This window comes from Oncorhynchus masou, chromosome 22, assembly GCF_036934945.1.
Source record: "Oncorhynchus masou masou isolate Uvic2021 chromosome 22, UVic_Omas_1.1, whole genome shotgun sequence".
NCBI lineage: Eukaryota > Metazoa > Chordata > Actinopteri > Salmoniformes > Salmonidae > Oncorhynchus > Oncorhynchus masou.
Window position 1 is genome coordinate 15,665,320 of NC_088233.1, and position 71,065 is coordinate 15,736,384.

At 42.6% G+C, this 71,065-nt stretch overlaps 5 protein-coding genes across 5 annotated transcripts in view; all 5 read left to right on the forward strand.

Moving 5' to 3' along the window:
* Positions 1 to 914: 914 nt before the first annotated feature.
* Positions 915 to 3,781, forward strand: faap24 (FA core complex associated protein 24). The gene is made up of 4 exons (XM_064929391.1): positions 915 to 1,099; positions 1,539 to 1,684; positions 1,842 to 1,997; positions 2,285 to 3,781. Exons 1-4 carry the CDS (start codon positions 997 to 999, stop codon positions 2,525 to 2,527), a joined length of 648 nt encoding a protein of 215 aa, XP_064785463.1. The 5' UTR covers positions 915 to 996; the 3' UTR covers positions 2,528 to 3,781.
* Positions 3,782 to 5,217: 1,436 nt separating this feature from the next.
* Positions 5,218 to 23,553, forward strand: slc7a10b (solute carrier family 7 member 10b). The gene is made up of 11 exons (XM_064929392.1): positions 5,218 to 5,474; positions 12,215 to 12,419; positions 12,662 to 12,813; positions 17,370 to 17,495; positions 17,775 to 17,928; positions 18,448 to 18,571; positions 18,782 to 18,885; positions 19,052 to 19,148; positions 19,367 to 19,516; positions 21,286 to 21,463; positions 21,727 to 23,553. Exons 1-11 carry the CDS (start codon positions 5,303 to 5,305, stop codon positions 21,849 to 21,851), a joined length of 1,587 nt encoding a protein of 528 aa, XP_064785464.1. The 5' UTR covers positions 5,218 to 5,302; the 3' UTR covers positions 21,852 to 23,553.
* A 327-nt stretch (positions 23,554 to 23,880) lies between these two features.
* On the forward strand, positions 23,881 to 31,611 carry dus2 (dihydrouridine synthase 2). Its single transcript, XM_064929394.1, has 16 exons — positions 23,881 to 23,970; positions 24,296 to 24,439; positions 24,567 to 24,612; positions 24,797 to 24,888; positions 26,264 to 26,307; positions 26,522 to 26,582; positions 26,711 to 26,758; positions 26,853 to 26,918; positions 27,088 to 27,158; positions 28,384 to 28,470; positions 28,574 to 28,742; positions 29,033 to 29,154; positions 29,347 to 29,490; positions 30,054 to 30,141; positions 30,247 to 30,320; positions 30,556 to 31,611. Exons 1-16 carry the CDS (start codon positions 23,965 to 23,967, stop codon positions 30,788 to 30,790), a joined length of 1,497 nt encoding a protein of 498 aa, XP_064785466.1. The 5' UTR covers positions 23,881 to 23,964; the 3' UTR covers positions 30,791 to 31,611.
* Positions 31,612 to 31,693: 82 nt separating this feature from the next.
* On the forward strand, positions 31,694 to 49,680 carry LOC135509074 (nuclear factor of activated T-cells, cytoplasmic 3-like). The gene is made up of 9 exons (XM_064929393.1): positions 31,694 to 32,217; positions 35,351 to 36,536; positions 36,961 to 37,123; positions 38,071 to 38,270; positions 41,594 to 41,766; positions 42,575 to 42,715; positions 42,793 to 42,848; positions 42,958 to 44,020; positions 48,433 to 49,680. The coding sequence occupies exons 1-9, from the start codon at positions 32,130 to 32,132 to the stop codon at positions 48,540 to 48,542; spliced, it is 3,180 nt and encodes a 1,059-aa protein (XP_064785465.1). The 5' UTR covers positions 31,694 to 32,129; the 3' UTR covers positions 48,543 to 49,680.
* A 10,354-nt stretch (positions 49,681 to 60,034) lies between these two features.
* amfra (autocrine motility factor receptor a) overlaps positions 60,035 to 71,065 on the forward strand; it is a 20,181-nt gene continuing 9,150 nt past the window's right edge. The window contains exons 1-8 of the mRNA XM_064929395.1: positions 60,035 to 61,065; positions 68,152 to 68,244; positions 68,657 to 68,821; positions 69,046 to 69,198; positions 69,479 to 69,519; positions 70,186 to 70,318; positions 70,528 to 70,661; positions 70,852 to 70,962. Of these exons, the coding sequence (XP_064785467.1) occupies positions 60,817 to 61,065; positions 68,152 to 68,244; positions 68,657 to 68,821; positions 69,046 to 69,198; positions 69,479 to 69,519; positions 70,186 to 70,318; positions 70,528 to 70,661; positions 70,852 to 70,962 (1,079 nt within the window). The 5' untranslated portion in view covers positions 60,035 to 60,816. The remainder of the gene's footprint in view (positions 61,066 to 68,151; positions 68,245 to 68,656; positions 68,822 to 69,045; positions 69,199 to 69,478; positions 69,520 to 70,185; positions 70,319 to 70,527; positions 70,662 to 70,851; positions 70,963 to 71,065) is intronic.

Genomic DNA, 71,065 nt, shown 5'->3' on the forward strand with positions numbered 1-71,065 from the left:
TGGCCCCTCCCCGGATTTTGTGTTAAAAGCTCTACAACAAAGCTTTCTTAGTGTCCCACAAGCTTTCTCTGCCCTTAACCTTGTTTTGAACACCTCCAAAACAAAGGTCCTGTGGTTTGATAAGAAGAATGCCACTCTCCCCACAGGTGCGATTACTACCTCGGAGAGTTTAGAGCTTGAGGTAGTCACCTCATACAAGTACTTGGGAGTATGGCTAGACGGATCACTGTCCTTTTCTCAGCACATATCAAAGATGCGGACTGAAGTTAAATCTAAACTTGGTTTCCTCAAGCTTCCAAACTAACCCTGATTCAGATAACCATTCTACCAATGCTAGATTACAGAGACGTAATTTATAGATCGGCAGGAAAGGGTGCTCTCAAGTGGCTAGATGTTTTTTACCATTTGGCCATCAGATTTGCCACCAATGCTCCTTATAGGACTCATCACTGCACTCTATACTCCTCTGTAAACTGGTCATCTCCATATACCCGTCGCAAGACCCACTGGTTGATGCCGATTTATAAAACCCTTAGGCCTCACTCCCCCCTATCTGAGAGATCTACTACAGCCCTCATCCTCCACATTTAACACCCATTATTTTGCCTTTTGGTAGGCTGTCATTGTAAATAATAATTTGTTCTTAACTGATTTGCCTAGTTAAATAAAGGTTAAATAAACTAATAAAATACAATCAGAAGAGTTACAGGGTGTGTTAAGTGGTGGTGTCCCATCCTTTGAGGTTGTTGACCTGAGGTAGGACTAAATAGATTTAAATAGCGGAGTAGGGTGGTGTTTATTTCTTTTAAAGTATTGTGTTATGGTATTTGTTTAAGGGGGTATAAGGGAGTTGTACTCCAGTCTAGTAGGTGGCGGTAATGCAACATTTATTGGATGCCAACCGCCGTTAAACCTCATCGAAGAAGAGTTAGATATTGAAAATTTGGAGGAAAGCTAACTTTGCTTTGAATGAAGAGCTGACATATCGTTGTCAAAATGGCGATAAAACCTCCCGTTCTTATGAACGCCGTTCCCCCGTATGGGCATGTTATTGCCAACGAGAAGTGGAGAAGCTCAGTCCTCGTGCAAAGTTTGAAAGGTAACAGTAGCTAAGTCTCTTGCCAGAGAGTAACTACAGTAGCGAAGGCAACTAAAGTTATTATATTAACTAACCTGTGGCTAAGGGTTGGCTAGCTAACGTTAGATAACATTGTAAACAAACAACTTAGCCCGCCCAACCTCAGTCAGTCTGTATTTACTTTATTAGTTACACATGTCATTGAAGTTACGTTATATTACAACTGAAATACATTTTACAGACAAGTTTAAACAAACAATCGATACACTAGCTACCAGTAGGAACAAACAATCGATATTATCAGCGGACACCCCATTGTCAGTGCTAGCGCACAATGTCGCTTCATGTCTGTTTTAATATAAGACATGACGATTAGATAGTAAATACTGAGTGACTGTAAATAAAGTCTCTTCTCGTTTGTTACATTCTGAACATGGTGTCGTTGAATTCCTGATTTCAGGAACTGGAAGTGTGAAAACAATATTTGAAGAAGAACTGGGCGTGGTGGACTTTCATCTATCTAACAAGAGCTGCATCTTGTATGTCTCTGAAACTGACATTGTGGCTGGAAACAACTACAAAAGAAAACTTGTTAGGTTTAGAAATGTAAGTCTACTTTTGGTGTTCGGCACGACACTATTACACTACTACTACACACTTGATTTTGCTGCTACATTCTGTATTGAATGACTAATATTTTGATGTACATGCTACGTCTTCCATTTTTCCTTGATGTTTTAATCTTCTCCCCTCTCTGTTGCAGGCCAACAGCAGCCTCCAGGGCATAGTGCTGGTGGAGAAGACCCAGCTCAGCGAACAGTACTTTTCAGCCATGCAGAAGTTTGTGGTGTTTGAGCTTGGTCTGACACTGCTACCTGTTGCCAGCCAGCTTGAAGCCTCCCAGCTACTCTCACAAATTGTAAGTCATACTTTCACACGAGAGAAAACGAGTGAAGAGTTGTGTTTAGAATTGTCACTTTACAAGTGTTTTCCTGGTTACATAAATGCGCATTAAACTCAAACTGGCATACAGCCATTTAGAACTCAATAAATCAAATTTTATTTGTCATGTGCCAAATACAACAGGTGTAGACTTCACAGTGAAATGCTTGGTTATGAGCCCTTCCCAACGATGCAGTTTAAAAATGATAATAGTCTAACCATGTATGAGGACAGTTGACTAATGAGTTGTCCTCTCCTCTGCAGGTGCACGGAGAAAGTAAAGACAACCCGTTCCGCAGGAGGAGTGTGTCTTGGCTGCTAGACCCCTTGATCATGTCCCTGGTTCAGCAGATCCCTGGGGTAGGGAAGGTCAAAGCCATGGCCCTGCTCCAGCACTACTCCAGTATCCACCAGCTGTGCAACGCAGGAACGCACGAACTGGAACACATCGTGGGCCAGGCCACGGCTCAGCACATACGCAACTTCTTCCACGACCCATTGGTCTGATTCTGACCAAACACCACAGCTCATTGACAAATCAATACTTGTTATATGTTCAAGTGTGTAAGGAGGGCAACAGTGAACCTGACACAATGCTGTAAAGCTAGAGAGACTTCCTTAGTTGGAAATCTAGTGGAATTTATGGTTTGTTTCTTCACATCTCTATGATACAAGTATATACAAACAGAATGCTTTGGTGCCTCTCTGTGTAATGAAAAAATGTGTTGCAGTTCTTGTGACCCATGGGCCTATAATATGGGTCACTGCTATTAGGGATCCTTGGGATATCCCTACCCTTAACCCCAACCCTTACCTAACCATTGTAAATTGAAACTTCAATGAAGGGGTCCCAAGGATCCTCAATATCATGTGTTGCACAAAACATCAGAGCTACATTAAAAGTGTGTGTGTAACTGACCACAAGATGGAGTAGAAGATGCTCTTTCCTCATCCAGAACAATTCATAAACTTCAATTGGAATAAATCAACCTTAACCAAGGACTGTTTTACTTGAACTGATTGCAGGTGCAAATGGTAATACAATATAGGTACCTTTTCCAACCGACGTTAGAGCCTACAGGGAAACCTTATAACTTCAATGAAATGGCAGATCCCCTGGCTTAGTTCAATCCAATCCATTTGCACTAAAGCATTCCGCTTCAATGAAGGCACACTTTCTTGGCACAGCTTCTTTCCCTACCACAGTCAGGACTGCCTTTTATACCATTCTGACCATGTGACCTGGGTTGGCTGCGTGGAGGTTTCCCTGGGCAGTGACTTCTCTCTGTGATGCCATTCCATCCCTTCCAAATCCAACAGGAACTAACACTGGCATGCTGGCCAAAGCATGAATTGACTGAATGAATTGACTCCTACCTCAGCTCCCCCATTCTTAAGAACTGGAACTACATTTCTTCCCCAAAAAATTAACTTTACTCATTTTGGGATCTTATGAGTGTTAATGCATTTGGACAGGACAGACTTTGTTTGCTTCAAATCAAATTTTATGCTTGTTTATTGATATGGGCTCCTGAGTGGTGCAGCGGTCTAAGGCGCTGAATCTACGTGCTAGAGGCGTCACTACAGACCCTGGTTTGATTCCAGGCTGTATCACAACCGGCTGTGATTGGGAGTCCCATAGGGCGGCACACAATTGATCCAGCGTCGTTAGGGTTTGGCAGGGGTAGGCTGTCACTGTCAATAAGAATTTGTTCTTAACTGACTTGCCTATTTAAAGGTTAAATAAAATATCTATTTCAATTTTGTGCTTCATCTAAACTTTTGACCCAGTGTGATGCTGCGTTTCACCATGAGATAATACCCTGCTGGCAGTTAAAAGGCAGTCTACTCTACTGGCAGTTAAAAAGCATTTGGTTGAAGAAGTCTTCTCTTTGTTTTTATCACTCCTTCCCTCTGTCCACCATCCAGTTACCCAGAGTGGCTCCTGTGACGTATTGGTTTTCTGCTCGGCTTCCTCCTTTAAGCGTCGCAGCACACTGCTGGCAGTGTTCGTCTTTCCTCCCTCCCTGCCTGCACACAAAGCAGCTGGCCGTTTTATTGGCCTTCTAACAGGATCAGCTGAATCCAGGCCCTTTATTGTGCAGTCTGTGGTGTTAGCGAGAGAGGCAGAGAAAAGACCTGGTACGACTGCACAACTTGACTTCCTAAATTCCACTAGGGTCCTTTAGAGAGGAAGGGAAGCATGAAGAAGGCCGCCTTTGGGATGCGTGCGCTGGTGGAGCAGAGGCGTGAGCCCTCCTCTTTGGGTTTCCTCTCCCGGACAGTTCAAATGTGGGCTCTCTCATCAGGAGGCTGTTCAGAGTTGCATCAATGTAACATGACAGGCTAATTTTAGAAACAAGACAACAGAGGGGCAGAGTTGTGTGAATGTAGGAGTGTATCTGGCATGAAATGTACACAGAGGAGAGTATTTGCTAAAATATGTTCACAAGTAAATTATAAAGCTGGTACATGATTTTAATGATGTGTTTTTTTGGGGGGGGTCCCTGTCATCCATATGTTTTGTAATCTATTTATGGTATTTTTTCCCCCTAGAATTGGAAATAGTAATTATGTTGAGGATGATTAGGCTACTTTTATTTGTAGTCCGTTTGTACTGTAGTAGTAGATAAGGCATAGTAGGTGGTGTGTATGCTTGTTCAATTCATTATTGCATTTGCTCTTTCATCCCCTATAAAATATTGATCAGTTGGTCAATAATTTAGTATACTCTATTACTCCATAATGGAGTGCTTATGTTCACTGTGGTCACAGTTGTATAGTTTTATTTAACATGTATTTTCTATGACTGCAATTCACAAGATGTAATACTCTGATAGTTGAGGACATTGATGAAGAGAATGTGTGTACTCTGAAAGGAGGGCATGAACACTGAGCAGTCGAGATTATGCACACACAGTTGTGTTCAAGATGGGGGGTTTACTCAAATTTGAGAGTTCACCAAACTATGATGTTTGCAAGCCTCAGCTAAAAAGCATGCCATCCTATCATGTCCGGTATTGAAACAGAACATTTGGTATAATCAAATATGTATGGTGAAACTATGGACTTCGAAGTTCGAGGGGATCTTCGAGTGAGGTTGAGTGATTGTACGAAAAGTCCTGCGCAGCGACGATCAAGTACTTGATGGGCCATGGCACGAGAGTGGGGTAGTTAGCATTCTACCCTGGACAGCGGCAGATTATTGCGCAAGCGCACCCTATTCAGTGTGCATCAATACCGTGTGTGAGTTCAAGAGAGGGATTCGAGAAAGCCTTTGATATGGTTGCAGACATGGATGGAGGAAAGCGGAAAAGAAGTATCTGCTCACGGCAAGAGCCGTTGGCTGCACTGAAGATCTTGAAAGATGGGAACAACAAGCGTGACGAAATCCCCGATAGAGTGACTCTGAAAAAAGAAATAGGACTTTTAAGCGCCTGTACAATAATCATAGGTAAGGTTGGTAAAAATGTTTTGCATTTTAGAGACTTAGGGGGTGTTTGTTCATTGTTTTATTTGAATGCGCACTTTATAAAATAACGTTGTAAATTTGCTATTGACAACATTTGCCCTTACTGAATGAAGTTTTCCAACGATGGATTATGTAGGCCTATTATTCAAGTTAATATCCTATATTTAGTCACAAGTTTAATGTTTAGAAATAGGCCCATCTTCTCACTTGTGATGCTAAGAATATGGTATTATTTGATCGTGTGGTAACATGACAAATAAATATGTGCATTAAATATCTACCTCAATGCTTACGTGGCCCAAATATATTAAGTCAGTCAAGTAGCACATTGGTTGTCAAGCAGAGGCAAAATTTCTGCTGAAGCAGAAGAAATGGCAGGGACTGCTTTAATAAATCTAATCTGTTTGTTGAAGGGTGCAAATTAAGATATAAACCCAAGTGTCACCTACACAGGGTTGGAGAGTAAAATAACTGACATGTAATCTGATTACAAAAAAACGAACTAACCAGTAACATTACCAGGAAGAAATATTGTAATCAGATTACAGATACTTTTAAAAAACTAGATGGATTACTTTTACATTCAGAAATGTTCAAGATGTTTGCAAAAAATACATTATGACACCTTTCTGTTTTCGCAATGACATTCAATTCAGCATTGGAAAAAAAATTAGCAAATTTAAATTTGTTCCACCTGAGGGAGTCCACAAGTCAGAGGCCACTACAATGACACACCACATGTGTTAGATGGATCCTCATCAGGCCAAAGTAATCAGGTTACATGACTGATTTGGGGTAATCCCAAAATATCGCTACTGATTTACAGTAATGTAAATCCCACTATACAGTCTGGAATATGCATATGTATCATGACTAATAAAGTCAATTTTAGGTGGTTTTGGTTTTCAGACTAATGATAAATATGCTGAAGATTTCAGCATGCTCTGTTGCCATTATTACATATGTTCTGACTTGACTGTTTACATTTGTTTTAGAGTTACTGTAAAATGGTTATTAAACTGAAAGTCTAAAGTGTAAAGAATAGGCCTATGCTCTATGCCATTTCTACTGACAGTTATGTTTTTTCAATTACATTTCCTCACAGCAGGCCTCAACCTACTCTAGTGGCTTTTGATAAGTCACATTAATGAAACTTTTTTTCATCAAGATCGGTCCTGGAGAAAAAAGTGAAAATCCCTTTGACTCCTGGAAGGTCTGTTCCACCACAGAATGCAGATATTTTTTATTTAACCTTTATTTTGACAGGGAGTCATGCTGAGACCACGGTCTCTTTCACAGATGAGCCCTGTATACACATAAATATACACTACACACATCACTATACACCATATTATGCACATCAAAACACGAAAAGCAAAACACAATCATAGAAAATAGTACACAAATTGATGCACCAATGCGTGTGTGGAAGAGAAACACAGTACAGACCACCAACTGTGATTGGACAAATTGAGCAATCCAGACCAGGAAGTCTATGCTGGCATCCACCCTGTTGTTTAAAAGTTATACATCCCAGTATTAGCATTTCTGACAGGGGCACAAACCTAAATGAAAGCCGGCCATGTAGAGTCTAGAAATAATGCAGGAGATGAGTTGAATTCAATTCTTGCAGATGGCTCATGCCTGAGCTCGACAGTTAAGAGTAAATAATTTATGTCCAGTTATGTAATGGAGGTCTGTGCCACTTGGCTGCCTTCTGCTGTGCTACTCTGAGTGCTCTACCCTGAATGTGTTGGTTGGGATACACTTGGTCTGCGTCTAAAATGGCACCCAATTCCATAATGGCACTACTTTTCAACGGGGCCATTTCCCTTGGACATGGTACAGCCATATTGGAACCCAGCTCATTTTATTACTTCAATGAGTGTGGTTGATGTTGAAGCAAGCCTCTTGAGCACTTCCTACTTTGACTGCTTGATCTCCTGTCTAAAGCTCTGTTCACTCACATCAACAGTATAATTGTTCCATTTCTGAGGTCCGCTGTGGACGATGTGTTAACTTGTAATGATCATCATGGAGGATATTTTTCTCAAGTATATCTGAAGAGAGAGAGAGCCATATCATTTCAGGGTTGATGTGAGGATAAGTCAGTGAGTACCCTTTAGCTAGCTCAATCGGAAGTGTATAGACCAGATTATATAATATCCCCACTTTCTACACACTGCAATATATCTGTTGTTTAGATCTCAATGTATTGTTTAGTGTTTTTCTTTGTTTCCAATCACATGATACAGTTTTATCAGATTTTATAATAGTCAGATAAATATATACAGTACCAGTTAAAGGTTTGGACACACCTACTAATTCAAGGGTTTGTATTTATTTTTACTATTTTCTACATTGTAGAATATTTTTGAAGACATCAAAACTATGAAATAGCACATTGAGTCATGTAGTAACCAAAAAAGTGTTAAACAAATCAAAATATATTTTATATTTGAGATTCTTCAAAGTAGTCACCCTTTGCTTTGATGACAGCTTTGAACACTCTTGCCATTCTCTCAACCAGCTTCATGTGGTAGTCACCTGGAATGAATTTCAATTAACAGGTGTGCCTTGTTAGAAGTTAATTTGTGGAATTTATGTCCTTCTTAATGCAAAGATAAACAACAGTCCATCATTACTTTAAGACATGAATGTCAGACAATACGGAACATTTCAAGAACTTTGAAAGTTTCTTCAAGTGCAGTCGCAAAAACCATCAAGCGCTATGATGAAACTGGCTCGCCACAGGAAAGGAAGACCCAGAGTTAACTGCACCTCAGACTACAGCCCGAATAAAAGCTTAAAATGTTTCAAGTATCAGACACATCTCAACATCAACTGTTCAGAGGAGAAGCGTGAATCAGGCCTTCATGGTAAAAATGCTGCAAAGAAACCTCTACTAAAGGACACCAATAATAATAAGAGACTTGCTTGGGCCAAGAAACACGAGCAATGGACATTAGACTGGTGGAAATCTGTTCTTTGGTCTGATGAGTCCAAATTTCCAACCGCCGTGTCTTTGTGAGACGCCAAGTAGGTGAACATATGATCTCCGCATGTGTGATTCCCACTGTGAAGCATGGAGGAGGAGGTGTGATGGTGTGGGGGTGCTTTGCTGGTGACACTGTCTGGAATTTATTTAGAATTCTAAGCACACTTCACCAGCATAGCTACCACAGCATTCTGCAGCGATACACCACCCCTTCTGGTTTGCACTTAGTGGGACTATCATTTGTTTTTCAACAGGACAATGACCAAAAACACACCCCCAGGCTGTGTAAGGGCTATTTGACCAAGAAGGAGAGTGATGGAGTGCTGCATCAGATGACCCGGCCTCCACAACCCCCCGACCTCAAACAAATTGAAATGGTTTGGGATGAGTCGGACTGCCGAGTGAAGGAAAAGCAGCCAACAAGTGCTCAGCATATGTGTGAACTCCTTCAAGACTGTTGGAAAAGCATTCCAAGTTAAGCTAGTTGAGAGATGCCAAGAGTGTGCAAAGCTGTCATCTAGGCAAAGGGTGGCTAATTGAAGTATATTTTGATTTGTTTAACACTTTCTTTGGTTACTACATGATTCCAAATGTGTTATTTCATAGTTTTAATATCTTCACTATTATACTACAATGTAGAAAATAGTAAAAATAAAGAAAAATCCTTGAATGATTAGGTGTTCTAAAACCTTGTAGCTGGAATTGGCAGATTTTTGTAATGGAATATCTACAGTGCCTTGCGAAAGTATTCGGCCCCCTTGAACTTTGCGACCTTTTGCCACATTTCAGGCTTCAAACATAAAGATATAAAACTGTATTTTTTGTTTTTTGTGAAGAATCAACAACAAGTGGGACACAATCATGAAGTGGAACGACATTTATTGGATATTTCAAACTTTTTTAACAAATCAAAAACTGAAAAATTGGGCGTGCAAAATTATTCAGCCCCTTTACTTTCAGTGCAGCAAACTCTCTCCAGAAGTTCAGTGAGGATCTCTGAATGATCCAATGTTGACCTAAATGACTAATGATGATAAATACAATCCACCTGTGTGTAATCAAGTCTCCGTATAAATGCACCTGCACAGTGATAGTCTCAGAGGTCCATTAAAAGCGCAGAGAGCATCATGAAGAACAAGGAACACACCAGGCAGGTCCGAGATACTGTTGTGAAGAAGTTTAAAGCCGGATTTGGATACAAAAAGATTTCCCAAGCTTTAAACATGCCAAGGAGCACTGTGCAAGCGATAATATTGAAATGGAAGGAGTATCAGACCAGTGCAAATCTACCAAGACCTGGCCGTCCCTCTAAACTTTCAGCTCATACAAGGAGAAGACTGATCAGAGATGCAGCCAAGAGGCCCATGATCACTCTGGATGAACTGCAGAGATCTACAGCTGAGGTGGGAGACTCTGTCCATAGGACAACAAACAGTCGTATATTGCACAAATCTGGCCTTTATGGAAGAGTGGCAAGAAGAAAGCCATTTCTTAAAGATATCCATAAAAAGTGTCGTTTAAAGTTTGCCACAAGCCACCTGGGAGACACACCAAACATGTGGAAGAAGGTGCTCTGGTCAGATGAAACCAAAATTAAACTTTTTGGCAACAATGCAAATATGTTATGTTTGGCGTAAAAGCAACACAGCTCATCACCCTGACCACACCATCCCCACTGTCAAACATGGTGGTGGCAGCATCATGGTTTGGGCCTGCTTTTCTTCAGCAGGGACAGGGAAGATGGTTAAAATTGATGGGAAGATGGATGGAGCCAAATACAGGACCATTCTGGAAGAAAACCTGATGGAGTCTGCAAAAGACCTGAAACTGGGACGGAGATTTGTCTTCCAACAAGACAATGATCCAAAACATAAAGCAAAATCTACAATGGAATGGTTCAAAAATAAACATATCCAGGTGTTAGAATGGCCAAGTCAAAGTCCAGACCTGAATCCAATCGAGAATCTGTGGAAAGAACTGAAGACTGCTGTTCACAAATGCTCTCCATCCAACCTCACTGAGCTTGAGCTGTTTTGCAAGGAGGAATGGGAAAAAAATTCAGTCTCTCGATGTGCAAAACTGATAGAGGCATACCCCAAGCGACTTACAGCTGTAATTGCAGCAAAAGGTGGCGCTACAAAGTATTAACTTAAGGGGGCTGAATAATTTTGCACGCCCAATTTTTCAGTTTTTGATTTGTTAAAAAAGTTTGAAATATCCAATAAATGTCGTTCCACTTCATGATTGTGTCCCACTTGTTGTTGATTCTTCACAAAAAAATACAGTTTTATATCTTTATGTTTGAAGCCTGAAATGTGGCAAAACGTCGCAAAGTTCAAGGGGGCCGAATACTTTCGCAAGGCACTGTACATAGGCATACAGAGGCCCACTATCAGCAACCATCACTCCTGTGTTCCAATGGGACGTTGTGTTAGCTAATCCAAGTTTATCATTTTAGAAGGCTAATTGATCATTATAAAACCCCTTTGCAATTATGTTAGCACAGTAGAAAACTGTTGTTCTGATTTAAAGAAGGAATAAAACTGGCCTTCTTTAAACTAGTTGAGTATCTGGAGCATCAGCATTTGTGGGTTCGATTACAGGCTCAAAATGGCCAGAAGCAAAGAACTCTTCTGAAACTCGTCAGTTTATTCTTGTTTTGAGAAAGGAAGGCAATTCCATGCGAGACATTTCCAAGAAACTGAAGATCTCGTACAATGCTGTATAGTACTCCCTTCACAGAACAGCGCAAACTGGCCCTAACCAGAATGGAAAGAGGAGTGGGAGGCTCCGGTGCACAATTGAGCAAGAAGACAAGTACTTTAGAGTGTCTAGTTTGAGAAACAGACGCCTCACAAGTCCTCATCTGGCCACAAAACACCAGTCTCAACGTCAACAGTGAAGAGGCAACTCCGGGATGCTGGCCTTCTCGGCAGAGTTCCTCTGTACAGTGACTGTGTTCTTTTGCCCATCTTAATCTTTTATTTTTATTGGCCAGTCTGATACATTACTTTTTCTTTGCAGCTCTGCCTAGAAGGCCAGTATTCCGGAGTTGCCTCTTCACTGTTGACATTGAGACCGGTGTTTTGCGGGTACTATTTATTGAAACTGCCAGTTGAGGACTTGGAGGCATCTGTTTCTTAAACTAGAGACTCTAATGTACTTATCTTCTTGCTCAGTTGTGCACCGGGGCCTCCCACGCCTCTTTCTATTCTGGTTAGGGCCAGTTTGTGCTGTCCTATGAAGGAAGTAGTACACAGCGTTGCAAGAGATCTTCAGTTTCTTGGCAATTTCTTGCATGGAATAGCCTTCATTTCTCAGAACAAGAATAGACTGATGAGGTTCAGAAGAAAGTTCTTTGCTTCTGGCCATTTTGAGCCTGTAATCGAACCCACAAATACTGATACTCCAGATACACAACTAGTCTAAAGAAGGCCAGTTTTATTGCTTCTTAAATCAGAACACCAGTTTTCTACTGTGCTAACATAATTGCAAAAGGGTTTTCTAATGTTCAATTAGCCTTTTAAAATGCTAGGCATTAACAATGTCTGCACTGTATTTCTGATCAATTTGATGTTATTTTAAGGGACAAAAAAATGTGATTTTTAAAAAACAAGGAAATTCTAAGCAACCCCAAACTTTTGAACGGTAGTGTATATTTTTAAACAATATTTACATTGTATGCATTCTAGTAATTCTAGTAATACCTTCTCCCTCTCCACAGGGAACATCATAGGTTCTGGAATCTTCATATCTCCTAAAGGGGTTCTAGAGCACTCGGGTTCAGTGGGTCTAGCCCTGATTGTGTGGATACTAGGGGGATGTATAGCTGCCCTGGGCTCCCTCTGCTATGCTGAGCTGGGGGTCACCATCCCCAAGTCAGGGGGGGACTACTCCTACGTCACAGAAATATTTGGAGGCCTTGTTGGGTAGGTACCTCTGTCTTCCACACCTACAGTTTATTTCACACCCAATGTGTATAGTTTGCAAGCTGATTATGAAATATGTAACATTAGGTTGGATCAATGCAGACTACTTTGGGAATACATTTTTAATTGATACTTTCATGTGCTTTTCTCTGTGATGAAATTCACATGTTGTTGATGTAGCCTATGCATTACTTTTTACCCCAAATACAATTCTGTTCAATTCTGTTTCTTTCCCATCCTAGGTTCCTTCTGCTGTGGAGTGCAGTGCTCATCATGTACCCTACCACCCTGGCTGTCATCGCCCTGACCTTTTCTAACTATGTCCTACAGCCTGTCTTCCCAGACTGTGTCCCTCCCTACATGGCCACACGCTTGCTGTCAACAGTCTGTCTATGTGAGTACTGCACCGTGTGTTTGACTGTGTGTGCGTGCATGCTTGTGTTATGTTTTATGGGAAGTTTATCTGGTGCAACAGAGTAAAATATATCTTATGTAACAATTGCCTCTAAGCCTTTTAAAACTCTCAGAGAGGAGGCAGGAATATTAACATGCATGGTGTGTCAAATAGAAAATGGAAGGGGGAGACGAATATTAACATGCATGGTGTATCAAATAGAAAATGGAAGGGGGAGACAGGGATATTAACATACATGGTGTATCAAATAGAAAATGGAAGGGGGAGACAGGGATATTAACATACATGGTGTATCACATAGAAAATGGAAGGGGAGACAGGGATATTAACATACATGGTGTATCACATAGAAAATGGAAGGGGGAGACAGGGATATTAACATACATGGTGTATCACATAGAAAATGGAAGGGGGAGACAGGGATATTAACATACATGGTGTATCAAATAGAAAATGGAAGGGGGAGACAGGGATATTAACATACATGGTGTATCAAATAGAAAATGGAAGGGGGAGACAGGGATATTAACATACATGGTGTATCAAATAGAAAATGGAAGGGGAGACAGGGATATTAACATACATGGTGTATCAAATAGAAAATGGAAGGGGGAGACAGGGATATTAACATACATGGTGTATCAAATAGAAAATGGAAGGGGGAGACAGGGATATTAACATACATGGTGTATCACATAGAAAATGGAAGGGGGAGACAGGGATATTAACGTGCATGGTGTATCAAATAGAAAATGGAAGGGGGAGACAGGGATATTAACATGCATGGTGTATCAAAGAGAAAATGGAAGGGGGGACAGGGATATTAACATGCATGGTGTATCAAATAGAAAATGGAAGGGGGAGACAGGGATATTAACATACATGGTGTATCAAATAGAAAATGGAAGGGGGAGACAGGGATATTAACATGCATGGTGTATCAAATAGGGATATTAAAATGGAAGAAAATGGGGAGACAGGGATATTAACATGCATGGTGTATCAAATAGAAAATGGAAGGGGGAGACAGGGATATTAACATGCATGGTGTATCAAATAGAAAATGGAAGGGGAGACAGGGATATTAACATGCATGGTGTATCAAATAGAAAATGGAAGGGGAGACAGGGATATTAACATGCATGGTGTATCAAATAGAAAATGGAAGGGGGAGACAGGGATATTAACATGCATGGTGTATCAAATAGAAAATGGAAGGTGGGGACAGGGATATTAACATACATGGTGTATCAAATAGAAAATGGAAGGGGGAGACAGGGATATTAACATACATGGTGTATCAAATAGACAATGGAAGGTGGGGACAGGGATATTAACATACATGGTGTATCAAATAGACAATGGAAGGTGGGGACAGGGATATTAACATACATGGTGTATCAAATAGAAAATGAAAGGGGGAGACAGGGATATTAACATACATGGTGTATCAAATAGACAATGGAAGGTGGGGACAGGGATTTTAACATACATGGTGTATCAAATAGAAAATGAAAGGGGGAGACAGGGATATTAACATACATGGTGTATCAAATAGACAATGGAAGGGGGAGACAGGGATATTAACATGCATGGTGTATCAAATAGAAAATGGAAGGGGGAGACAGGGATATTAACATACATGGTGTATCAAATAGACAATGGAAGGTGGGGACAGGGATATTAACATACATGGTGTATCAAATAGAAAATGGAAGGGGGAGACAGGGATATTAACATGCATGGTGTATCAAATAGAAAATGGAAGGTGGGGACAGGGATATTAACATACATGGTGTATCAAATAGAAAATGGAAGGGGGAGACAGGGATATTAACATGCATGGTGTATCAAATAGAAAATGTAAGGGGGAGACAGGGATATTAACATGCATGGTGTATCAAATAGAAAATGGAAGGGGGAGACAGGGATATTAACATACATGGTGTATCAAAGAGAAAATGGAAGGGGGAGACAGGGATATTAACATGCATGGTGTATCAAATAGAAAATGGAAGGGGGAGACAGGGATATTAACATGCATGGTGTATCACATAGAAAATGGAAGGGGGAGACAGGAGGGGGAAGAGTGAGCCGGAAAGTTAGGGAAACAAAGACTGATGAAGAGTACAGTTTCTAAAGTATGTATAAAATCATCCCAATGGGCAAAATATGCCATGGGATGTCCTAGTGGCCTAATTCTCTGGTTGTAAATTAGTTTTAAGTTCTTTATCAAGGAGACATTTGTTTTTTAGGTGGTTATAGACATCCTTTTATTGGTCGCTAAAAATACATCTAAAAACATCCTTTTACAACGAAGTTGACTGTGACGCCACAAAAGACATTCGAATGACGTCACTGCAACCATTTTTGTGAACCTGAAGGAACTTGGACTTAAATTCAATGTCATGTACAGTGTCTGTCCTATTCGCTAAAGTTAGAGCCAATTTTGTCGCCTGTGATTTGTGTATTGCTTTCCACAGGGTTGCACCCCTCACTCTGTCTACAATTTGGACATGCTAGTATTACTAATTACTTGGCAACAAGCCTGAGGGGACCTCCACTGTACCTCCACTGAACCCCATGAAGTAGAAAAGAAAAAAACACAAAATCCCCATTGTACCATGATTGAGCTGCGGAAAAGCCAACAAGCCAACAGCATTGTGGCCCATGTTTTTTTTTATTGTGTTCCTTGCTTTTAGGGGCCATTATTCTCACTTGTTTTTTGAGGGACTGGATGCCAAGGATCTGGAGAAAACGTGAGCTTTCTCTCAGCCTCTTCAGGGACCTGCCCGCCTGTCCTCTCTGGGTTTTGTTCTGTTGCATCGGAAGCGGTTTGTTTTGGGGGCCTTGACACCTAGCCTTTGTTTGTGAGAGCCAGGCCACCATGAGAAAGAGAGGCAAGCCAATGACAGTGATGGACGAGGTGAAACAATCGTGTCCACCCCTTTGCCTTACCATTTCCCACATTCCAGTCTGCCATGGCAACTGCTAGGCCGCTGCCGCACGACCAACACCATGTGCCCAGGCGTGAGCCCTGACTGACTGGGATAGAACATGTCACATTACTGTGCACCTCACAGCTTGCCTGGCATCCCTAATGCCACATTCCGATTGGGCGAGAGCTCCCCTATGTGAGGACAAACATGACTTTTGACTAATCATTGTTGGTAACTTTCTTAGGCTACCATATTCTATACCTGGGTTTAAATAGTATTTTGTTTTCTCAATAAATGCTTGCCTTAAAGTAACTGTCCAGTGTTTCCAGATTTCTATGAAATATGACCTATAATTAATTATTATAGGAAATAGTTTTCTTTACAATTTTATTATTATTTAAGTATGCTAAAAAGCAGCTTTTCTGTGTTAGAATGGTGTGGGCTTACCCCAACAACAGAATGGTGTGGGCGTACCTCAACAACAGAAAGGTGTGGGCGTACCTCAACAACAGAATGGTGTGGGCGTACCCCAACAACAGAATGGTGTGGGCGTACCCCAACAACAGAATGGTGTGGGCGTACCCCAACAACAGAATGGTGTGGGCCCCAACAACAGAATGGTGTGGGCGTCAACAACAGAATGGTGTGGGCACCCAACAACAGAATGGTGTGGGCGTACCTCAACAACAGAATGGTGTGGGCGTACCTCAACAACAGAATGGTGTGGGCGTACCTCAACAACAGAATGGTGTGGGCGTACCTCAACAACAGAATGGTGTGGGCGTACCTCAACAACAGAATGGTGTGGGCGTACCTCAACAACAGAATGGTGTGGGCGTACCCCAACAACAGAATGGTGTGGGCGTACCCCAACAACAGAATGGTGTGGGCGTACCCCAACAACAGAATGGTGTGGGCGTACCCCAACAACAGAATGGTGTGGGCGTACCCCAACAAGAGAATGGTGTGAGCGTACCCCAACAACAGAATGGTGTGGGCATACCTCAACAACAGAATGGTGTGGGCATACCTCAACAACTGAATGGTGTGGGCGTACCTCAACAACAGAATGGTGTGGGCGTACCTCAACTACAGAATGGTGTGGGCGAACCCCAACAACAGAATGGTGTGGGCGTACCCCAACAACAGAATGGTGTGGGCATACCTCAACAACAGAATGGTGTGGGTTTACCCCAACAACAGAATGATGTGGGCGTACCCCAACAACAGAATGGTGTGGGCATATACTGATCATAAAAAATATTAATGCAAGCCTCAATGAGAAATAGCAAGCATTTTTAAACATTCTGTTTGAGATACATGCTTGAGGTGTTTTTTTTACTGTTTTTTTTCTCCAATTTATGCTTTGGCCACAAATACGAGTATAGGACGAGTCAACAACGTTATTTGGGTATGAGTTAACAGAAGTTTCAAAAGTCAGATTTTCACCGGACAATTACATTAAAGTATTTGTGTGTGTGTGTGTGTGTGTGTGTGTGTGTGTGTGTGTGTGTGTGTGTGTGTGTGTGTGTGTGTGTGTGTGTGTGTGTGTGTGTGTGTGTGTGTGTGTGTGTGTGTGTGTGTGTGTGTCTGCAGTGTTCCTGACCTGGGTGAACTGTTCCAGTGTACGTCTGGCCACCAGGATCCAGGATGTGTTCACGGTGGGGAAGCTGGCGGCCCTGGGTCTCATCATAGTGGTCGGCCTGGTGCAGATCTGCAAGGGTGAGACACACACACACTCACCCTCTCTCTAGATTGGTTTTCATTATAGCAATCTTGGGACATGTATGACGTTTTGCAACAGAAAATGAGTATTAGGTATCTTATTTAGCAAGTTCAGATAGTACCTCCCCGTTTCCGTTTGCTTTCTTCGGTTTTGTGTCTACTGAACATGACCCAGGTGCCGAAGGTCAATAGCACCTTTAAATGGTCAAAGAGACTATCAAGCTATTTCCCTAAAACAGCCCCCCAGACATTGATGGTGAATTTGTACTTCTCCAGGTAACTACGAGGGACTGACGCCTCAGGTGGCCTTTGAGTTCAGCACGACTCCCTCGGTTGGGCAGATCGCTCTGGCTTTCCTTCAGGCCTCATTCGCCTTCAGTGGATGGAACTTCCTGAACTATGTCACAGAGGAAGTGGTTGAACCGCGACGGTGAGCTTCTGGTTCACCAAGATATATTTTCCTTTGCATTCTATTCTATTCTGTTTATCAATCCAATGCTGTGTACTGAATATGCAGTCCGGCTGTGAATGCATGAAAGCAAGCATTGTGGAGTGATGCATAGTTGTATGTTGTGATGTTATATCAATGAACATATTGCTAAGGAAAACATTCTATAGAGTTATATTTTGCATATCAGCTGCCTTCTTATTTCTCTAACAGTGCATGATATATGAGACTGTGTGTTGATTGCATGGTTTGTATACAGTGTAGATTACCTCATCAATGGTTTGTGTACCGTGTGGATGACCTCATCTGTAGTTTGTGTACCGTGTGGATGACCTCATCGGTAGTTTGTGTACCGTGTGGATGACCTCATCGGTAGTTTGTGTACCGTGTGGATGACCTCATTGGTAGTTTGTGTACCGTGTGGATGACCTCATCGGTAGTTTGTGTACCGTGTGGATGACCTCATCGGTAGTTTGTGTACCGTGTGGATTACCTCATCAGGAACCTACCTCGTGCCATTTACATCTCTATCCCATTGGTGACCTTTGTGTACACGCTCACCAACATCGCCTACTTCTCCGCCATGTCACCCGAGGAGCTGCTGTCATCCAATGCTGTGGCTGTTGTGAGTAACGCTGTTTGCTTTGCTTTGCAAAATGACAAAAACTGCATTGCGTACTGTACTTTAATGGTGCCCTTATTTGATTTATTGACCTTTAATGAATGTTCAACACAATGCATGTTTACATAGAGATTACCTTTAATTTGCTGTATATCAAGAGTTATCCCTGGCTTGAATTGTGTCTTAAATGTAAACCTTCTTTTTCTGCTGCAGACATTTGGAGAGAAGCTGCTGGGGATGTTTTCTGTCATTATGCCCATCTCTGTAGCCTTGTCTACGTTTGGAGGCATCAACGGCTACCTCTTCACATCTTCTAGGTGAGGGGTCAACCCCGGTGGATGGTGTCCTCTAGACTGGCTTTGTCTCAATCCACAAGGATGCAGCCTTTGGATTGAGACATAGCCATAGAAACGGAGGCGTGTGTGTGTTTTTTAAGTAAATTAAATGTTTATAAGCCCTCTAGGTTTTTATTTGTCTTTCTAGATTGTGTTTCTCTGGTGCCAGAGAGGGACATCTACCCAGCCTGCTGGCTATGATCCACTTTAAGAACTGCACCCCTATCCCTGCTCTCCTCTGCTGCGTAAGACTACCTAACACTACTACGTCTCTACTATATGTTTTGTTTCTCAAACGACACTCAGTGGCCAACATGCAGGTCCTATATCCCTCTACCTTATGTCGTCAATAACGGTCTCTCTCTCTCTCTCTCTCTCTCTCTCTCTCTCTCTCTCTCTCTCTCTCTCTCTCTCTCCCTCCCTCTGTCTCTCTCCCTTCTCTCCCTCATTCTCTGTCTTGCAGTGTACTGCCACCATTGTAATCCTGTGTATAGGAGAGACACACAACCTGATCAACTATGTGTCCTTCATCAACTACCTCTCCTATGGAGTCACCATCGCAGGCCTGCTCTATTACCGATGGAAGAAGCCCAAACTTTACAGACCAATTAAGGTATTATTAATACAGGCATGGTTCAATCATGGCCCCTCTGATAAATGATTGACACAGTAATTGACAAAAAATAACAAACTACAGCAACACAGTGAACCTGTCCTCATCACCTGTTAAAAACAGAGTAGAAGCAGCTATTTTCCTCTGTCCTCTTCACTCGGGTGATTCATTGGAAGGTGAGACGTCATGTTGACTCTCTCTTCATTATAAAAACACAATCTGTTCTCATCGACCTGGCCAAGGCTTTCGACTCTGTCAATCACCGTATTAGCCTTGGTTTTTCTATTAGCTTCAATAGCCTTGGTTTTTCTAATGACTGCCTCGCCTGGTTCACCAACTACTTTGCAGACAGAGTTCAGTGTGTCAAATCGGAGGGCATGTTGTCCGGACCTTTGGCTGTCTCTATGGGGGTACCACAGGGTTCAATTCTCAGGCCGACTCTTTTCTCTGTATATATCAATGATGTCGCTCTTGCTGCGGGCGATTCTCTGATCCACATCTATGCAGACGACACCATTCTGTATACTTCTGGCCCTTCCTTGGACACTGTGCTAACTAACCTCCAAATGAGCTTCAATGCCATACAACACTCCTTCCGTGGCCTCAAACTGCTCTTAAACGCTAGTAAAACAAAATGCATGCTTTTCAACCGTTCGCTGCCCACATTTGCCCACCCGACTAGCATCACCACCCTGGACGATTTCGATCTAGAATATGTGGACAACGATAAATACCTAGGTGTCTGGCTAGACTGTAAACTCTCCTTCCAGACTCATATTAAACATCTCCAATCCAAAATCAAATCTAGAATCTGCTTTCTATTTCGCAACAAAGCCTTCTTCACTCACGCCGCCAAACTTACCCTAGTAAAACTGACTATCCTACCGATCCTCGGCGATGTCATCTACAAAATAGCTTCCAATACTCTACTCAGCAAACTGGATGGAGTTTATCACAGTGCCATCCGTTTTGTTACTAAAGCACCTTATACCACCCACCACTGCGACCTGTATGCTCTAGTCGGCTGGCCCTCGCGACATATTCGTCGCCAAACCCACTGGCTCCAGGTCATGTATAAGTCTATGCTAGGTAAAGTTCCGCCTTATCTCACTTCACTGGTCACGATAACAACACCCAACCGTAGCACACGTTCCAGCAGGTATATCTCACTGATCATCCCCAAAGCCAACACCTCATTTGGCCGCCTTTCCTTCCAGTTCTCTGCTGCCAGTAACTGGAACAAATTGCAAAAATCGCTGAAGTTGGAGACTTTTATTTCCCTCACCAACTTTAAACATCAACTATCTGAGCAGCTAACCAATTGCTGCAGCTGTACATAGTCCCTCTGTAAATAGCCCATCCAATCTACCTACCTCATCCCCATACTGTTTTTATTTTATTTATTTTTCTACTCTTTTGCACACCAGTATCTGTACTTGCACATCATCATCTTCTCATTTATCACTCCAGTGTTAATCTGCTAAATTGTAATTATTCAATCCTATGGCCTATTTATTGCTACCTCCTCATGCATTTTGCACACACTGTATATAGACTTTCTTTTTTCTACTGTGTCATTGACTTGTTTATTTTGTTATTGGCTCATTTATTGTTTACTCCATGTGTAACTCTGTGTTGTTGTCTGTATCACACTGCTTTGCTTTATCTTGGTCAGGTCGCAGTTGCAAATGACAACTTGTTCTCAACTAGCCTACCTGGTTAAATAAAGGGGAAATAAAATTAAATGAAAATAAATCCCTTCTCATCAGGTAAACCTACTTGTTCCTATCACCTACCTGATGTTCTGGGCCCTGTTACTGGGCTTCAGCCTGTACTCTGAGCCTGTAGTTTGTGGTGTTGGGCTGGTCATCATGCTCACTGGTGTACCAGTCTACTTCCTGGGGGTGCACTGGAAAGCCAAGCCAAAGTGTATCTATGACTTCATCGGTGAGTGTCCTCTTGAGTCCTGCAAATACATGCTTGTTTTAGTAATCCTGGCCTCTTTCTTTGCCCCCCAAAATATCTGAATTTCTGAATTCAACCACATATTTTTAATGGTATTCAAACTCCCTAAACCTTATATATAACAAGTATTAAACCATTCTTTATTTAAGGAGACCCAGATATATGGCATTTAAAAGGAATACTACGTTAGTGGTCTGGTCAGACACTTTTTTGTGATGCTAAACATGGGACCTGTTTTCTCACAGAGTCAGCAACCTACGTGGCACAGAGGCTGTGTTTCGTGGTCTTCCCTCAGTTCGACCCCATCGAGATCAGTCCAATCGAAGAATGGCCCGACAAGTCTTCTGACACTCTATCTAGGAAGTCTTAAACTTTTTTGCCTTCTGAAGTATTTTTCTTTTTGTATATTCTGTCACTGTATGAGTACAGACACGGCCCGTTCCTTATAGTGGAGCCCCTAGTCTGGTCTCTGGTAACCTCAGACTCATATCCATTTCTTTACAGCTAGGTGGAATTGCCTGCGTTTTGATGCATGGGCCACTTGCAAAAAAAATGTATTATCTTTTTGTACTAAGTCGTCAAGGACAACAAGCTAATGGCAACAGTATCACATTTTGAAACAGACTTCATATGCCCTACGGAAGTATTTGAGCCTTTGGATTTTAATTGACCTAAGATTTACTGTGCATCATTGTGCCTTTTAGGGGAAATTGTGTACCTTATTAACAAACATGTACCTTACCTATTATTGGAATTTGGAATTTGCTTTGTGTGTTCCTTATGAGAATTTGCTTTGCTTTGTGTGTTCCTTATGAGAATTTGCTTTGCTTTGTGTGTTCCTTATGAGAATTTGCTTTGCTTTGTGTGTTCCTTATGAGAATTTGCTTTGCTTTGTGTGTTCCTTATGAGAATTTGCTTTGCTTTGTGTGTTCCTTATGAGAATTTGAAAAGCACTGTGGTCTTCCACGTTCTGCTTCTTGCCAGTTGTTAATTTGCCACATGTCATGACTTCCTCAGATTTGTGAACATGTTCAAAATTATCTGAACAAAGACCTCAGAGCCTTTGACTGGAATCCTTTGGAAATTAATCTCTTTAGCCAGCAACAGCCAACAACATAGATGTGTTCTGATTGTATACTGCTGAATGATAGATGGTTGTAGTTGATAGTTGAGTGTCACTATGTTTTTACAGTAATTAATTTGTTTAACTTTTGCCATTGCCTTTAACAGTACTGATTCTATTTCATATACTGTAAATACACGACAACTGTAATGTTCACAGCTGACATAATGACCCAAACACCAATTTATACCGATGTTATGTGGAAGTAAAACTGCTCACAAAATGCTTGCTGGACTTTTCTAATGCTTGTTTCTAAACTAAGATTCTAATATCAAGTTAACTTATTTTATTTTCTATTCTCTACCACACTTAAAACTAAATGCTGTGCTGGTAACCTGACAAAAACATACAAAAGGCCTTTGCTTTTCCTGTGGTGCACTGTACTGCCATTCCATTTATTTTCCCTAAACAGAGCTCTTTAACTGATATTGTGTTCTTCATATGACCAGGCCCTTGACTGTTACTGTAAAAAAAAAAAGATGATATGTTGCATTTCTTTTGAAATGAACATACATTTTAAGTAGCCTGGATTTATAGATATATACTGTATTGTAGTAGATATATGGATACTGTACTTGATACCACACATTACTCAAGGCACATATTTAATGCCAATAACCAGATAATGATGTAGGTTTAGGATATCATTATGTAGTTTGTTAGTACTACGTGAGTCTGAGTTGTCTCTCCAACAGCTGCCATGATCATTAAGCCAGTCAGGTAAAACACAGTGCTTATGCAAGATTTGTTACTACTTTATATCCATTTTAGTTCAGATGTCTAGAGCAGTCTTGATATGAAGAGCTTTTACACTGTAAATTATTTGTAAAGCATCAGGTGTTTACAATGGGTTCAGTACTTGGAATGTTAACTGGAATGTATTTTAGTGCACTTTTTTGTAAATGAGAAAATGACAATAATACCACAATAAATCAAATACCTATCGGAAATAAATGACTTCATGCGTTGTCTGCTTTGTTTCATTGCCATCATCATTTATCATAATGTTGCACTCACTATAAAGTATTCAACTGTTTAAATTTGCCAATAATGTACCAGTAACTGCCAGCCAGAGAGAAAATGTTTTTTAAAAAGTATTTATATGTGGCTTAAAAATATTGTAGCTTATAGTGTGTTTTACGTTCATCAGGTTTACACCGCAGGTACAGTTAGGTATGCAACATACAACACACAAAGGACCACTTTAGAACAACGTTACTCCTAGTGAATTTGTCTGTTCTATGCAGTAATTTCTATTCCAAATCGGCGAGGTTTGATGATGCAAGATTTCAAACAGGAAGTAGAGTCAACACGCGTTCCGGGGGATAAAATGAAGACCACTATAATGTACTTTCTGTAAATGACGGTGAGTTATTTTGATTATGGAGTAAAAACAGGATATTGTAAGTGCCAGATGTGTGTCCTCTAATTATATTACCAGCAATACGTTATATCTGCCACGTTTCTCTGGTTGTACGCAAGCGAACAGCGACACCAAATATGTTTGTCAACGCAGCTAAAACTGTCTTTGGCTAAAGCAATGCTGTTATTAACCCTGATTCGTATAGAATTACACCCACCATTCGTTGTTGATTACTTCACATAACATAACCTCTTCACCAAGAAGAGACTCAGGACATGGACAGCTTGTTGTAATAGCTTTGCCTGTTTTCTGTTTCCATTCGAACCAGGCGAATAATGAAAATATGACGGCCAATACAGTGGGTAGACTGTGTTTCCGCAATGTAAATGCACTGGCACCTATGGTGCGTGTTGGCACCTTACCAACGAGACTGCTGTCCCTGGATTATGGTGCTGATATTGTGTACTCTGAGGTAAGTCTGTCAGTGGAGAAGGTGTGCTTCATTTTATGGCTTTGGGGCAATTGACTGTCAATTGCCATCTTTTAAAACTGTTGTCTTTGATTACTGTGTTCAATCCATTTTTTTGTATGTTTTGTAGGAGTTGATTGACATCAAAATGGCACAGTGTCAGAGAGTTGTCAATGGTAAGTTTGTCTCACCTACCCTACTACAGTCCTTTGATTACTGTTGTTGTAACAACTGTCACTGTGAGATGCTTATGTGTGTGTGTGTGTGTGTGTGTGTGTGTGTGTGTGTGTGTGTGTGTGTGTGTGTGTGTGTGTGTGTGTCCGTGTCCGTGTCCGTGTCCGCACGCGCTGTGATTTGTAGAGGTCTTGGAGACGGTGGATTTCGTGGCTCCTGATGAGAGAGTGATGTTCAGGACCTGCGAAAAGGAGAAAGACCGTGTTGTCTTCCAGATGGTAGGCTATACACGAGAGCCTTCACTGTCTGCAATGTTTCATTAGAGGAATTGGAGGGGGGGGGGGCTATTGAAGTCAATATTTGACATACATTTACATTTACATTTAAGTCATTTAGCAGACGCTCTTATCCAGAGCGACTTACAAATTGGTGAATTCACCTTCTGACATCCAGTGGAACAGCCACTTACAATAGTGCATCTAAATAATTTAAAAGGGGGGGGTGAGAAGGATTACTTATCCTATCCTAGGTATTCCTTGAAGAGGTGGGGTTTCAGGTGTCTCCGGAAGGTGGTGATTGACTCCGCTGTCCTGGCGTCGTGAGGGAGTTTGTTCCACCATTGGGGGGCCAGAGCAACGAACAGTTTTGACTGGGCTGAGCGGGAACTGTACTTCCTCAGTGGTAGGGAGGCGAGCAGGCCAGAGGTGGATGAACGCAGTGCCCTTGTTTGGGTGTAGGGCCTGATCAGAGCCTGGAGGTACTGCGGTGCCGTTCCCCTCACAGCTCCGTAGGCAAGCACCATGGTCTTGTAGCGGATGCGAGCTTCAACTGGAAGCCAGTGGAGAGAGCGGAGGAGCGGGGTGACGTGAGAGAACTTGGGAAGGTTGAACACCAGACGGGCTGCGGCGTTCTGGATGAGTTGTAGGGGTTTAATGGCACAGGCAGGGAGCCCAGCCAACAGCGAGTTGCAGTAATCCAGACGGGAGATGACAAGTGCCTGGATTAGGACCTGCGCCGCTTCCTGTGTGAGGCAGGGGCGTACTCTGCGGATGTTGTAGAGCATGAACCTACAGGAACGGGCCACCGCCTTGATGTTAGTTGAGAACGACAGGGTGTTGTCCAGGATCACGCCAAGGTTCTTAGCGCTCTGGGAGGAGGAAACAATGGAGTTGTCAACCGTGATGGCGAGATCATGGAACGGGCAGTCCTTCCCCGGGAGGAAGAGCAGCTCCGTCTTGCCGAGGTTCAGCTTGAGGTGGTGATCCGTCATCCACACTGATATGTCTGCCAGACATGCAGAGATGCGATTCGCCACCTGGTCATCAGAAGGGGAAAGGAGAAGATTAATTGTGTGTCGTCTGCATAGCAATGATAGGAGAGACCATGTGAGGTTATGACAGAGCCAAGTGACTTGGTGTATAGCGAGAATAGGAGAGGGCCTAGAACAGAGCCCTGGGGGACACCAGTGGTGAGAGCGCGTGGCGAGGAGACAGATTCTCGCCACGCCACCTGGTAGGAGCGACCTGTCAGGTAGGACGCAATCCAAGCGTGGGCCGCACCGGAGATGCCCAACTCGGAGAGGACTCATGTCCTTATTTATTCAACATGTCAAAGATGGGACCAACATGACTATGCCTTTTACTGTTTCTGCAGGGAACTGCGGACCCAGACAGAGCACTGATTGTGGCGCGACTAGTGTGAGTCTTGAACATTGTATTTCTGTTGTCCATCTATTCTTTCTGTTCCATTTCTACTGGTATATAGGAAGAACATGTAAGCATATTTTGTCAGCAACTGAGGTCTAGGTTGAGAGGCACTACAGTCTGTTCTATGGTCTACCTCACAAGTGAAAAGAAAAGCCTTATTGCCCCTTGGCACCTGTTCTTATATATTCCTCTTTGTAATGTGTAGGGAGAATGATGTGGCTGCCATCGATGTGAACATGGGCTGTCCTAAGGAATACTCTACTAAGGTGGGCTATGAGTGACACAGTCAGCAGCCAACAAATAGTCAATGAATGGTCAGTCAGTTCAGACCTAATATAATGTTCACACTAAGGTGACTGTCTGCTGACCCCTCACTTCTCTGTATCTCCTGTAGGGTGGGATGGGAGCTGCTCTGCTCTCAGACCCTGACAAAATCGAAGCGGTGAGTCGTCAATCTTCTCCCCCATCAGAAAGCTAATTGAATAGAGCACTGTTGAGAAATAATATCTATATTTTTGTCATCTCTCTTTTTCTAGATTCTTAGAACACTTGTGAAAGGAGTGTCCAAACCAGTGACATGTAAAATCAGAATATTGCCCACAGTAAGTTTTAAAAGGACAATGCCTTTTCTACAGCAATTAGATGGGTGTCATGTGTTTTGAGCCAAATTCATTAGTCTTTTGACCTCACTTGTTAAAGATTACATTCGCCATTAAAATTGTACTTGTGAGGCAGACTGACTGACCCCTGTGTTTATGTGTGTGTGTTCAGCTGGAAGATACTCTTAGTCTGGTAAAGAGAATTGAGAACACGGGTGTGGCAGCTATTGCCGTTCATGGCAGGTAAAGTCCTGTTCTTATCATACCCTTTGTTACACTACAAAAGTTTGTGGACACCTGCTCGTCGAACATCTCATTTCAAAATCATGGGCATTAATATGGATTTGGTCCCCCCTTTGCTTCTATAACAGCCTCTACTCTTCTGGGAAGGCTTTTCCACTAGATGTTGGAACGTTGCTGCGGGGACTTGCTTCCATTCAGCCACAAGCATTAGTGAGGTCGGGCACTGATGTTGGGTGATTAGGCCAGGCTCGCAGTTGGCGTTCATCCCAAAGGTGTTCGATGAGGTTGAGGTCAGGGCTCTGTGCAGGCCAGTCAAGTTCTTCCACACTGATCTCGACAAACCATTTCTGTATGGACCTTTATTTGTGCATGGGGGCATTGTAATGCTGAAACAGGAAACTGAAACAAAGGGGCCCCAGACCATTATTCCTCCTCCACAAAACTTTACAGTTGGCACTATGCATTGGGGCAGGTAGCGTTCTCCTAGCATCCGCCAAACCCAGATTTGTCCGTCAGTCTGCCAGATGGTGAAGCGTGATTCATCAATCCAGAGAACGCTTTGCCATGGCTCCAGAGCCAACGCTTGGCATTGCTCATGGTGATCTTAGGCTTGTGTGCGGCTGCTTGGCCATGATGCTCCCGACGAACAATTATTGTGCCGACGTTGCTTCTAGAGGCAGATTGGAACTCGGTAGTGAGTGTTACAACCGATGACAGATGATTTTTACATGCTTCAGCAATCAGTGGTCCAGTTCTGTGAGCTTGTGTAGCCTACCACTTTGAGGCTGAGCCGTTGTTGCTCCTAGAAGTATTCACTTCACAATAACAGAACTTATAGTTGACCAGGGCAACTCTGGCAGGGCAGAAATTTGACGAACTGACTTGCTAGAAAGGTGGCATTCTATGACGGTGCCACGTTGAAAGTCACTGAGCTTTATAGTAAGGCCATTTTAATGCCAATAATTATCTGTGGAGATTGCATGGCTGTGTGCTCGATTTCATACACCTGTCAGCAACGTGTGTGGCTGAAATAGCCAAATCCACTCATTTGAAGGGGTGTCCACATACTTTTGTATATATATTGTATTTTGCATTCATCTGATTTTAGATGCTTGATTTTGTGTAAAGCTAGTGATTTATAGAGACCCAAACCTTTTTGTGGCTCATTTTCTTTTTTGGCGTTTTGCATATCCAAATTGATTTGTGACTGCCTCTACTTCCTCAGGTTAAAAGATGAAAGACCAAGACACCCTGTTCACTGTGACTTCATCCAGGCTATAGCTGAGGCGGTGTCCATTCCTGTCATCGCTAAGTGAGTCGCTCTGTCTCTCTCAAAGGTGTTGTGAACACAGAGATAAATAAATTATTATGTGACTGACTGTCCTTGCCTTCGACACTTACTGTATTTTGTGTAGCGGAGGTTCTCTGGACCGGGTCAAAGCCCACGCTGACATCGAGGAGTTCCGGAAGGCCACCGGGGCGTCCTCTGTGATGGTTGCCAGGGCGGCTATGTGGAACCCCTCAGTGTTCCGCAGTCAGGGACTGCTGTCTGTGGAGGAGGTCATGGAGGAATACCTCAAATACGTGAGTCTACTGCCCTCCGTCCACTTTACCTCACTCTGCAGGACACTCACTGTGTTAAAATGCCAAACTCAACTATCACTTTCATATTGTAGATTGACATATTGTGGTATGACATAGGTAAGGTACCTAGGTAATCCAAGGCTTGTTTTTTGATCTGATAATGACGCAATCGCAAACTACAGGGACGTTAATCAAAGATGACTTGCTATATGCCAACTTTACCAAGCATAAAATACATTGTGTCATGTTAGAAGCCAATTAAGAAACATTTGTGCTTTTTTTATTTGTAGGCCATCCGCTACGACAACCATGCCTTCAACACCAAGTACTGCCTCTGTCAGATGCTGAGGGATAAGGTGGAGTCTCCACTGGGGAAGCAACTCAAATCTGCCCAAACCAACAAAGAGATCTGGTACATGTCTTTTGAATCATGATGTCAGAGAACTTCAGAATTCCAGTATTCTATTTAATTTCCTAGTAAATGTAGTTCTATTTCATATATTATTCTATTGGTGAACCTTTTTGGTAATAAGTACTCAAAAATTGTAGTATTGGTACTCAAGTTTGATGTTTGGGTATTTAACTCTACACTTGTGTTTTCCAGTGAGGGATATGGGCTGCAGGAGTACTATAAGAAGACCCAGGCAGAACTACAAGCCAGAAGGGAAGCCATCCAAACCAACCACAATCACCCCAACCAGCCTGTTCTAGATGGTGATGTCACCACAATGCATGTCAAATTTGAACGGTTTGTTCTAAGGCCATTTGGAACTCCTCTTACACATCTCTCTCATCGGGTTACAGCAGCTCTACTCTGTCTGGTGGATAATGTTTATGGGATGACCTGACCAAATTTGCATAGAAATTTAATTTACAGATTGTTACTCTAATTGAAAGCAATACTAAGAAGGTGTAGATCTGTTCTATGTGCATTATTTCTATGCTCCCTGTTCTTAAGTTTAGTTTTTGCATCTTGTACTGTTAGTTTTGTACACCAGCTACTATATTTTTGGTTATGGAAAAGATATGTCACAGCGGTTTAGATGGTACAATGATTCTCTACACAATGACTGGTGGTTTTGTCACAATCTGAAATTAGGCGAACTCTTAGAATTTCAGCAACCAGGAAACGGCGGAGCGATTTCTGCATAGTGCACCTTTAAGACCATTGGTTTATGTCTAGTAAGTCACGAGTTGAGTTGTGTAGGCAGGTAGTGGGAAGTCCTGTAATATATGACTGTGAATATTACATATTGCACATATTATTATGACTGTACATAGTATGATGGACGTGTGATGTTGGTGTGTCAGGAGGGAGTACCCTGGAGAATTCAGCCCTAAGATGTTCCTGCTGGAGTGGAGCCGCAAGGAGAACTTAGAGCAACCACGATATGAGACAGTAAGATGACCACTTTAGATTAGCCATGGTCTTTCAACATACATGTCAAAACCAGAGTGCATTTATGTGTAGTGTGCCTATGTGCATTGTGTATGATGTTTTCAGGTACAGCGCTCTCAAGACCGGGCCTTCCAATCCATGGTAACGATGACAGGGAAAAAGTACAGATCCACTCTGTGGTGAGTTAATAGTGAAAGTGTTATAGACATGTTAAATGTTAGTCATTTAGCAGATGCCAGTGTTAGTTCACAAAAGGTTTAATTAATTTTATTGCTATTTATGACCAAGTTAAACCCTGGGAAGTTAAAGCTTGATAACACTGTTATAACACACAATGCTTTAAACAGTGTTATTTACTCATACAAATGCTAAAGTACACTGTATTCACACATAAAAACACATTCTCTTTTGCAGGGAGAAGTCAAAGAAATATGCAGAGCAGGCTTCTGCTATAGTATGTCTACGTGTTTTGGGGCTACCAGAGGGGCGGGCTGGTGAAGAGTACTCTGGGTTGGTGGGCAAGCGGAAGAGGGAGGAGAAGAGCAACGAGACGCCAGATGAGGAGGACACCACTACATACTTTGGAGCCAGGAAAAGACACCAGTCTGAAAACCCAGAAGAGCAACGGGTCACCAACCATTCCAAATAGTGTACAGCACATGACATGCACAGCTGTGTAACAACTGTGTAAAATTATTGCTTTACGACCGCAATAAGACAGCATGTACCTTTTATATTAAATGGTGACTTTTATATTAAATGGTGTTTTGCAGCAGGGGTCAGCTCTTACCATGGGGAGTGATTGATACAGTAGCGGCCATATTATTGTGAGATTGAGACATGGCAATGAGTAGTGTACAGTGTCTGGGATATTCTGTCAGCTCCCCCCCAAATAGTCAAACAGACATCAGCATGAGGTGTTCAATGCTGCTTATTTTTTCTCCTGGATTATTTTGTTTAGTGACAAAAAGCTTGTATGGTGTTGGTTTGCAGAAAACATGCTCTGCATGGGATTATTAAATGGCCCTATTATTATTTTATATTTTGATAAACCAAACTGGTAATCGTATTAGTTTACAAAGAAACCGGTGTGTAAAATGTGTAACAAGACAGTTTGTCAGGCTACTTGAAGTCATGCATTCTGCTTACTCTTGCAATATTCAAAGGTTTCCTCTGTAAAGTCACAATAGAAAACCACTTATCAACTTTCTACACTACTCATATTGACCAGAAGCAAGTTTTTATTTTATAATTCTTGACAGGAGTGTATGTACAGTGTAGTGAAATCTGCCAGAGGAGGGCGGCACAGGAGCTGTATAAAGAGAGTTAATTTTCTCAGGCAATATTTATTGCACCATTGTCTCACATGGGACCTTACAAAATTAGGAAAACTTGCTTTTTATGTTTTCATCCTAAATTAATTGGTTGTTGCTCTTTCACGTGAAACAATAAACGTTTTTGTTGATTGTATACATTGACAGTTGGCTGCTATTGAATCAATCGTTTTTAATTAAACAGTTTGATTCTAATTATCTTTATTCGTATCCAGAGACACTGCCGTGTCAGGTGATTTGATACTCTAATAATCTCTCACCAGCTACTGTACTTGTACTCAGGCTGATGCCTGTGGTGGATTTAGCTGACGTCATGAACGGAGCTGTCTGTCAATGCTTTGTTTGTAATATGGAAGTTTAGTGAGAAGACTGACTGCTTCTTCAAGGGTAATCGAGAATAACTACGGACAAACTATTGTCTATGCGTCTTTTTTATTTGCATAACTGAACTGGTAAAGTATCGAGAGATTATAACGTCGTTATAAATGTCGTCTGGAGGGAACACGCATTTTGGAGTCGTTTTAACTATTCACAACTTCGGATTGGCTTCTTGCTGTTAATAGTAAAAACAAAAAGTATTTCCTCCTTACATCGTTAAAATCTTGAATGCAGTTCTGAAACAACGGCAAAAAAACAAACGACTCGTCAGACCGAATGAGTACTCTAAATTTTAGCGGCAATGAGGAGCTGGACTTCAGACTTATTTTCGGGGAGGAGGCGCAACAACAGCTAGGCCCCGTAGGTGAGTTCTCTTCTTTTTTTGATGCAACAATGTATTCGCCAAAGCCCCAATAGAATGTTATAAAGTTAACCATTCGATGCCAATTTGCCTTGGCTACCTGGTCCTGGGAGCCAAAGTAGAAGAACTACGAATGTAGGCTGCAGTCATTGACCTATATGTGTCGCTACTGTCTTGTAGGGCAGGGTTCACCAACTGGCGGCCCACGGACCGAATTTGGTTCGCGGGTGATTTTATTTGGCCGCAAAAAAAAAACTAATGTTTTTATTTTTATTTGTTGAACATAAAATACTGTAAAAACACCAGCAAATCATCTCCCAAGTGATTTAAATGTTTGAAATCTGTTCCAAAGTACGCATAATAAAGAGAAAGGTGATTGTACACAAATGTAAACAAGGTTTGAAATTGTGTTTTAATCAAATATATCTGGTCTACAAATGATTTGTAATTATGTTCTGGCCCCCTAAACCACCCGCTCAAGAAAAAATCGTCCCGCTGCTGAATCTAGTAAATTATCCCCGTTGTAAGGTATCAATTGTAGCCTAATAAACCTAGACTGTCAGATTCAGTTGAATAAGCATTTACTTGTTATATCTTTAAATGTGTAGCTTACTTAGGCAACTTGAATATTTTGAAAGTTCTAAAACGTATAACACACATGTAAAATATTAGACCAGTGTTTTACGATCACACTGCATAATACACCAGCCATTCTGAATGATTTGGAGTTTATTCAGTGGTGTAAAGTACTTAAGGAAAAATACTTGACAGTACTACCTAAGTAGTTTTTTGGGGTATCTGTACCAGACAATTTATTTAACTAGGCAAGTCAGTTAAGAACAAATTCTTATTTACAATGACAGCCTACCAGGGATCAGTGGGTTAACTGCCTTGTTCAGGGGCACAATGACAGATTTTTACCTTGTCAGCTCAGGGATTTGATCCAGCAACCTTTCGGTTACTGGCCCAACACTCCAACCACTAGGCTTCCTGCCATCCCAATGGGACTCATCTCGTCCAAAAAGTTTACTCAAGTTTGCCAAAAATCACCTGGATGATCATCAAGACTCTTGGAGGAATGTTCTATGGACAGATGAGTCAAAAGTAAAACTTTTTGGACAACATGGGTCCCAACACTTTACATGTTGCGTTTATATTTTAGGTCAGTATAATTTTTACTCCAAACATTTTCCTCGACACCCAAAAGTACTCATTAGCAGTACATGAACATGGTCCAATTCATACACTTATCAAGAGAACATCCCATTGTCATCCCTACTGCCTCTGTTCTGGCCTACCTCACTAAACACAAATGCTTTATTGTAAATGATGTCTGAGTGTTGGAGCGTGCCCCTGGCTATCTGTAAAAATAAAACAAGACAATTTTGCCATCTGGTTTGCTTTAATATAAGGAATGACATACTTCCATTATATTTAAAACCAAATACTTTTTAGACTCTTACTCAAGTAGTATTTTACTAGGAGACTTTCACTTTTACTTGAGTCATTTTCTATTACGGTATCTTTATTTATACTCAAGTATGACAATTGGGTAATTTTCCACCACTGAGTTTATTACACAGTTATAAATTGCACTGATACATTGGATTATATCTAATCAGATCCTGGTCCAGTTGAAATTTGGACAGCACTGACATGCAAAATCCCAGTGTCTCAATATACGCTGAGTGCACAACACATTATGAACACTTGCTCTTTCCATGACATAGACTGACCAGGTGAATCCAGGTGTCACTTGTTAAAATGGCAATATGTAACTTTTTGGGCAACCTGACCAAATTCACAGAAATGTGAGTTATAGATCTATCATTCTACTTGAAAGAAAGTCTAAGAAGTTGTAGATCTGTTTTATGTGCGCTATTTCTATGATTCCTGTTCTTAAGTTGTGTTTTTGCTCTTTTACTTTTGGTTTTGTCACCAGCTGAAAATACAATATTTTTGATTATCGAAAATATATTTCACAGAGGTTTAGATGGTACAAAGATTCTTTACACTATACCAGCTTATTTTGTTACAAACACTAAAAATAGGCAAACTAGAGTTATAGCAACCAGGAAATGGTGTAGCGAGTTCTGCATAGTGCAACTTTAAATCCACTTCAATCAGTGTAGATGAAGGGGAGGAGAAAGGTAAAGAAGGAGTTTTAAGCCTAGAGACAATTGAGACATGGATTGTGTACGTGTGCCATTCAGGGGGGGGGGGGGGGGGGTGCAACTCAATATTACGAAGGTGTTCTTAAGGTTTGGTGTACTCAGTGTTTAACTATGTACTTTGTAGGATAAGATACTATTTTACTGACAACTGCCCATTTTGCCATTTTAGATAAAGATTTCAGCAGCAGTTTTCAGTAGAAAGGTACTCATAAGGGGTCAAATGCCAGCGACATTGGGGTATGAAAAGTGAAAGGTGATGTCTACTGTAATATAAGAGCATAAATCATAATAACAGCCGCCCACTCCCTTCTTGCCATAAGCCCTTCTCTTGTCTCTTTCCTTCCTTATTTCTAACGGTTGTAAATGGCACCCGCAGCTCATTCAGGCGCCACACCACGCCACACCACTCAGCCAGAGGGGTTGCTGAGCCCATGTTGCATCAGATAATATTTATATTCATTACATTCATTGCATTTGCAAATAAGTCAAGGCCAAAGGCAATTATTTTATGTGCTCCATATCAAGGCACAATCAGCCATTTGACCTTTCACCCTCTTTGCATTTTGCATGCAGACCAGACTATTCAGACCAGCACATACAGTTATGTGAATTAGCCTGGCGAGTGCTGCTGTTAATCTATATATCGCCATTCCACAGTGGCCCCTGCTAAACAGGTCAGTCTCTAGTCTTCCCCACATTTTGTAGAGACTGCAATGGCATTTATGACAAACCTTTCCCAGTGGGAAGACCTATAGATGACTAGTCTAGGCTGTTGTCGGATAGATGCAAATAGAGAGTAATAGATCAGAGAATTATAATTTGTTTGTCTGTTCCTTTGTCTGGACTCCGGATTAATACAGGGCGCAGTGGCACTGTTTTTATCTGCTACGCTCTAAAGAGTAGACACTTTTCATTGCAATTGAACAACCCTCTCAATTGGCCTACTTTCTTTCTATACCCAGCTGGTCCAGACCCTGATGACAGCACGCAATACTACACCACCCAGCCTATTGGCCAGGCCCAGGACGTACAACAGAGTCACCAGCGCCATCAAGCTGTCTCTAACCAGGCTCCTCTGCAGGCCCATGGTAACTACCACCCTAGCTCCAGCTATGAAGATCACGGTTCCAGATACAGTGCCACTGGACACATCCCCAAGGCATTTGACTGCCCAAGCATCCAAATCACATCCATTAGTCACCAAGAGCTGGTCTCCAGCCAGGATGCCGTGCTCATCAGCGGGGCAGATGGCGGGGGGGAGTGCAGCCACGAGCGTTCCTTGTCCACGGACCACCTCTACCTGTCCCTGGACCCCTGTTACAGGGACTCATCCTCCCTGAACCCCAGCCCCTGCAGCAGCCTGTCCTCCAGGAGCTGGCTGTCTGACATGTCTTCCTGCGAGTCCTTCTCCCACGTGTATGACGACGTGGAGGCTGAGCTAAACGAGGCGGCCGCCCGCTTCACCCTGGGCTCCCCGCTGGCCTCTCCCCTGGCCTCCCCTGTCTGCTCGCCACAGGGCCAGGCCGCAGGGGGATTTGGGGTAGAGCTGTGGCAGCAGCAGTACTTCATGAGCACCTACTCACTCTCGCCCCGACAGTCCCCTCGCGGGTCCCCCCACCAGTCCCCTCGCCAATCGCCCCGCCAGTCCCCCTGTAACTCCCCGCGCAACAGCGTCACAGATGAGAACTGGCTGAACCTGCGTCCCACCTCCAGGTCTGGCTCAAGACCCACATCCCCTTGTGGGAAAAGAAGGCACTCCAGTGCCGACGTCCACTTAGCCTCCCCCTCCCCCTCGCCACACCACTCCCCCAGCCCCACACCGGGCCACTCTCCCAGGGGCAGTGTGACAGAGGATACCTGGGTGGTTGGAAGCCCTGGTGCCATGGGGGCCCTCCTGTACAGCTTCCCTGAGGTAGACGTTCCGTCCAAGACCAGGAGAACCTCTCATCACATGGGTCTATTGCAAGCACAGGGAGATTCGGGGCAGAGGCTGGAAGACCACAGAGCGGCTTTGCCTAACCTGGATTCACCTGCAGAGGAGTCTGGGTCTACTCTAAAACAGGATGGTCTTTTTGAAGAACTTTTTCTCTCGGTTCCCTCACACTTCACCTGGAGCAAACCCAAACATGGCAACACACCCCTTTTCAGGTTTGTTATTCATAATCACATCGGCATCAATACTCACATGCGTGCTTCATAATGCCAACCACTGGTTGAAAACGTGCTCTCATTTCCCCGATCACTCAGCATGGTGCAGACATTGTACTACCATAGAACCCTAGCAAGGCAAAGGGTCAGAAAAGCTTAACTAAAGGTGAAGAACAAAACACAGACCCCCATGGTATTTTTAACACCAAATCTGAATGACTGTATGTTTATGAGAAAGAACTGCTGGGTCATATTCATTAGCGCACACACTGTATCAAAATTTACCAAAACGTAACAAAAAAAAAATCAATTTAAAATTAGCATTGCTTATTGGACAAGTTCAGGTAGTTCCCTCCCTGTTTCAGTCTGTTCTCTTCCATTTGCTGCCTAATTAATACAGCCCTGTGTTGCCTCCCCCACCCAGAACCTCGTGCCTGCCTCCTCTGGACTGGCCCCTGCCCAGCCAGTTTGGCCAGTGTGAGCTGAAGGTAGATGTGCAGCCGCGGGGCCACCACAGGGCCCACTATGAGACAGAGGGCAGTCGGGGGGCCATCAAGGCTGCCTCAGGTGGACACCCTTTAGTCAAGGTAAAAAGCAAGACTTTCAGAAAATCATGACACCAGACCTGGATTCAATTAGTATTTTCACTTGGCAAGCTCAATCCAGCACAACTAAAACATTTAGACACATTCTATGTAAATCCAAGTCAACATAACAAATGTATCTATAGAGGGTCAGTGTCAGGCTCTCACCTAGAATATCAATATGATTGTGCTATTGATACAATGCAAACTTTGAGGGTCTCTAAGAGATCAAAGCAAAACAGAAAATGGTTAAAACTTTATGCCTATTTCGCATAAATTGTGTTTTGATTAGCTGCTGTTTGCAGTTCAGTTGTCGCCTTGAAGTGTCAATCAACGTGTTATATCCTGAGATATCAAAGGAAGTGTTACATTGAATTGACTCTGATGCTAAAGCCACACAGCTTCACTCTCTAGTCCTCTGTAATGACACTAACAGTGTTTCCCCGTACATTACATCACATAGGCGGGTTCAACATTCCTCAATCTCATGCTCCTTTATGGCACAACACATTTGTGGTGACCTCAATTGGTTTCAATTTGGACATTTCATTGTGGGCAATTCTGGATATTCCTTACAGGACTCCTGTAGGGAAAGCGCACTACAAACCCTCCATAAGTAAACTAAATAGTGCTCATCTTTCAGGTCACATTTTTGACGTTCTCTGAGTGTAATGCTATCTGTACAGAGCTTTGGTATTGTTTTGGCATACTGTTTATAAATAGACCCAAACATGATGAACACAGTTATGCATATGTAGTGAAATATACATTATTCAGTTCATGTTGTCATTATAATCACATTATAATCAGGTCTTCTTAGAAAACAGCTCAGAAAAATAGTGCTCATAAGAAGAAGTGAAGCAGTGTATTTATAGCTTTGTAAATAAAATGCTCTAGTATGCTTCAATAGTATGCTTATTAATATCTCTATGGATTGGTTTTATTTTCAGCTCACTGGATACAACGAGAAGCCAGTCAACCTGCAGATTTTCATTGGAACGGCAGACGATCGCTACTTGAGACCGCATGCCTTCTACCAGGTGCACAGAGTAACAGGGAAAACAGTGGCTACTGCTTGCCAGGAAAGTGTAATAAGCAACACAAAGGTTCTGGAAATACCTCTGCTCCCCGAAAACAATATGTCCAGCAGGTACTGGTCATAACCATGCAAGATTTATGTTTTCAAATGCTAAAAATATAACATTTGTGCTTCTGATTTATTGGTTTTATGATCTAAAATGTAAAATGGTTTCCACTGTGAATTCTATTCCTTTTTTAAAGATTTAAAACAGATCATAGCATGTAAAAATGGGAACAGATTGTCATCTGAAGAATAAGCATATTTCTACATAGTGAAAAAATGTTTTTAACAGACCATAGCTTTGCTAAACTCAGCAAAAAATAAATGTCCTCTCACTGTCAACTGCATTTATTTTCAGCAAACTTAACATGTATAAATATTTGTATGAACATAACAAGATTCAACAACTGAGACATAAACTGGACAAGTTCCACAGACATGTGACTTACAGAAATTGAATAATGTGTCCCTGAACAAAGGGGGGTCAAAATCAAAAGTAACAGTCGATATCTGGTGTGGCCACCAGCTGCATTAAGTACTGCAGTGCATCTCATCCTCATGGACTGCACCAGATTTGCCAGTTCTTGCTGTGAGTTGTTACCCCACTCTTCCACCAAGGCACCTGCAAGTTTCCAGACATTTCTGGGGAGAATGGCCCAAGCCCTCATCCTCCGATCCAACAGGTCCCAGACGTGCTCAATGGGATTGAGATCCGGGCTCTTCGCTGGCCATGGCAGAACACTGACATTCCTGTCTTGCAGGAAATCACGCAGAGAACGAGCAGTGTGGCTGATGGCATTGTCATGCTGGAGGGTCATGTCAGAATGAGCCTGCAGGAAGGGTACCACATGAGGGAGGAGGACGTCTTCCCTGTAACGCACAGCATTGAGATTGCCTGCAATGACAACAAGCTCAGTCCGATGATGCTGTGACACACCGCCCCAGACCATGACGGACCCTACACCTCCAAATCGATCCCACTCCAGAGTACAGGCCTGGGTGTAACACTCATTCTTTCGACGATAAACTCGAATCTGACCACCACCCCCGGTGAGACAAAACCGCGACTTGTCAGTGAAAAGCACTTTTTGCCAGTCCTGTCTGGTCCAGCGACTGTGGGTTTGTGCCCGTTGTTCCCAGTAAAGTTTGGTGAGGACCTGCCTTACAACAGGCCTACAAGCCCTCAGTCCAGCTTTTCTCAGCCTATTGCGGACAATCTGAGCACTGATGGAGGGATTGTGCAATCGTGGTGTAACTCGGAGAGTTGTTGTTGCCATCCTGTTGCCATCTTTCTTTTGGTGTTTTTCAGAGTCAGTAGAAAGGCCTCTTTAGTGTCCTAAGTTTTCTATGACTTTCATTGCCTACCATCTGTAAGCTGTTCGTGTCTTAACGACCATTCCATAGGTGCATGTTCATTCATTGGTTATGGTTCATTGAACAAGCATGGGAAACCGTGTTTAAACCCTTTACAATGAAGATCTGTGAAGTTATTTGGATTTTTACGAATTATCTTTGGAAGACAGCGTCCTGAAAAATGGAGGTTTCCTTTTTGCTGAGTTTATTTTGTCATGAAAATGTGGCTGCCTTCCATAGTATAAAAATCCAGGTACTATTTTGTCTCAAGACGAGATCTCTCTCACACTATCTGATACATGATGTGACTAATCAACAAACTGCATAACACCATCAAATTACACGTGAAAAACTTGAACTATTCATAGCATTATGGGCCTATTTTATTAGCTTACTACACTGCTCAAAAAAATAAAGGGAACACTTAAACAACACAATATAACTCCAAGTCAATCACACTTCTGTGAAATCAAACTGTCCACTTAGGAAGCAACACTGATTGACAATACATTTCACATGCTGTTGTGCAAATGGAATAGACAACAGGTGGAAATTATAGGCAATTAGCAAGAAACCCCCAATAAAGTGGTTCTGCAGGTGGTGACCACAGACCACTTCTCAGTTCCTATGCTTCCTGGCTTATGTTTTGGTCACTTTTGAATGCTGGCGGTGCTTTCACTCTAGTGGTAGCATGAGACGGAGTCTACAACCCACACAAGTGGCTCAAGTAGTGCAGTTCATCCAGGATGGCACATCAATGCGAGCTGTGGCAAGAAGGTTTGCTGTGTCTGTCAGCGTAGTGTCCAGAGCATGGAGGCGCTACCAGGAGACAGGCCAGTGCATCAGGAGACGTGGAGGAGGCCGTAGGAGGGCAACAACCCAACAGCAGGACCGCTACCTCCGCCTTTGTGCAAGGAGGAGCATTGCCAGAGCCCTGCAAAATGACCTCCAGCAGGCCACAAATGTGTATGTGTCTGCTCAAATGGTCAGAAACAGACTCAATGAGGGTGGTATGAGGGCCCGACGTCCACAGGTGGGGATTGTGCTTACAGCCCAACACCGTGCAGGACGTTTGGCATTTGCCAGAGAACACCAAGATTGGCAAATTCGCCACTGGCGCCCTGTGCTCTTCACAGATGAAAGCAGGTTCACACTGAGCACGTGACAGACGTGACAGAGTCTGGAGACGCCGTGGAGACCGTTCTGCTGCCTGCAACATCCTCCAGCATGACCGGTTTGGCGGTGGGTCAGTCATGGTGTGGGGTGGCATTTCTTTGGGGGGCCGCACAGCCCTCCATGTGCTCGCCAGAGGTAGCCTGACTGCCATTAGGTACCGAGATGAGATCCTCAGACCAATGGGAGACCATATGCGGGTGCAGTTGGCCCTGGGTTCCTCCTAATGCAAGACAATGCTAGACCTCATGTGGCTGGAGTGTGTCAGCAGTTCATGCAAGAGGAAGGCATTGATGCTATGGACTGGCCCGCCCGTTCCCCAGACCTGAATCCAATTGAGCACATCTGGGACATCATGTCTCGCTCCATCCACCAACGCCACGTTGCACCACAGACTGTCCAGGAGTTGGCGGATGCTTTAGTCCAGGTCTGGGAGGAGATCCCTCAGGAGACCATCCGCCACCTCATCAGTAGCATGCCCAGGCGTTGTAGGGAGGTCATACAGGCACGTGGAGGCGACACACACAACTGAGCCTCATTTTTACTTGTTTTAAGGACATTACATCAAAGTTGGATCAGCCTGTAGTGTGGTTTTCCACTTAAATTTTGAGTGTGACTCCAAATCCAGACCTCCATGGGTTGATAAATTTGATTTCCATTGATCATTTTTGTGTGATATTGTTGTCAGCACATTCAACTATGTAAAGGAAAAAGTATTTAATAAGAACATTTCATTCATTCAGATCTAGGATGTGTTATTTTAGTGTTCCCTTAATTTTTTGAGCAGTGTATATTCAATTATTAGCTTTTATATTCAAATGGCTTTTATATAATGTTGTCTTGTACTTGTATGTCCCCCTCTATAGTATTGACTGTGCAGGCATCTTGAAGCTGAGGAACTCTGACATTGAGCTCAGGAAGGGGGAGACAGACATCGGGAGGAAGAACACGCGTGTGCGGGTGGCATTCCGTGTGTATATCCCTCAGCCCAGTGGAAAGGTCATGTGTCTGCAAGCTGCCTCTATTCCTGTGGAGTGCTGTGAGTATCTTCAGTAGGGCTACATATTGTATATGGCAGGGTTTCCCAACTGGCGGCCCACAGGCCAAATTTTGCCCCGCGGGATTTTATTTTTCTGAGCAAAAAATAATAATATAATCTTCTTTTTTTTTAAGATATATTTTTTAAAGATTGTTGGACATAAAAGACTAAAAACACCAGCATATCATAATTTTGGAAATCTGTTCCAAAGTATTCCCATGCATAATAGAGAAATATATATGATCGTATACAAATGTAGCAAGGTTTGAAATTATTATGTTTTAGTTAAATACATCTGGTCCACAAATTATCTGTAATTATGTACCGGCCCCCTGACCATCCTCTAGTTGATGGTCCCTGGTATATGGTATGTACATACATTCAAAAATACATGTACATGATTCATAGAGTCCAGAGTTTTTCTCCATTATGGAACTTTTAAAAAATGTTTACCTTTATTTAACAAGTCAGTTAAGAACAAATTCTTATTTTCAATGGCAGCTTAGGAACAGTGGGTTAACGGCCTTGTTCAGGGACAGAACAACACAGTTTTACCTTGTCAGCTCTGGGATTCCATCTTGCAACCTTTCGGTTACTAGTCCAACGCTCTAACCACTAGGCTACCCTGCCGACTTGACCAGGAATACTCTTTATTTATGTAACCTGCATTAAGTTATTGGCTATAATAATTAGGCAAGGCTATAACTAGAAGTCAGAGGTTTCCCCTTGAATTTATTTTATACAGTAGCTTACATAATGTTGTTTTACTGTATAGTATATTTAATAGTTAAATGTAATTGGCTTGCAGCCCAGCGCTCGGCCACAGACCTTCCCCAGATGGAGAGCTGCAGTCCCGTCAGCTGCTTGGTCAGTGGGGGGGAGGAGATGGTCATCACCGGCTCCAACATATCCCCAGAGTCAAAGGTCATCTTCCTGGAGAAAAGCCCTGGTAAGAGATGGTGATGCTGCCCAACTTTAGCAGAGGTTTATTAACGTGTTATTAATTGTGATGTTTTATCTCTCCAGATGGACACACACAATGGGAAGTTGATGGAAAAGTTATTGGTGAAAAGAGTAAAATAGTAAGTAGTAATGTACATTACGTTAATAAAAGTTACATGAAATGGACCTCACAGAAACCGTGACTCCCTTGAATAGATAATAAATCATTTTGAAACATTCTCTTTGCAGTCCAGAATCGTGGTTGAGATTCCTACCTACCACAACACAACTGTGAGCTCTGCAGTCCAGGTGCAGTTCTATGTGTGTAACGGGAAGAGGAGAAGAAGCCAGACACAAAACTTCACATACTTGGCTGGTGCTTCTCCACACCATTATCCCACTGCCATTGACTGTGCAGTTGTGGCTACTCGGGTGAAGCAAGAGCACGGAGACTCAGCCTATCTGTCTACCTGCACCAATCCCCCTGGCCTATATCCAACCAGCAGCCAGCTGACTTCTCCTGACGGGGCCTTCTCTCAGGACAAGCCCTTGTATGGTTCCTCTGGTGGTCACCCAGTGCCTTATGATCCACCCTCCCAGGCAGCATACACTCCCTCTGGCTCCTCGCCTCTTCAGCACTCCCCTCACCTCCACAGCTACAGTCCCCGTATGGGATACCAGCAGATAAGCCTTGTGCATACACCTGACCCCATGCCACCCATTCGGACAAGGCCTGTCTATCAGGTCACACAACACAATGTGCCTTACAGTGGCCAGGCCAGCTCTCCCATGAGACCTGGCCCTGCCGCACCCCAGGTCAATCGACCTCAGTCTGCCCAGACCAGACCAGCTGCCTCCAGCCCTCACAGGGAAATGTACCAGAGCCTCATTGGACCTGATCTCTCTGGCGCCACTCTCCAGTCTGTGGGAAACCACACCCAGAATACAACCCAGCTGCACTCTCTAAGCTACCACTGCTCCCAATCAGACTCTGATCTGGCAGCCCTACAGGCTGAGTATAATCTGAGCTATCACTCTGCAAGAAACTTGCCTGCCTCGTATTCCCCCACCCCTGGAGCACAAGCAACCTGCTCCACCTCCCCGTCAGCATCAGCCTCCTCTGGGGGTCCTCTGAGGCAACTGTCCCCCAGTAGAGCCCAGGGCATGGCCTCTAGTAGTGACCCCCAGGAGTGTCCCTCAGCCCCCCATTTCCATTTCTCAAACGACCAAGGGAAAGTGAACATCAAGCAGGAACCAGAGGAGAAGCTGCCTCTCGGCAACATGGGGCTCCAGGAGATCACACTGGATGATGGTAAGAGGCTCAGATAATAAATGTTCTCTAGGGCAGGTATTCCCAAACTGGGGTACTGGGGTATGTGCAATGCTGTTGAGGGTACGGCAAATAAAAATTTGATTAATATAAAAATATGTATTTTTTATTATTAAAAACATTTATATAAAACATTTAAATATTCTAACATTTTCAAACAGTATATTTTTCAACGGCGCTATACATTTGTGTGAGGTTTTTTTCTCGCCTGAGTATCCTCGTTTTACTGCCAAAGATAAAATTAAACAATCTGGTGTTCAGCAAAATAACAACACAATGTCAAATACAGGTAGCCTAGTCAAATAATTAACATCCAATTACATTAACCGTTACTCTTTCGGGAATTCCACTAACGGTCCGGTCCGTATGTAGTCAAACGTAGCTGCTGCTCATTCCGTTTGCTCAAAAATAGTTAAATGGTTAAAAAAAAAGACACAAGTTGTTCTGCTTCCACAAGCACATCAGTAATTCTACATTTGTTGTTAGCCCAGCTAACATGGACACTGACATTTGTGAATCTGATGCAGCGAAGAGCTACTGCCCCCTTACCCAGGAAAGCACCTAACAACAGACAGGGACGTTGGACCATCGAAGAGACACAAATATGATGAGAACTACATTGATTTGGGGTTCACTTATATTGGGAGTAGTGCCTTTCCTCATCAACAGTGTGCTATATGTGCAAAAGTACTATCTCACAACTTGATGAGACCATCACTCTTGCGCAGACATTTAGAAACAAAACACAGCAATTTGAAAAATAAGCCGCAGGAGTTTTTTGAGCGAGAATTAAGACGACTTTTATGTATAAAAGTAGATACCATTAATAAGAAGGGGCTGGAAGAGTCTTATATGGTGAGCTACCGAGTGACGAGGACAGGCAAGCCCCATACTATTGTGGAGGACTTCATTCTTCCTGCTGCTGCAGATATCGGCGGCAGGGTAGCCTAGTGGTTTGAACATTGGACTAGTAACTGGAACGTTGCAAGTTTAAACCCCTGAGCTGACAAGGTACAAATCTGTTGTTCTGCCCCTAAACAGGCAGTTAACCCACTGTTCCTAGGCCGTCATTGAAAATAATAATTTGTTCTTAACTGACTTGCCTAGTTAAATGAAGGTAAAAATATATATACAGTGCCTTGCGAAAGTATTCGGCCCCCTTGAACTTTGTGACCTTTTGCCACATTTCAGGCTTCAAACATAAAGATATAAAACTGTATTTTTTTGTGAAGAATCAACAAGTGGGACACAATCATGAAGTGGAACGACATTTATTGGATATTTCAAACTTTGTTGGAGCTCTTCTCGGTCTGCATTAACAAGGACAACACACAGGTCTTTCCATCATTGTATGATTTTTTTCTGTGCAAATGGACAACATCAAATGTGATATAGCGAAGCGCCTGAGTGAGTTGGGTGTGCAATTACGCAGTAACATTCCCGAAACAGATGACACAAACAACTGGATTCGTTATCCCTTTCATGCCCTGCCTCCAGTCCACTTACCGATATCTGAACAAGTGAGCCTCATCGAAATTGAAACAAGCGGTTCTGTGAAAATGTAATTTAATCAGAAGCCACGGGCAGATTTCTATCCTGCATTGGAAAATCGCACTGTTAAGACACTGATGTCCTTTGCAACCACGTACCTATGTGAGAGTGGATTCTCGGCCCTCACTAGCATGAAAAAATAAATACAGGCACAGACTGTGTGTGGAAAATGATTTAAGACTGAGACTCTGTCCAATACAAAACAAAATTGCAGAGTTATTTGCATCCTTTTAAGCACACCCTTCTCATTAACCTGTGGTGAGTTATTCACAATTTTCAATTAACAAATTAAGTTTTATATGTAAGATGGCAAAATAAAGAGCAAAATTATTGATTATTATTATTTGTGACCTGATCCTATAAGAGCTCTTCGTCACTTCCCACGACCTGCCATGTGACAAAAACTCAAACTTATTATTATGTTTAATAAATGTATCGTATAGTGTGTGTGTGGCAGGCTTACAATGATGACAAAAAACAACATTTGAGAGTGCGCTGACCCTTGTGCTAGAGGGGGTATGTAGCTGGAGGTTGAATGTTTAAAGGGGTACGGGACTATAAAATGTTTGATCTTGGGTATTTAGAGCACAGTTATTGCTGGGCCATTAGTTATGAATGAAGGGGTAGAATAGATGATTTTTCCCTATCTGATCGGTCTTATTTATTTTATTCTCAGGGGAGTTACTTTAAAGGAATCGGTTAGAAAGCAAAAATAAAGAACATTACAGTGCAGGAATCAATGGATGCCATTGCACTGTGGGCTAGGTGATAGGCAGCAGTAGAGCTGGCTGTAATTACAAGCCTTCAGGGGCCAAGCAATGAACCATTAAGCTCTCAGGCTCTCACCATGCCGACCAGATATTTTAATGAATCACCTCTCGCTGGACGGAGTGTGTTTGTCCCAACCACAGAGTCAGTCACTGTTGCCAGTTTTCTTGTCACCATAGGCATATGCCCACTGGGTCTTTGTTTTCTGTCCTACAGGACTACATGGCTGCCTGCCCATGTATGTGTGTGTGCACGCTTGTGCACATATGTCTATGTGTGTTTGCATACAATATGATCTAGGTCAGAGCTCTCCAAACCCGTTCCTGGAGAGCTACTGTCCCATAGGTTATCTAGCATACCTGATTCTAATAATTAGCTGGTTGATCAGCTGCATCAGGTTAGTCACAACTGGGGTTGGAGTGAAAACCTATTACCAGGTAGCTCTCCAGGAACAGAGTTGAAGAATGCTGATCTAGGTTAATTATAGGCAGGGGCCCTGGTTGCTAGTTGAGGAGATAACACTTTTAACTGTGATTGGTATAGCATAGACACTATAATCACACAGAAGAGACTAAAGGTACATTGCATGCTAATCTTCTTCAGTTACCGTCTGTGGCACAGCTGTCACAGTGCAGTGATGACAGGTATTCATAACAACCCCACAACCCCCTCATTACATATGGCTTGGAAATAAGACCCCTCTGAGTTTGGTGGAAGGGTCCTCTTTGAACTTGGACTTTCACCCTACAGGGTTTCTGCGACTCTGATACATAAATTAGGGTACAGCAAGCTTATGCCACATTAGGTGATAATGATTTAATTAAAATGATTTAATCCATTTTAATTTTAAATGACAGTGATTTAATTGATTTACAGTGCTGGGATCTTTTAGGTTTAGTAATTTTGTTTTGCTTAAAGCATAAAATAGTGTAAGGCCCTTACAGTGTCTTGTAACTGGTCTTGGAGGAAGGGAGCTGGTGCAGTCAAGCTGTCTTGAGTTCCCGTCAGTCTGTTGGTTGGGAAAGCCAGGGACTTGTTATTTTGGTCCCAACAGTGCTAGCCTGGTGCTGTGTGTTTGTTTACATATGTTTGTTTGGGCGGCAGGTAAGCAGTTAGAGCGTTGGGCCAGTAACCAAAAGGCCTGATAATTTGAATACCCGAGCCGACAAGGTGAAACATCTGTCGCTGTGCCCTTCAGCAAGGGATTTAACCCCAATTTGCTTCATGGGTGCCGTACTACTATGGCTGACCCTGTAAAACAATACATTTCACTGCACCTGTCCAGTGAATGTGACAATTAAACATGTTTTTTTCCTTGCTTTCTTACATGTGGTCTTTCATCTACCCTCATACACAGCTTGGGTTTCATACACACAACATTTTCATGGGCAGGCTATGAATAGACAGTGTACATGTGGCCTTATAATCCATGTGTTTTTGTTGCACTGTGGGGAATATAAATAGACATCACAAATACAGACCGGAGCCTCAGCCATCGACATGGATCACACCATTTGATAAAGCTCCAGAATATGTTTCACCATACAGCCAATTCTAACCTTTAGACCAGGCCTCAATGCTTGGTCGTTTTTCATAATGCGTGACATCTATAGATGGAGAGTGTCATTAAAATAATACAGATGTAGGATCTTAATTTGATCAGTCTTTTGTTGATGAGAGTTTTCCTGCACAGCAGGAAATGCAAATACTTATAAAGTTTGTAATTCCCACTTTAAAATTTAAACCTGATTTTCACTAACGTAATGTGTATCATCCCTTACAAAATATATTAATGAATTATAATCAACATAATAATTCACATTTCCTGTTGCTGCAGGATTATTTTCCAGCTTCAGCAAACTGGCTCAAATTAAGATCCTACATCTGTATCAACAATGCAATGCATTGTATGTGTCAGTGTTGTATTGCTTGATGTATCATTTACTTACTTTTACATTTGTGATTTGGTTTATATTTAGGAGATGGGCAATGCTGCCCTCAGATGGCTGAATCAACTATAAAGATACCAACAACAAGAGACTTGAAACTAAACCCCGTGTGTCTCTCTTTTGCAGTGAATGAGATCATCGACAGAGACATATCTCAGCTCATTGGTGGTAGTGCAGCAGAGTCCAGCCAACCAGGACAGGATCCTTATGAATGGGATTCTGTGATTCTCCAGTGATAATGTTCTTCCATTCTTTGTCTTTCATTCATTTTCTAATCATCATTACTCAGGACATGAGTTGACTGGTGCTATCAATGCATTTGGCAGTTCTATTATTAACTGATCACAATTTTGATGGCAAAACTGTGGTGGCTTAAAAAGATTCTCCTATCCTTTTGTATACTTTTTTGCCAGTAGTTTTGAAAGTAGCGCTTACAAGCCAAACGTTGTCCCTGAAAATTGCATACTATGTCACATATGTGTACCAAGTCATTGCTCTCTCTGTTGCTCTGCTGTGTGTGCATCTTGCTAGCTGTCAAATGGCGAGGGGCTGAAGCTCATTGGCTAGAACTTGAATTGCTAGGGGGCTGGCCCACGTGGGGGAAAATGTGGCAAAAATGGCACAGCACAGCTTCACAAAAAACAGTCGCTTTCAAACTAGGGATTTCGTGACTAATTGAGATAAGACAGTAATTCTGCTCATAGATTATGTATGTATGAACTACACATTGACACATCCATCCCAAAGCGGGAGGTTGAACAAATAACTAGTAGTCACCAAAGTTCCCAAGCATGTCTTTAACTGGTGCAATTACCAACCCAGTCACTGGTCATTCATACAGGTGGTTAGGTTGTAGAGAAGTTATGCCTGTTTAACAGATCACCATTTTCAAGTCAAACTAAAGTATCTTTCAGGAAAAAGATGGCTATGTCTCTCATACCAAAGATTTTCCTGCTGCCTTTTGAAAAAGAGCAGATGGAGGCACAGCTAAAATGTCTATAAATGCATAAAAATGACTAATTTGCTGTTGAAAGAACATTGATGTCAATGAAGAGGCTGAAGAAGGCCAAATAGTAAATGCTGTATTAATGTAATATTTATTGGCAAAATACATTAGATTTTAATCTATTTTTTTATACTGTAGCTCTTGCAGTTGTATGATTCTTTAGAATAATGATAAACTTTCATAGCCTTGTATTGCCGGCCTGGTATTGTATGCCCATTTTCTGTTTTAAGATTTTACTTTCCAAAGAATGTACAATATTATAAAGAATTATATGACACTCTTTGGCAAGGTGTGAAGCAGCTATTTCAAAGTCAACATTTCTTCATCAGGTGGTTTTGTTCAATTAAAAGAATACACATTTAAAAAAATCTTGTTAGCTGTATCTATGAGTGGTATCAAAATAATATAGGCCTACAACAGGTGGGTCGTGGGTGTAGGTGGTTACACTTTCTTCTTTTTCCCCACTCAGTCAACACATGCATGATGTTGCGAGAACAGGAATGGGATAACATGTACAGTGTTTTCAGAAAGTATTCACACCCCTTGACTTGTTTTAAATTGTTTAAATTCAGATTTTGTGTCACTGGCCTACACAATAGCCATAATGTCAAAGTGGAATTATGTTTTTAGAAATTTTTAGAACTTATTTTCAAATTAAAATCTGAAATATCTTGAGTCAATAAGTATTCAACCCCTTTGTTATGGAAAGCTTAACAAGTCACATAATAAGTTGCATGGACACTGTGTGCAACAATTGTGTTTAACATGATTTTGGAATGACTCTCATCTCTGTACCCCACACATACAATTATATGTAAGGTCCCACAGTCGAGCAGTGAATTTCAAACACAGACTCAATCAGAAATACCAGGGAGGGTTTCGAATGACATGCAAAGAAGGGCACCTATTGGTAGATGGGTAAAAAAATCCCATTCACCCATTCACTACAAAGATACAGGCATTCTTCAGTCCGTGTTAAATACGACTGCTAGAATCTTGACGAGAACCAAAAAATGTGATAATTTTACTCCAGTGGTAGCCTGCCATCCTGTTAAGGCTTGGGCTGATTTCAAGGTTTTACTGCTAACCTACAAAACATTTAATGGACTTGCTCCTACCTATCTCTCCGATTTGGAGACTATGCTATGTCACAAGATGCAGGCCTCCTTATTGTCCCTAGAATTTCTACACAAGCAGCTGGAGGCAGGGCTTTCTCCTATAGAGCTTAATTTTTATGGAATGGTTTGCCGATCCATGTGAGAGACGCGAGACTCAGTCTCGACCTCTAAGTCTTTACTGAGGACACATCTCTTCAGTAGGTCCTATGATTGAGTGTAGTTTGGCCCATGGTAGCGAAGGTGGACGGCAAGGAGTGATGAACTGCCCTTCCTGTCTCTGCCTGGCCGGCTCCCCTCTAAATTCAATTCAAGGGGCTTTATTGGTATGGGAAACTGTTGCAGGAATTAAATTCCTCTGTTTTAATACCCAATTAAAATTAAACACTCTGTCAATTCACAAGGATTTGTATGACCCTTATTTTATAAAAATGGACAGAGCCCAGTCTTAAAGTCAAACAGCAGCCTTTATTCACGAGAGTACTGCTCCTTACACATTTTACCACAGGTTATAAACTGAAAATGACGTCAGCATTTTCTAAATGTTCCGTCTCTTCTTGACACTGGTAGAAAGGCTCTATAGTTCTCAAGTCTTCCCACCTCGCCTAGAGCCAAGGTCAGCCAGTGTAGATAAGCATTCTAGCCAGTCTGGCGATATAGTTCATTCATTTCTACCAAGGAACATACAGTCATTGTTCTAATTCTTGATTATATGTACACACATTATATTCAGTACTAGGATTAAAAAGAAAATTCATACATATACAGTAACATAATAGTATTCTGATTAGTACATATACAGTAACATAATAGTATTCTGATTAGTCAGTCCTGATTGAAATGTATACATAATTAGTCTATTGATAAAAATGCCCTTAACAGAAACATATGTTAACATTGCCAAAGCAAGTGAGGTAGATAATATACAAAAGTGAAATAAACAATAAAAATTAACAGTAAACATTACACTCACAGAAGTTCCAAAAGAATAAAGACATTGCAAGTGTTATATAATGTATATATACAGTGTTGCAACAATGTACAAATGGTTAAAGTACAAAAGAGAAAATAAATAAGCATAAATATCAGTTGTATTTACAATGGTGTTTGTTCTTCACTGGTGGACCTTTTCTTGAGGCAATAGGTCACAAATCTTGCTGCTGTGATGGCACACTGGTATTTCACCCAGTAGATATGAGAGTTTATCAAAATCGGTTTGTTTTTGAATTCTTTGTGGATCTGTGTAATCTGAGGGAAATATGTGTCTCTAATATGGTCATACATTGGGCAGGAGGTTAGGAAGGGCAGCTCAGTTTCAACCTCATTTTGTGGGCAGTGTGCACATAGCCTGTCTTCTCTTGAGAGCTAGGTCTGCCTACGGCAGCCTTTCTCAATAGCAAGGCTATGCTCACTGAGTCTGTACATAGTCAAAACTATCCTTAAGTTTGGGTCAGTCACAGTGGTCAGGTATTTTGCCACTGTGTACTCTCTGTTTAGGGCCAAATAGCATTCTAGTTTGCTCTGTTTTTTTGTTAATTTTTTCCAATGTGTCAAGTAATTATCTTTTTGTTTTCTCATGACTTGGTTGGGTCTAATTGTGTTGTTGTCCTGGGGCTCTGTGGGGTGTGTTTGTGAACTGAGCCCCACCAGCTTGCTTAGGGGACTCTTCTCCAGGTTCATCTCTCTGTAGGTGATGGCTTTGTTATGGAAGGTTTGGGAATCGCTTTCTTCTAGGTGGATGTAGAATTGAATGTGTCTTTTCAGGATTTTGATAATTAGCGGGTATCAACCTAATTCTGCTCTGCATGCATTATTTGGTGTTCAACGTTGTACACAGAGGATATTTTTGCAGAATTCTGCATGCAGTCTCAATTTGGTGATTGTCCCATTTTGTGAATTCTTGGTTGGTGAGCGGACCCCAGACCTCACAACCATAAAGTGCAATGTGTTCTATAACTGATTCAAGTATTTTGACCAGATCCTAATTGGTATGTTGAATTTATGTTCCTTTTGATGGCATAGAATGCCCTTCTTGCCTTGTCTCTCAGATTGTTCACAGCTTTGTGGAAGTTACCTGTGGCGCTGATGTTTAGGCCAAGTTATATATCGTTTTTTGTGTGCTCTAAAGCAACGGTGTCTAGATGGAATTTGTATTTGTGGTCATGGCAACTGGACCTTTTTTGGAACAGCATTATTTTGGTCTTACTGAGATTTACTGTCTGGGCCCAGGTCTGGCAGAATATCTAGGCGGCACTGTAGGCCCTCCTTGGTTGGTGACAAAAGCACCAAATCATCAGCAAACAGTAGACATTTGACTCCAGGAACTAGTAGGGTGAGGCCGGGTGCTGCAAACCTTTCTAGTGCCCGTTCCAATTCGTTGATATATATGTTGAAGAGGGTGGGGCTTAAGCTGCATCCATGTCTCACCCTAGAAATGTGTGTGTTTTGCCTATTTTAACAGCACATGTGTACATGGATTTTATAACGTCGTACGTTTTTCCCCCAACACCACTTTCCATCAATTTGTATAGCAGACCCTCTGAGTCGAAGACTTTTTTGAAATCAACAAAGCATGAGAAGACTTTGCCTTTGGTTTTTTTATTTGCCAATTAGGGCGTGCAGGGTGAATATGTGGTCTGTTGTACAGTAATTTGGTGAAAAGCCAATTTGACATTTGCTTAGTACATTGTTTTCACAGAGGAAATGTACGAGTCTGCTGTTAATGATAATGCAGAGGATTGTCCCAAGGTTGCTGTTGATGCATATCCCACGGTAGTTTTTGGGGTCAAATTTGTTTCCACTTTTGTGGATTGGGGTGATCAGTCCTTGGTTCCAAATATTGGGGAAGATGCCAGAGCTAAGGATGATGTTAAAGAGCTTTAGTATAGCCAATTGGAATTTGTTGTCTGTATATTTGATAATTTCATTGAGGACACCATCAACACCACATGCCTTTTTGGGTTGGAGGGTTTTTATTTTGTCCTGTAGCTCATTCAAGTTAATTGGAGAATCCAGTGGGTTCTGCTAGTTTTTAATAGTTGATTCTAAGATTTGTATTTGATCATGTGTATGTTTTTGCTGTTTGTTCTTTGTTATAGAGCCAAAAGATTGGAGAAGTGGTTTACCCATACATCTCCATTTTGGATAGATAATTATTCATGTTGTTGTTTGTTTAGTGTTTTCTAATTTTCCCAGAAGTGGTTAGAGTCTATGGATTCTTCAATTACATTGAGCTGATTTCTGACGTGCTGTTCTTTCTTTTTCCGTAGTGTATTTCTGTATTGTTTTAGTGATTCACCATAGTGAAGGCGTAGACTCCGGTTTTCCAGGCCTCTATGTTTTTGGTTGGACAGGTTTCTCAATTTCTTTCTTAGATTTTTGAATTCTTCATCAAACCATTTTGTGACCTGAGTTGTGACCCGTTTTTGTTGGTTATTTTGTCATAGTTGTGCCTAGGGGGGCATATGGGGGAGGGAATGCTGTCACCTCCAGGCAGGTGTTTGGTCCCCCTGTGTGCTGAGGGTGTCAGGATCTTGTCCGGTTCTGGCATTTAGGTCGCCACAGACTAGTACATGTCCCTGGGCCTGGAAATGATTGATTTCCCCCTCCAAGTTGGAGAAGCTGTCTTCATTCAAGTATGGGGATTCTATGGAGGAATATATAGTGTGGAGAACAAGTATTTGATACACTGCCGATTTTGCAGGTTTTCCTACTTACAAAGCATGTAGAGGTCTATATTTTTTTATCATAGGTACAAAAATACAGATAATCACATTGTATGATTTTTAAGTAATTAATTTGCATTTTATTGCATGACATACTGTAAGTATTTGATCACCACCAACCAGTAAGAATTCCGGCTCTCACAGACCTGTTAAGAATCCCTCCTGTTCTCTCCTGTTCTCCACTCATTACCTGTATTAACTGCACCTGTTTGAACTCGTTACCTGTATAAAAGACACCTGTCCACACACTCAATCAAACAGACTCCAACCTCTCCACAATGGCCAAGTCCCAGAGAGCTGTGTAAGGACATCAGGGATACAATTTTAGACCTGCACAAGGCTGGGATGGGCTACAGGATAATAGGCAAGCAACTTGGTGAGAAGGCAACAACTGTTGGCGCAATTATTAGAAAATGGAAGAAGTTCAAGATGACGGTCAATCACCCTCGGTCTGGGGCTCCATGCAAGATCTCACCTCGTGGGGCATCAATGATCATGAGGAAGGTGAGGGATCAGCCCAGAACTACACGGCAGGACCTGGTCAATGACCTGAAGAGAGCTAGGACCGCAGTCTCAAAGAAAACCATCCAGCAGGCCACAAATGTGCATGTGTCTGCTCAAACTGTCAGAAACAGACTCCATGAGGGTGGTATGAGGGCCCGACGTCCACAGGTGGGGATTGTGCTTACAGCCCAACACCGTGCAGGACGTTTGGCATTTGCCAGAGAACACCAAGATTGGCAAATTCGCCACTGGCGCCCTGTGCTCTTCACAGATGAAAGCAGGTTCACACTGAGCACATGTGACAGACGTGACAGAGTCTGGAGACGCCGTGGAGAACGTTCTGCTGCCTGCAACATCCTCCAGCATGACTGGTTTGGTGGTGGGTCAGTCATGGTGTGGGGTGGCATTTATTTGGGGGGCCGCACAGCCCTCCATGTGCTCAATAGAGGTAGTCTGACTGCCATTAGGTACCGAGATGAGATCCTCAGACCCCTTGTGAGACCATATGCTGGTGCGGTTGGCCCTGGGTTCCTCCTAATGCAAGACAATGCTAGACCTTATGTGGCTGGAGTGTGTCAGCAGTTCCTGCAAGACGAAGGCATTGATGCTATGGACTGGCCCACCCGTTCCCCAGACCTGAATCCAATTGAGCACATCTGGGACATCATGTCTCGCTCCATCCACCAACGCCACGTTGCACCACAGACTGTCCAGGAGTTGGCAGATGCTTTAGTCCAGGTCTGGGAGGAGATCCCTCAGGAGACCATCCGCCATCTCATCAGGAGCATGCCCAGGCGCTGTTGGGAGGTCATACAGGCACGTGGAGGCTACACACACTACTGAGCTCATTTTGACTTGTTTTAAGGACATTACATCAAAGTTGGATCAGCCTGTAGTGTGGTTTTCCACTTTAATTTTGAGTGTGACTCCAAATCCAGACCTCCATGGGTTGATAAATTTGATTTCCATTGATCATTTTTGTGTGATTTTGTTGTCAGCACATTCAACTATGTAAAGAAAAAAGTATAGAATAGAAGTATAGAAGTATAAGAATATTTCATTCATTCAGATCTAGGATGTGTTATTTTAGTGTTCCCTTTATTTTTTTGAGCAGTGTATGTAAACTTGTATGCTGTATGTAAACTCTTCAGCTGTATTTGTAGTTGTCCACATATTCTAAGTCAGAACCGTCCAGAGTAGTGATGCTAGTCAGGTGAGTGGGTGCAGGCAGAAATCGGTTGAAGAGCATGCATTTAGTTTAACTAGCATTTAAAAGCAGTTGGAGGCCACGGAAGGAGAGTTGTATGGCATTGAAGCTTGTTTGGAGATTTGTTAACACAGTGTCCAAAGAAGGGCCAGATGTATACAGAATGGGGTCGTACGCGTAGAGGTGGATCAGAGAATCACCAGCAGCAAGAGCGACATCATTAATACATACAGAGAAAAGAGTCGGCCCGAGAATTGAACCCTGTGGCACCCCCATAGAGACTGACAGAGGTCCAGACAACAGGCCCTCTGATTTGACACACTGAACTCTATCTGAGAAGTAGTTGGTGAACCAGGCGAGGCAGTCATTTGAGAAACCAAGGCTATTGAGTCTGCCGATAACAATGCGGTGATTGACAGTCGAAAGCCTTGGCCAGGTCAATGAAGACGGCTGCACAGTACTTTCTTTTTTCGATGGCGGTTATGATACCGTTTTTGGACCTTGAGCGTGGCTTAGGTGCACCCATGACCAGCTCGGAAACCAGATTGCATAGTGGAGAAGGTATGTTGGGATTCGAAATCGTCGATGATCTGTTTGTTAACTTGGCTTTTGAAGATTTTAGAAAGGCAGGGCAGGATGGATATAGGTCTACAGCAGTTTGGGTCGAGAGTGAAGTCTGGGGTAAACCAAGGGCTATATCGGTTCATAGTTCTACATTTTTTAAATGGGGCATGCTTATGTAAGATGGTGAGGAAAGCACTTCTAAAAGAGCAACCAGGCATCCTCTACTGATGGGATGAGGTCCTTCTTTCCAGGATATCAAGGCCAGGTCGATTAGAAAGGCCTGCTCACTGAAGTGTTTTAGGGAGCTTTTGACATTGATGAGGGGTGGTCGTATGACTGCGGACCCGTTACAGACACAGGCAATGAGGCAGTGATCCCTGAGATCCTGGTTGAAGACAGCAGAGGTGTATTTAGAGGGCAAGTTGGTCAGGATGATATCTAAGAGGGTGCCCATGGTTACGGATTTAGGGTTGTATCTGGTAGGTTCCTTGATCATTTGTGTGAGATTGAGGGAATTTAGCTTAGATTGTAGGACAGCCAGGGTGTTAAGCAAATCCCAGTTTAGGTCACTTAACAGTACGAACTCTGAAGATAGATGGGGGGCAATCAATTCACATATGGTGTCCAGGGCACAGCTGGGGGCTGAGGGGGCTCTATAACAAGTGGCAACGGTTGTTTCTGGAAAGGTGGATTTTTAAAAGTAGAAGCTTGAATTATTTAGGCACAGACCTGGATAGTATGACAGAACTCTGCAGGCTATCTCTGCAGTAGATTGCAACTCCGCCCCCTTTGACAGTTATATCTTGTTGGAAAATGTTGTAGTTGGGGATGGAAATTTCAGAATTTTTGGTGGCCTTCCTAAGCCAGGATTCAGACACGGCTAGGACATCAGGGTTGGCGAAGTGTGCAAAAGCAGTGAATAAAACAAGCATAGGGAGGAGGCTTCTGATGTTAACATACATTAAACCAAGGCTTTTACGGTTACAGAAGTCAACAAATGAGAACACCTGGGGAATAGGAGTGATGCTGGGAGCTGCAGGGCCTGGGTTAACCTCTACATCACCAGAGGAACATAGGAGGAGTAGGATAAATGTACGCCTAAATGCTATAAGAAAAGGATGTCTAGTGCATTCGGAATAGAGAGTAAAAGGAGAAGATTTCTGGGCTTAGAAGAATAGATTCAAGGCATAATGTACAGACAAGGGTATGGTAGGATCTGAGTACAGTGGAGGTAAACCTATGCATTGAGTGATGATGAGAGAGGTTTTATCTAGAGGCACCAGTTAAGCCAGGTGAGGTCACCGCATGTGTGGGGGGTGGAACAAATGAGCTATCTAAGGCATGTAGGGCAGGGGGGCTCTACAGTGAAATAAGACAATAATAACTAACCAAAACAGCAATAGACAAGGCATATTGATATTAGGGAGAGGCATGTGTAGCCAAGTGATCACAGGGTCCAATGAGCAGCAATAGGTGAGTCAGGGAGCTGTTCGGTAGTTGCTACCTACGATAGGCAAGCTGGAGACATGACGACAGCTAGCGGGCCGGGGCCTAGCAGATGGTCCTTCGGTGACGTCGCAACGGAAGAGCGTTTTGAAACCACCTCGGATGATTACATCGGCAGACCAGTCATGATGGATCGATGGGGCTCCGTGTCGGCAATAAAGGGTCCAGGCCAATTGGCAAAAGAGCTATTGGAGCCCAAGAATTAGCTGGTGGACCTCTTCGGCTAGCCGGCAGATGGTCCTAGCTTAAGGCTAGCTCAAGGCTAACTGGTGCTTGCTTCGGGACAGAGGTGTTAGCCAACAGTAGCCATTCGAATGCAACTTGCAAGCTGCTGTCCCTAAGAGTGTGTCACAACGTGCCAGACTTCAGTTGTTTGAGTCACTGACGTGATCTTCCTGTCCGGTTTTGCCCCCCTTCGGGCTTGTGCGGTGGAGGACATCTTTGAAGGCTATACTCAGCCTTGTGTCAGGGTAGTTAGTTGGTGGACTCTTGATATCCCTCTACTGATGTGGGGGCTGTGCTTTGGCAAAGTGGATGGGGTTATATCCTGCCTGGTTGGCCCTGTCCGGGGGTATCGTCAGACAGGGCTACAGTGTCCCTCGACCACCCCATTCTCAGCATCCAGTATCTATGCTGCAATAGTCTATGTGCTGGTGGGCTAGGGTCTGTCTGTCCTATCTGGTGTAATTATCCTGTCTTATCTGATGTCCTGTGTAAACTTAAGTATGCACCCATCTCTCTCTCTCTCTCCCCTCCCAGAGAACCTGAGCCTTAGGACCATGCCTCAGGACTACCTGACCTGATGACTCCTTGCTGTGTCCGTCCCCAGTTCACCTGGTCGTGCTGCTGATCCAGTTTCTGCTGTTTTGCCTGTGGCTATTTAATCCTGAGGTGCTGACCTGTTGCACCCTCTACAACCACTGTGATTATTATTTGACCCTGCTGGTCATCTATGAACATTTGAACATCTTGAAGTAAGATCTGGCCTTAATGGCCATGTACGCTTATAATCTCCACCCAGCACAGCCAGAAGAGGAATGGTCACCCCTCAGGGTCTGGTTCCTCTCTCGGTTTCTTCCTAGGTTCCTGCCTTTCTAGGGAGTTTTTCCTAGCCACCATGCTTCTAGATCTGCATTGCTTGCTGTTTGGGGTTTCAGGCTGGGTTTCTGAATAAGCACTTTGTGACATCTGCTGTTGTAAAAAAAAGCTTCATAAATACATTTGATTTGATTGAATATAAAGTGTTATGTTTGGTGCAAATCCAACACAACACACTCTTCATATTTTCAAGCATGGTGGTGGCTGCATCATGTTATGGGTATACTTGTCATTGGCAAGGACTAGGGAGTTTTTTAGGATAAAAATAAACAGAATAGAGCTAAGCAGAGGCAGAATCTTAAAGGAAAACCTGGTTCAGTATTTTTTCCACAGACACTGGGAGATAAATTCACCTTTCAGCAGGACAATAACCTAAAACACAAGGCCAACTATACTGCTGCTTACCAAGAGGACATTGAAGGTTCCTGAGTGGCCTAGTTACAGTTGAGTCAAATCTGCTTGAAAATCTATGGCAAGACTTGAAAATGGCTGTCTAGCAATGATCAACAACCAATTTGACAGAGCTTGAACATTTTTAAAAATTAATAATGTGAAAATATTGTACAATTCATGTGTGCAAAGCTCTTAGTGATGTACCCATAAACATTCCCAGCTGTAATCGCTGTCAAAGGTGATTCTAACATGTATTGACTCAGGGGTGTGAAAATGTATGTAAATGAGATATTTCTGTATTTAATTTTCAATAAATGTGTTAAAAGTTCTAAAAACATGTTTTCACTTTGTCATTGTTGTATTGTGCGTAGTGTGTAGATGGGTGAGAAGAACATATATTTAATACATTTTGAATTCAGGCTGTAACATAACAAAATGTGGAATAAGTAAAGGGGTATGAATACTTTCTGAAGGCACTGTAGGTATGATGCCTTACTCTGAATGAGGTCCCTTGCTGAGACAACATGGCTGCGTTCACACAGGCAGACAAATTCTGATATTTTTTATGTAACTCGAGCGCTCTCTGATCCAGCCAATCCAGAAAGGAATCCAGATGCTCCAAAACCGGAAGTACACCGAAATAGACGCAATAAAGTGGAAACTCTGAGATATTGCTACAGCAACATGCAATAGGAGGGTCGACACAGTTAAGCCTTTTGACGTTTTTTTCAGAGACGCCGATATACAGTTGGTATTTGGCGACATCGTACATAGTTATCAGCGTGGACGAAATGTCAAGAGTTTTTAATCCTGGTTACTAGCTAGCTAAACTGTTGTTGATTTACCAGTCGTCCATATACCTAGCTAGCTAGCCAGCCAGCCAGCCAATGAGGATACATATCAAATGTTACCACGGTATTAGCTACAAACGAGATAATTAAGTTAACGTTTTCTAAATAACGCTAAATTAAATGTGCACTACGCATAAATCGCTGCGCCATTTCCTGCTTGCTTGCTAAAATTCTAATAGTTCGCCTAATTTCAGTTTGTGATAACAGAATCAGTGTACCATATAAACCGTCGATAAATATATTTTCAATAACCAAAAAACATAGTATTTATCTGTTTGAAGCTGGTGTATTGAACTGAAAGTAAAAAAGAAAATGTAAAACGGGAAGGAAAGATATAGCGCACACAACATATCTACCGCTTCTTGGACTTTCGAATTACATATCTATTACTTAAATTTCTATGTGTATTTTGGTGGGGTCTTCCAAAAAGTGACATTTCATCTTTAAATCACTAGTTGATAAAAGAATCTCTCGAAATAGGTGTTCACTCAATACGTATTTATCTGAACTTTCCAAAGTGGCAAACCTTGCACCAGTCAATATGCCTTTGCTGTTTTTGGAGAGATTTCCATGGCCCAGTTTGCAGACATACACAGCTCTGAGTGCTGTATTTCTCGCTGGATCAATATTGAGTGGCTACTGGACTGTCCCAGAGCCAGTAGAGTACACACAGACACAGAGCAGTTCTCCTGTAGAAAGTGATGATGTTGATGAGGACCCAATCACCAGCCTTAGCGATGTGGCAGCCACTGTCCGGTTGTACCTGGTCTCAGACACTGTTTTTGTTTGGGTAAGTTCATGAACTCTGCTCCTGTGGTTTGTTGATAATTCAGTACAATTCAAAGCATGACTATCTGAATATTGTGTAGCGGACTAAACTCCACTCCATGGTAAAGGATGTTTAATGATATACTTCACCAACAGCGTGGAGCTGAGAACAGGCTTTGCGGAATCTAGCTCCGACCACATTGATTTGCCTGAAGTCAATACTTCAAAAAATATAAATTATGAAACCGCCAATGTGTACCTATGTTTATCCTCTGTAGTTGCTTGCCTTTTATTTGTTTGCTGAAATCCATACTTTTTCAATAAAGGGTTAATCACATACAACTACCGACTGTTTGCTCATCGGTGTTGCTCTAAGATGGCAACTCAGTGTAAATGCGCATGTGCCTATTGAATTTCAACAATTAAATAATCAGTGGTGGTATTTGCTTGTTTATTGAAAAGGTATAGATTTCAGTAAACAAAGGCAACCATCTACAGAGGACAAACATAGGTACAAGGTGGGTGTTTTAATATTTTTTGAAGTATTAACCTTGGGTGAATTGATATAGTCCAAGCTACAGTACCAGTCAAACGTTTGGACACCGACTTATTCACACCTACTTATTTAAGGGTTTTTCTTTTTAAAACTTTTTTCTACATTGTAGAATAATAATGAAGACATCAAAGCTATGAAATACCACACCATGGAATCGTGTAGTAACCAAAAAAGTGTTAAACAAATCAAAATATATTTGAGATTCTTCAATGTAGCCATCCTTTGCCTTGGTGACAGCTTTGTACACTCTTGGCATTCTCTGAAACCAGCTTCATGAGGTAGTCACCTGGAATGCTTTTCAAACTGTCTTGAATGAGTTCCCACATATGCTGAGCACTTGTTGTCTGCTTTTCCTTCATTCTGCGGTCCAACTCACCCCATACCATCTCAATTGGCTTGAGGTTGGTTGATTTTGGAGGCCAAGTAATCTGATGCAGCACTCCATCACTCTCCTTGGTCAAGTAGCCCTTACACATCCAGGAGGTGTGTTTTGGGTCATTGTTCTGTTGAAAAACAAATCATAGTCCCACTAAGCGCAACACAGATGGGATGGCGTATTGCTGGAAAATGCTGTGGTAGCTATGCTGGTTAAGTGTGCCTTGAATTCTAAATAAATCACAGACCATCACACCTCCATGCTTCACGGTGGGAATCACACATGCGGAGATCATCCATTCACGTACTTTGCGTCTCACAAAGACATGGAGGTTGGAACCAAAAATCTCAAATTTGTACTCATCAGACCAAAGGACAGATTTCTACCGGTCTAATGTCCATTGCTCATGTTTCTTGGCCCAAGCACGCTTCTTATTATTGTTGTCCTTTAGTAGTGGTTTCTTTTCAGGAATTCGACCATGATGACCTCATTCACACAGTCTCCTCTGAACAGTTGGTGTCTGTTACTTGAACTCCTGAAGCATTTATTTGGGCTGCATTCTGAGGTCCAGTTAATTGCTTATTTCTGAGGCTGGTAACTCTAATGAACTTATCCTTTGCAGCAGAAGTAACTATGGATCTTTCTTTCCTGTGGCGGTTCTCATGAGAGCCAGTTTCATTATAGTCCTTGATGGTTTTTGCAACTGCACTTGAAGAAACTTTCAAGTTCTTGACATTTTCCAGATTGACTGACCTTCATGTCTTAAAGTAATGATGGACAGTCGTTTCTCTTTGCTTATTTGAGGTGTTCTTGCTAAAATGTGGACTTTTTACCAAATAGGGCTATCTTCTGTATACCAACCCTACCTTGTCACAACACAACTGATTGGCTCAAATACATTAAGAAGGAAAGAAATTCCACAACATATCTTTAACAATGCACACCTTTTTAATTGAAATGCATTCAAGGTGACTACCTAATGAAGCTGGTTGAGAGAATGGCAGGAGTGTACAAAGCTGTCATCAAGGTAAAGGGTGGCTATTTTGAGGAATCTCAAATATAAAATATACACTTTTTTTTGTTGGTTACTACATGATTCCATATGTGTTATTTCATAGTTTTGAAGCCTTCACTATTATTCTACAATGTAGTAAAAAGAAAAACCGAGAGAGGAACCAGGCTATGAGGGGTGGCCAGTCCTCTTCTTGCTGTGCCGAGTGGAGATTATAACAGAACATGGCCAAGATGTTCAAATGTTCATAAATGACCAGCATGGTCAAATAATAATAATCACAGTAGTTGTCGAGGGTGCAGCAAGTCAGCACCTCAGGAGTAAATGTCAGTTGGCTTTTCATAGCCGATCATTAAGAGTATCTCTACCACTCCTGCTGTCTCTAGAGAGTTGAAAACAGCATGTCTGGGACAGGTAGCACGTCCGGTGAACAGGTCAGGATTCCATAGCCGCAGGCAGAACAGTTGAAACTGGAGCAGCAGCATGGCCAGGTGAACTGGGGATAGCAAAGAGTCCTCATGCCAGGTAGTCCTGAGGCATGGTCCTAGGGCTCAGGTCCTCTGAGAGCGAGAAAGAGAGAATTAGAGAAAGCATACTTAAATTCACACCGGACACCGGATAAGACATGAAGTACTCCAGATATAACAAACTGAACCTAGCCCCCGACACAAACTACTGCAGCATAAATACTGGAGGCTGAGACAGGAGGGGTCAGGAGACACTGTGGCCCCATCTGATGATACCACCGGACAGGGCCAAACAGGAAGGATATAACCCCACCCACTTTGCCAAAGCACAGCCCCCACACCACTAGAGGGATATTTTCAACCACCAACTTACCATCCTGAGACAAGGCCGGAGTATAGCCCACAAAGATCTCCTCCACGGCCCAACCCAGACAGGAAGATCACATCAGTGACTCAACCCACTCAAGTGACGCATGCCTCCTAGGGATGGCATGAAAGAGCACCAGTAAGCCAGTGACTCAGCCCCTGTAATAGGGTTAGAGGCAGAGAATCCCAGTGGAAAGAGGGGAACCGGCCAGGGAGAGACAGCAAGGGCAGTTCGTTGCTCCAGATCCTTTCCGTTCACCTTCACACTCCTGGGCCAGACTACACTCAATCATATGACCCACTGAAGAGATGAGTCTTCAGTAAAGACTTAAAGGTTGAGACCGAGTCTGCGTCTCTCACATGGGTAGGCAGACCATTCCATAAAAATGGAGCTCTATAGGAGAAAGCCCTGCCTCCAGCTGTTTGCTTAGAAATTCTAGGGACAATTAGGAGGCCTGCGTCTTGTGACCGTAGCGTACGTGTAGGTATGTACGGCAGGACCAAATCAGAGAGATGGGTAGGAGCAAGCCCATGTAATGCTTTGCAGGTTAGCAGTAAAACCTTGAAATCAGCCCTTTCCTTAACAGGAAGCCAGTGTAGGGAGGCTAGCACTGGAGTAATATGATCACATTTTTTGGTTCTAGTCAGGATTCTAGCAGCCGTATTTAGCACTAACTGAAGTTTATTTAGTGCTTTATCCAGGTAGCCGGAAAGAAGAGCATTGCAGTAGTCTAACCTAGAAGTAGCAAAAGCATGGATATATTTTTCTGCATCATTTTTGGACAGAAAGTTTCATATTTTTGCAATGTCACGTAGATGGTTAAAAGCTGTCCTTGAAACAGTCTTGATATGTTTGTCAAAAGAGAGATCAGGGTCCAGAGTAACACCAAGGTCCTTCACAGTTTTATTTGAAACGACTGTACAACCATTTAAGATTAATTGTCAGATTCAACAGGAGATCTCTTTGTTGGGACCTAGAACAAGCATCTCTGTTTTGTCCGAGTTTAAAAGTAGAAAGTTTGCAGCCATCCACTTCCTTATGTCTGAAACACAGACTTCTAGCGAGGGCAATCTTGGGACTTCACTATGTTTCATTGAAATGTACAGCTGTGTGTCATCCACATAGCAGTGAAAGTTAACATTATGTTTTCGAATGACATCCCCAAGAGGTAAAAATATATAGTGAAAACCATAGTGGTCCTAAAACGGAACCTTGTGGAACACCGAAATTTATAGTTGATTTGTCAGAGGACCAACCATTCACAGAGACAAACTGATATCTTTCCGACAGATAAGATCTAAACCAGGCCAGAACTTGTTCGTGTAGACCAATTTGGGTTTCCAATCTCTCCAAAAGAATGTGGTGATCGATGGTATCAAAAGCAGCACTAAGGTCTAGGAACACGAGGACAGATGCAGAGCCTCGGTCTGATGCCATTAAAAGGTAATTTACCACCTTCACAAGTGCAGTCTCAGTGCTATGATGAGGTCTAAAACCAGACTGAGAGGAATAGAAGATTCGATATAGGCCAATTGTTTTTTAAATATTTTCTGGGTCAAGGTTTGGCTTTTTCAAGAGAGGCTTTATTACTGCCACTTTTAGTGAGTTTGGTACACATCCGGTGGATAGAGAGCCGTTTATTATGTTCAACATAGTAGGGCGGCAGGGTAGCCTAGTGGTTAGAGAGTTGGACTCGTGACCGAGCTGACAAGGTACAAATCTGTTGTTCTGCCCCTGAACAGTTAACCCACTGTTCCTAGGCCGTCATTGAAAATAAGAATTTGTTCTTAACTGACTTGCCTGGTTAAATAAAGGTAAAATAAAATAAATAAATAAATAAATAAAATCACAGAAAGCAGCTCTTTCTATAGTTTAGTTGGAATATAGGGTCCAGTATGCAGCTTGATGGTTTGGAGGCCATGATTATTTTTGTCGTTGTGTCAAGAGATATTGTACTAAAACAATTGAGTGTCTCTCTTGATCCTAGGTCCAGAGTTGTGCAGACTCAGGACAACTGAGCTTTGAAGGAATACGCAGATTTAACATTTACATTTACATTTAAGTCATTTGGCAGACGCTCTTATCCAGAGCGACTTAAAAATTGGTGAATTCACCTTATGACATCCAGTGGAACAGCCACTTTACAATAGTGCATCTAAATCATTTAAGGGGGGAGTGAGAAGGATTACTTTATCCTATCCTAGGTATTCCTTGAAGAGGTGGGTTTTCAGGTGTCTCCGGAAGGTGGTGATTGACTCCGCTGTCCTGGCGTCGTGAGGGAGTTTGTTCCACCATTGGGGGGCCAGAGCAGCGAACAGTTTTGACTGGGCTGAGCGGAAACTGTACTTCCTCAGTGGTAGGGAGGCGAGCAGGCCAGAGGTGGATGAACGCAGTGCCCTTGTTTGGGTGTAGGGCCTGATCAGAGCCTGGAGGTACTGCGGTGCCGTTCCCCTCACAGCTCCGTAGGCAAGCACCATGGTCTTGTAGCGGATGCGAGCTTCAACTGGAAGCCAGTGGAGAGAGCGGAGGAGCGGGGTGACGTGAGAGAACTTGGGAAGGTTGAACACCAGACGGGCTGCGGCGTTCTGGATGAGTTGTAGGGGTTTAATGGCACAGGCAGGGAGCCCAGCCAACAGCGAGTTGCAGTAATCCAGACGGGAGATGACAAGTGCCTGGATTAGGACCTGCGCCGCTTCCTGTGTGAGGCAGGGTCGTACTCTGTGGATGTTGTAGAGCATGAACCTACAGGAACGGGCCACCGCCTTGATGTTAGTTGAGAACGACAGGGTGTTGTCCAGGATCACGCCACGGTTCTTAGCGCTCTGGGAGGAGGACACAATGGAGTTGTCAACCGTGATGGCGAGATCATGGAACGGGCAGTCCTTCCCCGGGAGGAAGACCAGCTCCGTCTTGCCGAGGTTCAGCTTGAGGTGGTGATCCGTCATCCACACTGATATGTCTGCCAGACATGCAGAGATGCGATTCGCCACCTGGTCATCAGAAGGGGGAAAGGAGAAGATTAACTGTGTAGCAATGATAGGAGAGACCATGTGAGGTTATTTAAAGAGGAGTGCGTAATTTGCTTTCTAATAATCATGATCTTTTCCTCAAAGAAGTTCATGAATTGATTACTGCTGAAGTGAAAGCCATCCTCACTTGGGGAATGCTGCTTTTTAGTTAGCTTTGCGACAGTATCAAAAATATATTTAGGATTGTTCTTATTTTCCTCAATTAAGTTGGAAAAATAGGATGATCGAGCAGCAGTGAGGGCTCTTCGGTACTGTCTTTCCAAGCTAGTCGGAAGACTTCCAGTTTGGTGTGGCGCCATTTCTGTTCCAATTTTCTGGAAGCTTGCTTCAGAGCTCAGGTATTTTCTGTATACCAGGGAGCTAGTTTCTTATGAGAAATGTTTTTAGTTTTTAGGGTGCAACTGCATCTAGGGTATTGCGCAAGGTTAAATTGAGTTCCTCGGTTAGGTGGTTAACTGATTTTTGTCCTCTGACGTCCTTGGGTAGGCAGAGGGAGTCTGGAAGGGCATCAAGGAATCTTTGTGTGGTCTGTGAATTTGTAGCACAACTTTTGATGCTCCTTGGTTGGGGTCTGAGCAGATTATTTGTTGCATTTGCAAATGTCATAAAATGGTGGTCCGATAGTCCAGGATTATGAGGAAAAACATTCAGATCCACAACATTTATTCCATGGGACAAAACTAGGTCCAGAGACATGTTGGACAAAACCCACTGAGTCGATGATGGCTCCGGAAAGCCTTTTGGAGTGGGTCTGTGGACTTTTCCATGTGAATATTAAAGTCACCAAAAATTTGAATATTATCTGCTATGACTACAAGGTCCGATATGAATTCAGGGAACTCAATGAGGAACGCTGTGTATGGCCCAGGAGGCCTGTAAACAGTAGCTATAAAAAGTGATTGAGTAGGCTGCATAGATTTCTATATTGAAATTTGCTATCGTAAATGTTAGCAACACCCCCGCCTTTGCGGGATGCACGGGGGATATGGTCACTCGTGTAACCAGGAGGTGAGGCCTCATTTAACACAGTAAATTCATCAGGATTGTCCAAACTTTTGACTTTGTACAGTATATTCCAGAAAGCTTGGTCTTGGCTCCACACTGTTGGTGAAGTTCATCAGAAACTTCCTGTACCGTGGAGATTCGTCCGCTAGATATTGTGCTGATATTGCAATTGAGACTTTCGTAACCCGGGACAAACTTTTACCTTGATATTGAAATAATGGATTTGGGATAGTGTCAATTTGCTGTTTCATTTGATGGCTGATTTAACGTTCAATTCAATATGTCATGTTGATCAGGTGATGGTGAATACAGCCTGTTGTGTCCTGATGCTGATTGCAAAGATGATCCAGTGCATTGTCTTTGGGCAGCTCCGTGTCAGTGAAAAACAGGTAAGTAGGAATGTGTTTGGTGTTTTTCTAGGTAATGTCATTCATTAACCAGGTAGCCTAATGTTTTTCTTTGAAACACTTACTGCAAACTGCCAGGTCCCCTGTAACTGGGGTATAATGGGAATGTAATTTCATTAGTAGTCATTGAGATATGCATGCTAAGATCGAGGCCACTATCATAAACATTTTATTATGCAGCTGAATTAAATCCTCACGAAACCCAGATGAGATGCCTGGGTAAGGCCAAAATGTAATAAATATGCCAATCTTTGATAAATCATTGCTCAATTATGCTTTTAGATACAACTGTAAAATATGTCAACAATCCTTCCTCAAAACAAGAAAGCTATTGCGACTAAATCAAATGTTGTAAATGCCCTATCTGCCCTGGCTGCTTTCTCTGTCGAAACAGCACCTAAAGGACAAGTTCTGGAACTTCATCTTCTACAAGTTTATCTTCATCTTCGGGGTGCTCAACGTTCAGACGGTGGAGGAGGTGGTGATGTGGTGTCTGTGGTTTGCTGTCCTCGTCTTCATGCACCTCATGGTCCAGCTCTGCAAGGACCGCTTTGAATATGTTCGTTTCCAATAGTCCTAATATAGGAGTTATCCTCTTCTCACAATATTGTTTCATCATTTGTATTTAGCCAATATCTGTAAGGATAATCAATAGTGTCTTTGTTTTGTAAAACAAACTCTAATTTCCCCGGTTCATGAATAGGGTTTTTAATGTTATGATATTCTATTATCATCCACGGCAGTATCGTACTTTATCATTGAGTCTTGTGTGTGTTGTTACAGCTGTCATTCTCACCCACCACTCCTATGGACAGCCATGTGAGGGTTCTGACCCTGCTGGTGGGTATGCTGCTGACCTGCTGTGGCTTGGCTCTGCTCTGTGGGCTCCTGGGAAATCCCCACGGCGTACACACCGTCACCTTCATGGCCGCTGAGGTAGGATGCCTGGAGCCCGCTCCCCAGGTGGATCTCAACTGTTTTTTCTTGATTCATCGTGTCTCCTCGCCTCAGGAGAGGAATGTTTCTCCAATGCTTTTTGAGATGGAGGCGACATTTAAAAAGTATTTTGGGTCCTCTTGCCTTTGTTTCTCTATTCTATATGGATAAACATTTGCGGTGTAGTGCTTATCTGCCTGTTTTTAATGTATACATCGTCTTATCTGATGATGCTCCCCATTATCTAACCAGACCATTGTTTTCTTATGTTTCCTTTCAGTGTATGCTGGTGTCCGTTAGAACTGGACATGTCATTATCCGGTAAGTGATTGTGCAGGCAATTGCCAAAATATTGTATATCTTGTATAAACCATTACCAACTAGTGGTACATCTTGTTAAGGTTCCCCAGCATGAAAACCAAACATGGCACTCAAACAGAAAGGGGATCTAACAAATAGTCACTGACATCAAACAAAATTAAAGAGGTGGTGTTTTAGGAAGGGTTCTGAAAGATACTCTTGGGGCTGTCCACTGAAAGTTGCATAGCAACAACTGGAACCTAAAATACACCCACCATGAGCACCAACTTAATGTGCCCACTAAGAGACAAATAAAATAAAAACCCACACCAAACTCAAAGACAAGAAGCAAACCAAAATGTTGGAGCAAAACAAAAACGGGGAAGATCAGATAAAGGATTGTTTTTCTAGAAATCTAATAGGGAGTTGACCTTCCACATCTCTCCAGACAACTGGAGCACTGGGCCAGCCACTCTTAAAAATCACCTGGGCCAGCACAGGTGAAACACCTTCCCACTAACAAGATGACAAACCAGCACAGGTGTAACACAAGCTGACTAACGAAGTGACACCAGTCTGTGCGCCCCACGTGCTAACGTCAAACCTCTAAATATAAATGGAAAATCCAAAGCCTGCAACAATCTGAAAAGGCTGCACGCACTGAACACCTGTTCCTGCTTCCTCCAGGTACTTTATCCACCTGTGGGACTTGAACCATGAGGGCACCTGGGAGAGTAAAGGATCCTACGTTTACTACACTGACTTTGTGATGGAGCTGGCTCTACTGGGGCTGGACCTTATGCACCACATCCACATGCTGGTGAGTTCAACACCCATCCTCCCATCCACTCACTTTCACACAAAACAACTGCACACGAGTGGCATGTTTCTATTTGACTTGTTACTAGTGTCCATTTATCTGTAGGTCCCTTCATGTTGTAACCAGAATGTCTTTTTTCTACCAACTCTTTCTCCTCTCCTCTGCTCTTTTCTCCTCTTTCTCTCCCTCTTCTCCCCTTCTCCTCTCAGCTGTTTGGTAACATCTGGCTCTCTATGGCCAGCCTGGTGATCTTCATGCAGCTGCGTTACCTGTTCCATGAGGTGCAGAAGAGAATCCGTCGCCACAAGAACTACCTCCGTGTCATCAACAACATGGAGGCCAGGTTTGTTCCTCAGTCAAGCTTTATCTTTCTACATACTGAACAGTACCTGTATTTATTTACATTATAGCTGTATCCATCTATGCTCTGAGGGATATTTGAAGGCAAAAGGTGGAAAGCAAAAGATTAATTTCCATGATCTGAAAAGAAAATGGGCAAAATATTGTTCTTCTAAGTATATTGTTGATTGCAGGTTTGCTGTGGCCACCTCTGATGAGCTGGTAGCGAACAATGATGACTGTGCTATCTGCTGGGACTCCATGTTGACAGCACGCAAGCTGCCCTGTGGACATCTCTTCCACAAGTGAGCAGATATGCAAAAACACTTAACCCCCATGCAGTGTGCATTTCAGCAACCACAACTATCTATTCTGCTATACATAACTCCAGTCCATTATCATGATTTA

Coding starts and splice junctions, on each gene's coding strand:
- LOC135509074 (XM_064929393.1), top strand. CDS start 32,130: ATGAGTACTCTAAATTTTAGCGGCAATGAGGAGCTGGACTTCAGACTT. Junction 37,124..38,070: donor GTGGACACCCTTTAGTCAAG/GTAAAAAGCAAG, acceptor TTTTATTTTCAG/CTCACTGGATACAACGAGAA. Junction 42,849..42,957: donor TTGGTGAAAAGAGTAAAATA/GTAAGTAGTAAT, acceptor TTCTCTTTGCAG/TCCAGAATCGTGGTTGAGAT.
- dus2 (XM_064929394.1), top strand. Junction 24,613..24,796: donor GTGTCAGAGAGTTGTCAATG/GTAAGTTTGTCT, acceptor TGTGATTTGTAG/AGGTCTTGGAGACGGTGGAT. Junction 28,743..29,032: donor TGGAGGAATACCTCAAATAC/GTGAGTCTACTG, acceptor TTTTATTTGTAG/GCCATCCGCTACGACAACCA.
- slc7a10b (XM_064929392.1), top strand. CDS start 5,303: ATGGTTGCAGACATGGATGGAGGAAAGCGGAAAAGAAGTATCTGCTCA. Junction 12,420..12,661: donor ATATTTGGAGGCCTTGTTGG/GTAGGTACCTCT, acceptor TTCCCATCCTAG/GTTCCTTCTGCTGTGGAGTG. Junction 17,496..17,774: donor CCTGGTGCAGATCTGCAAGG/GTGAGACACACA, acceptor GTACTTCTCCAG/GTAACTACGAGGGACTGACG.
- faap24 (XM_064929391.1), top strand. CDS start 997: ATGGCGATAAAACCTCCCGTTCTTATGAACGCCGTTCCCCCGTATGGG. Junction 1,100..1,538: donor CCTCGTGCAAAGTTTGAAAG/GTAACAGTAGCT, acceptor TCCTGATTTCAG/GAACTGGAAGTGTGAAAACA. Junction 1,685..1,841: donor AACTTGTTAGGTTTAGAAAT/GTAAGTCTACTT, acceptor TCTCTGTTGCAG/GCCAACAGCAGCCTCCAGGG.